At 44.8% G+C, this 68,458-nt stretch overlaps 2 protein-coding genes and 3 long non-coding RNA genes across 5 annotated transcripts; all 5 read left to right on the top strand.

Moving 5' to 3' along the window:
- The first annotated feature begins 15,444 nt into the window (after nt 1-15,444).
- LOC140223692 (uncharacterized) lies at nt 15,445-23,799 on the top strand. The gene is made up of 2 exons (XR_011899095.1): nt 15,445-16,195; nt 17,691-23,799. It is a non-coding gene; the product is annotated as an uncharacterized lncRNA (long non-coding RNA).
- Nucleotides 23,800-30,360: 6,561 nt separating this feature from the next.
- On the top strand, nt 30,361-31,719 carry LOC117834294 (aspartic proteinase nepenthesin-1). Its single transcript, XM_034713902.1, has one exon. The coding sequence runs from the start codon at nt 30,361-30,363 to the stop codon at nt 31,717-31,719; it is 1,359 nt and encodes a 452-aa protein (XP_034569793.1).
- Nucleotides 31,720-43,706: 11,987 nt separating this feature from the next.
- Nucleotides 43,707-46,401, top strand: LOC117866681 (uncharacterized). Its single transcript, XR_004642970.2, has 3 exons — nt 43,707-44,027; nt 44,119-44,308; nt 44,841-46,401. It is a non-coding gene; the product is annotated as an uncharacterized lncRNA (long non-coding RNA).
- Nucleotides 46,402-47,065: 664 nt separating this feature from the next.
- LOC117866680 (uncharacterized) lies at nt 47,066-50,219 on the top strand. The gene is made up of 3 exons (XR_004642968.2): nt 47,066-48,993; nt 49,299-49,517; nt 49,654-50,219. It is a non-coding gene; the product is annotated as an uncharacterized lncRNA (long non-coding RNA).
- Nucleotides 50,220-55,907: 5,688 nt separating this feature from the next.
- On the top strand, nt 55,908-57,472 carry LOC117833827 (strigolactones hydrolase CXE15). Its single transcript, XM_034713428.2, has one exon. The coding sequence runs from the start codon at nt 56,145-56,147 to the stop codon at nt 57,273-57,275; it is 1,131 nt and encodes a 376-aa protein (XP_034569319.1). The 5' UTR covers nt 55,908-56,144; the 3' UTR covers nt 57,276-57,472.
- Nucleotides 57,473-68,458: the final 10,986 nt, after the last annotated feature.

Below are 68,458 nucleotides of genomic sequence, written 5' to 3'. Positions count from 1 at the left end.
CTGCTCCGGCACAATGAGAAATGGCTTGAATGTCCAAATGAGCTCAAGAAAAAAACAAAATCCAGAAGCATGAACACCAATTGTTCCCGTACATACCACAAGAAGTGAAAAGATCAAATAGTCACAAATGCATAAAAGCATCACTTTATAACAATGCCATACAAATCTAAGTTATTTGGAGTCACACTGCACTTATATTGTTAGTAGTTGAGTGAAGTGCAAAAGTATTAGGCATGGGCATATTTTTCTCAAGAAATAAACAAATTGGTTTGCTGCTATGATTATGTAAAAGTAGACGTCAAACAATAAATTGCTAGTGCTTCAGTCGAATCATGTTTTACGGTAGTTAAAATACTTTGAATTCATTCTAGAGGGAGGAGTCAGCATGGGTTGTCCTTGCACCCCCACCTTCCGGATCCTATTTGAGGTGGCAAAACTCATACCACGCTTAAACGCAAAAGTTTTGATTTTCCATCACTTGCGTTGCTCTGCTCTGTTATATGTTAATTGCGCCATAATTGCATGGGTATCTTATAAGCATAAAAAAACAAAGTATGGTTACTGGAACTGATTTTGGAGAAGTACTGTTTTGCGTTTTTTATTATACTGTCGGATATAATAAACATATTTCTTAGATATTTTTCATAAATAATCGTACTATGCTCAATTACCTTTAGGCCCCGTTTGGGTCCAAGGAATTGGAATCTATTTAATGGAGTAGGCTAATTTATGTTGAAATGTGGCATTCCACAACTTTCCAAAGTTTAGATATAAGCCTATCTTAAATTCATGAGGTGGGAGATGGAAATTGATTTATAGATTATGGTTATTAGATGGAATTCAATTCTTATAGCACGCTCTTAGACTCGCTTCTCTATAGTAGAAGTGCACCATACAAGTATCTCTCCCATATCACCAACTATAATATACAACTATATTCCACATACAATTATATTAGCTTAATTAATTTGTGTCTAAATTATGATTATTAGGATGGAATTCAATTCCAATGATCCAAACGGGGCCTTATAGAAGAATACGTGTTGATGTTTTTGCGCCCATGAAAACCTGTTATGATGTACCAATAATATGTCAAGCAGAACCAAGTATGTATGAAATCCATTCAAGAATTTCTGATGCAAGCAGGGAATCAGGTCCAAGGTAGTTATTCCAACAAATCCATGGAGAAAAATCACTTAGTCTACTTAATAAGATTAATTTGGACCACGAAATCACATACAAAAAATGTGACGCAAGCAGGGAATCAGGTCCAAGCTAGTTATTCCAACAAAACCAATCAATAATATATGTAATCTGACATTAGATGTATACATATAGTGCTCACAAAGAGATCAGTGGAATTAAATGAACATTCTTCACTTGATTGGTACTTTTAGATGCCAAACCTTACTTATATCACATATGAATGTTTCAATGGCTTGAATATCAAAATGAAATGCCAATGCTAATAAAAATAAAACAAAGGATGGAAATTTCATGATTAAATTCAAGCTTTAGTTGGTATTAGCAAATGATAGTACTACACAATACGAGCCCCTGCTGGAGCGATTGCCTTCGAGAATGACATTAAAGTGGTTGCTAAGCCATTTGCGGTTGCTCTTTGTTCTTGAGAATGTAAGTTAACTATATATTTTGTAATTGAAAGGTTTGTCAACAATGGATGTTATAATTTAATTATAAATTAAGGGAACATACCACAAAATTATTCTAAAGAATAAATGAGCATGTAACAATTGTAACCTAGTATGAATCCGAGAATGGGTGGTGGTAGTACGATATTAATTAGTACATTTATTTTCATGCCATGTTAAATGTAGAAATATGCAATATAATATCCAAATATACTTCTAGAATCTTGACAAAAAAATTGCCTGCAACTAAATATCCCCTTCCATTCCATGCAAAAAAACATCCCCTATAATTGTACAAAACATTTTACAATATGCTCATCATTGCTCTTAGCATATAAATACAGTTTAAAATTTGCAAATAGATACATATTTTGCAGAAAACAATATGCAATAAAATGTTATATTGTAAAAATATATTAATCATATAAACACTAATGCATAAACTATAATTGTTTAGATGAAAAAACAATCAAAGTTCTAGTTAAAAAATCAGAACATGTTTTCTAATGTTATAGTATGAACTAATTTCATAGTCATATTGGATATCATTTTGTTGCATTAATTCTAAATAACAAAATGGTTCATATTGAATAAAAAAGTTACGGTTTAAGAGAAAAATGCATTTTAAGATTGAAAATGAATTTAAACCTCCCACCGATATGACTGCCCGGATCATGACACATGTCACCGTATCATTTATTCATCCCACTCTCCTCTCTCACCACTATGCATCTACACTGTTTGTTTACATTGGAAAACAACAAAATCTTGAAGGGGCGGTCAGCCGTCCGGGAGTTTTCATGGCACGAGATTTATCCTGGTTCAGGGCCGCGAGGCACCCTACGTCCAGTCGGTGAGCCCCCGAGCCTCTTAGTAACAGGTTTTAGGGAATCACCCTTTTGTAAACGTGTTTATTCAATTATCCCTCATGGAGGGTTACATGGTGGTATTTATAGATCAATGGGGAAGCCTAGTACAAAAGACGATCTTAGCCCTTGAGTACAAGATGTTGGTTAGAGTTGACCGGAGTAAAATGATCCTATACAACATTTACAATACAATAATCATCAATACATTTATCGTCAGCAGATTTTCTTATGTTAGTCCACGTGTTCCTGAGTGGGGGTTGGAAACTCCCCGCACAACAGGCTCAGCTCCCTTCTCTTGTCCAACCCTTCCGGAATGCTTAAAACGGGCCTCCCGGTACAGCAGTCACATCATGACTACAAGGAGTATTTTTATCGGGGACTGTGGGGGAACATCTCCTCAGAGGTAGGAGAACCATCTCCAACATATTGCATGACTTTTAAAGTGGAAGTTCAATAGCAAACTATCTTTCGGAAGATGCATAGTTTTCCGTCCGGCCATAGCTTGATCGTGCTGGGTCAGGCCCACCTAGCATATAATGGATCAGGCCTGTGTTTCCGCCATTTTCTGGGGCCTAGATGTCAATCATCAGGCTGAGCCTCCTCTCCTCTCCTGATGTTTCTTGGAGATGGGCTGGCGCTGGCCCAACAACCGAAGAAGATGGCGCTGAGCTGCTGACCCAACAACAAAGCGTGGGTAAGAGAAGGCCTGGTAGCCGGACTCTCTGGGTTTCAGTCACCTTCAAATTGCTTTCAAATGAAAATATGCAAGCTGTATGTGATGTGAAACTGGGCTAGAGTCAGGCCACTTGTCGCCAGTTAAAACAAGAGAGCAGCTATCTGCTAATACCTTACTGTTCTTCACTGTCAAGGAACATTGGTGCAACAGTCAAAGTTTCTTCTGTTACTTAGATACCAACATAAAACTGGAATAACATAATGCATCTATTTGTTTGTGGACGGGATAAACTGAAGTACGTATGTTTGTGGACGGGATAAACGTAGAGACGACATCATAATTTCGTTATCTTTCATTTGCCATCTTCGTAATTGTAGGTCTTCCTGATGATAACCCAAATCAACCCCCTTGGAATCTAATAGCAATAATTAGAAAGCATGGATCATTGGTGTTTGCAGGAAAAATTGACTCTTCATTTATATTACTTTTCGTATTTTGACCACCAGCAACAGAAATAACTGCTAGCTACGTTGACCTAAGTAGAGCTAAACTACCAGGTAGTAGTAATTAGAGTCAAGTTTATTGCACTGCATTTACATCTCAATGCAGGTTTCATCGCACTATTACCAAGAGTACCGTGTCAGCTTTTCAATGAAATGAAATTGTCACTCTCAGTGCATAGTTTCATTGCACAATTTCATAGATAGCCTAAATCATTTAATTTATGCATTATCCTATGGCCAAATATGTCATGCATGAAACCATAACATGCTTAGTGCAAGTTTTATTGAATTTTAAGGGACTTGGTAACTGTGCCAAGTGGGTTTCATGGGGATGAAACTCCCGTCTCCTCTCTCCTCATAAATAGTATGGCAAGTCAGCAGTTTTGTTAATGTGGCATGAAGTTAAATACCCGGGAAACTCCCATGACACCCCTATTGAAACTAGCCTAAGAATCAACACACTTTCCTTTGATATACCTTTGATGGCACACCTGTGGAAACCACTTGTAATTTCATTCTCATGAAAATATTTATACATCCCAATAGTTGTATATTTCTATATTAGAAATAGCAAAATCAATACCACAAACAACATCAAGATACAAAACAATTAGATTTCTTGTTTTATTCATAATATATGCAAGAATATATATACACTCACACGGAAGTGTTTCTGTATAGCTGGCCATAGAATAAGGCCCTGTTTGGATACCCCTGCTAAAGTTTAGCATATGTCACATCGGATGTTTGGATGTTAATTAGGAGTATTAAACATAGGCTAATTACAAAACTAATTGCACAGATGGAGTCTAATTAGTGAGATGAATCTAATAAGCCTAATTAGTACATGATTTGACAATGTGGTGCTGCAGCAACCATTTGCTAATGATGATTAATTAGGCTTAATAGGTTCATCTCGCAAATTAGCATAGGGATCTGCAATTAGTTTTATAATTAGCTCATGTTTAGTCCTCCTAATTAGCATCCTAACATCCAATATGACACTGCTAAAGTTTAGCACCTAGTATCCAAACACCCGTTGCCGGACCGGATAATGGATCCCTGTCTCCACGTGATCCCGTCCCACCCAACCGCGTGGAATGCCGCCCCAGTTTCACGTGCAGGGAAAAGGGGATCCAGGTGAGCCCTGTTGTATGTCAAGATGTGATTTAGTTTATAAATTTGTTTTGGTTTTTTGGTTTGCTGCCGCTACATTTTGTGGCCGGATTTTCGAGTACTAACTGATGCCGCTGCGCACGGGAGACAACAGCGGCGGAGGTCCTTTGCTTGCCGCAATTCTCTTGACCAACCTGGTCTTACGCAGCTGATTCGTCACTATCAAGATCTATTTCCCTATACCCTTACACGGATCTGGTAATCTCTTCTTTGTTACCTAATTTCTCGTGTTTCTTTCAAGAGAGCTGGTGATGAGGAAAAGATACGTTTACGAATGAGTTAGTTGTCTTCCGAGATTAGCTCAGCAGATTCGGTCACCTGGCTGCAGACGAGCATTGCAAGACTAATCCGCAATTTTTATTGCTGCTGCAGTTTGAAACAAGCATGCTTTCTTGATTTCGTTGGTGAGTCCTCAGATCCTCAAAGTGAAATTTCTCTATTTTTGCACCTTTCTTGCAGATCATAATAAATTTTACTTATGGATCTGTTGTGCACAAGAGCTTTCCATCCTTGATGGGGTCAAAGAGATATCTGCCATTTGCCATTCTAGATTTTCCCAATAGAGATCATATGATCTTAATTTTATAGTTATTTTAGATGATTTAGGCAGTGAGATTGTTACATGAATGGTCCGGTGTTGTTCACCTTCTAATTCCTGAGATCTATAAACTGTGATCCTTTGACCAACTGCTTGCTGTCTTGTTCGTGATGCAGGGGAGGGTGATACGGCTGTTTTTTTGTGCCTGCTACATAGGCATTCAGGAAGCACAGTAAGCACTCGAGGTGAATGCTTATTCTCTCTTGTCTTTGGTTGTGTTTATTGAATTCTGTCCACATGCGCGTCCGGTATTATCATTTTTGGTAAATTGGTCATCTTTTTAAGTAGCTTGACTACTCCATTTTGGTAAATGTCTTTGTAGTAAAAATAAATGATCCAATATGGTAATTTGATGATGCCATTATGGTAACCCATCATATAAGTTCTGGTACTTTATTGAAGGCATTGCTGTATACTGGATTCTAGTAAATTTGGCCTCATTATATAGTAATAAATAACGCCATATTGATAAATGCCTTAGTGGTCTTATCGTGCCTTTCTATAGAGCAAAACCAAATTTGTTACGCTGGTCATATGGTAATTTCAGCTATTTCTGTCAGTTAATTCTCGTAAATTGTGATTCTCCTAAATCATATACATCAAAATGACGGCAACTATTGCTGTTGTATGATAATTTTGTCTGACAATTTGTTTGTCCATTAGTTTAACGTCACTGCTTATAAATGCGTAATGTTAGTCTTCTGCAGCATTATTAACTTACTGGATGTAAAGAAAAAAGTGTTCATTGAGATCGCTAGGCATCCAGTGACACTTCCCAATTTTAAATACATCATATTAGTGGTATAATTGATTTTTTGCCAGTATAATGGAGCGAGTGGTAGCCCATTTCATGTATAGTAAAGCATCATTTTTTAGTGTATGGTACGATTGTTTCCGTCGAAAAGGGTTTACCACAAGTAAAAGAAAAATGTGCTTTCCTTCTCTAATCACGACAGAAGACATGATGCTGGTGATTCAAGCTTGGACTTGCACCATCTGTATATACACAGTTTCACTAATCTTGACGGCATGCAAAATCGCCGCTTGGAATACCAAAATGGCGGCCAAGGTTGCTCTCCTCACGCTTGTAATGATCTTCCTCTTGGCCGCATCTCTGGCCTACGCCAAACCCTGCGGCTTCCGTGCCACCATGACCTGCAGAGATCTATCCATCAACTTCACACGGGCCGCGCACAAAGTCCCACGAGCGGCTGTCGATGCTTGCCGCCCGGTTTGACGCGGCCACAGGCGGAAGCGTTAGCCCGCAGGCCCCACTGCGGCTAGACGCTGGCGGCGCCACCTACGACATGACCTTCTCCATCGGCACGCTGCCGCAGAAGCTGGTGGCCCTTGCCGATACCGGCAGCGACCTCATCTGGACCAAGTGCGGCGCATGCCTGCACTACGGGAAATCTTAAATTTGCCGAGTGTTTTCTTTTTGCCGAGTGTTTTTTTTCGGACACTCGGCAAACAAGCTCTTTGCCGAGTGCCAAGCCAAAAACACTCGGCAAAAAAAAACACTCGGCAAATCGGAGCTTTGCCGAGTGTCAAATAAAAAACACTCAGCAAAGCCCCCTCTTTGCCGAGTGTCAAAAAAAACACTCGGCAAAGAGGGGGGTTTGCCGAGTGTCAAAAAAAACACTCGGCAAAGATGGGGGTTTGCCTAGTGTTTTTTTTTACACTCGGCAAAAAAATAATTTTTTTTTTCTCTTTTCACCATGAAATTTTTTCTACTCCCCACATACAACATGTGGTACTCCATGTTAAAATTTGGTATATTTTTGAATTTATTTGCTATATTTATTTAACTAATTGCATTTCAAGGGAATTTTTGGTATAAGTCAAATTTGAACTGCAAGTGATTCAAATTATGGAATAAAATGAGTAGAAAAATTATATTCATGTTATTTGGACCAATTTGAGACCTGACCCATGAAATGAAAAGAAATTTCGAACATCTTGTTCAGGAAACACGACCATGAACGTGTGGCAGTAGTATTTTTAAATTGTAAAAAAACAATCAAAGTCTGAAAATTATGAGATTTGCCATGATGTGATGATATAATACGTGGAGGCTGTGGAAAAAAATTGAGAAGGTTTTGCACATTTCATCATGTATGATGATTACAAACCGAAGCATCTCAGAAGAAGAATAGTAACTTTGAGAAGGATTCGATAAAATTTAGAGTCGAAGTGACGGTCGAGTTCGGTTTGACTACAAAACTTTTTGTATAGTCAGTAGAGAACCTATATTGGTTCGTGTGAAAATTTGGTATTTTTTTGAAACTGTTAGATATTTTTTAAATTTTTTTCAAAAAACATTTGCCGAGTGTCCTATGGTGGACACTCGGCAAACAGACGGCCCAGAAATTAAAACCCCCCTCCCCCGGCCGGCCCGACCCCCTCCCCCCACTCTGCATGCCGCCGCCGCTGCCTGCTACCTGTTCCCCTCCTGCTACCTCTTCCCCTCCTGCCTCCTACATGCCGCCGCCGCCGCCGCACACCTCCGGCCGCCGCCGCCGCCGCCGCCACCGCACGCCTCCGGCCCGACCCCCTCCCCTCTCCTCTCCTCCGGCCCCGCCGCCACACCTTCCCCCGGCCCCGCCGCCAGCGCCGCCCGGAGCCCCCCGCCGCCCGGCGCCCCCGGCCCCGCCGCCCCCGGATCTGCCGCCGCCCGACGCCCCCGGCCCCGGGTCCGCCGCCGCCCGACGCCCCCGGCCCCGCCGCCCCCGGATCCGCCGCCCCCGGCCTCGCCGCCCCCGGATCCGCCACCCCCGGCCTCGCCGCCCTCGGATCCGCCGCCGCCCGACGCCCCCGGCCCCGCCACCCCCGGATCCGCCGCCGCCCGACGCCCCCGGATCCGCCGCCGCCCGACGCCCCCGGCCCCGCCACCCCCGGATCCGCCGCCGCCCGACGCCCCCGGATCCGCCGCCGCCCGACGCCCCCGGCCCCGGATCCGCCGCCGCCCGACGCCCCTCCACCGGATCTGCTTCATGGCGTGGTGGCGGGAAGCAGTGGCGGTGACTGGCGGCGGTGTGGATGGTGGTGGCGGCGGCGGCGGCGGCAGATGGTTTGGTGCATGTTTTTTTTTTATTTTTTCAATAATTGTTCGCCGAGTGTTTTCTGGGCACTCGGCAAAGTCTTTGCCGAGTGCCCGACACAAAACACTCGGCGTACTAGTGTTTGCCGACTCGATATTCGCCGTGTGCCGTTTGCCGAGTGTTACACTCGGCAAACGGTTCGCCGAGGGTATTCTGCCCTTCGCCGAGTGCCACTGGCACTCGGCAATTTGGCTGTGTCCCGTAGTGCTGCAATGCTTGCCGCAGGGCACCCCTTCCTACTACCCGAACAAATCGTCGTCTTTCTCCAAGCTCCCGTGCTCCACGCTCCTCTGCGCCGTCCTGGCGTCCGAGTCGCTCGCGGTGTGCGGAGCTGGCGGCGCGGAGTCCTACTACAGGTACTCCTACGTGATAGTTTCGTAGGATCACTAGATGCACAACTAGGGGTTAACAACTTAAACTTTAGATTAAAACATTGTCATAGATCTACATCAGAGAAAACAGAGAGAGAATCAGAGGGTCAATCATCGATCTTGGTGCTGGAGCTCGCCATGGTGGTGAAGGTGATGGTGGCTTGACGACGATGACGTTGATAGCGGTAGTGACGTCGCGGCGAGGGTGGTGTAGCAGGAGGCGGTGGAGCTTCCCGCCGCTAACAGCGCTTAGATTAGATCGGGTTTCTATAGGTGGGCGAGTAGGGCATGGCAGCAAACTTGGGCGTGCGTGCCCCCTGTGACATCCTGGCCCAAGGCTTAATAGGATTGATAGAATACTCATACCAACAAGTTGCAACTTCTTTTCCGGAAGCTCATCCTCAAAGAACTCCGGGGTTAAGCGTGCTTGGCTCGGAGCAATTTCGGGATGGGTGACCGACCGGGAAGTTCTTCCCGGGTGCGCACGAGTGAGGACAAAGTGCGCAGAAAAGACTTGTGTTGGTCTGTGAGGGAATTCTTGATATTCTAGAGAGCTGCCAGGTGTAAGCGGGCCCAGCCCCGGGGGGCGGGATGCCACAGCTGGTATCAGAGCCATAGGTTGGGATAATCAACAGATATTACCATTTAAAAACTGAGACTCTATTTTAAATAAAGAAAACATGAGTCACAGGTGGCAGTAGTGTTAACTGGTTGTTTGTTTTGCAGATGCTAATTGTTTGTCGCGTATCGCTAGTATTCGGTAGTCTATTATTTAGGGAGAGATTACGATGCCACCAATTTTTCTACGAGTGTGTATATGAGTCTGAAAGTACGTAGGAATCGTTGCATCATGCTTGCATTGCATGTTTCAGAATTTTTGGGTTTGGAGAGTGCCGTTAGACCTAAACCCGTTCCGTGTAATAGAAGCTAGACGTAGTAAGGGGGTCGATGCAACAGAGAACTGCAGAAGAGAAGATCAAGACAGACAGATGAACACCAAATCTTATTTGAGTAAGCAATTAGGACAACTTAAACTGTCTGGTGTGAGAAGAATAAGAATAAATTAGATCCAGTCTGACAAAAAGCATGGGATCAGAAATCAGGACTATAGTACTGGAAGCATGGTATAAAGGTTTGAAGGCTTTTTCTCAAAAAGAGCAAGACGTTATTACAATCACCTTATGAGATTAAAAGACTTCAATATATATACTCTTCATCAAGATGCCTGTTCCAGTACTATTATTAGAGAGAAAGGAATGAAGGTTCAAAGATAAGGGAAAAGGATACCCCATATGATTTCGATATAAGTAAGAAGGCAGCTCTTGCACGAGATCGTAATATAGGAAAAGTTATGAGAAAAACGGTTAAAGAAATTGGATGAATATGAGGCCACTTGACGAGAGCTCAGGAATCCATTGATTTTGATGCCTCGGAGATATATCAGAAAACCATGAAAGTCAAGGTAAACCGATTGGAAGTTAAGAAATCAAAACAACAAGATGAAATCTTTTTTTTTCTCCAATTCATAATACAGAAGATGCAGGCTCGACTTGCTGGCACGAAAAATTAGGTGACTATCCTATCTTCAGGAAGACAACATCTACTCGCCCGGTAGCAGTGAAAGGAAAGGAGGATATTGTGGGTAACCATATGAGTATGATTGAATTGGCATCTTAAGAGGTAGATATACATGCTTACGAGAACCTGGACAGTCTTAGTGTGAAAATGGAAGAGAATTTGGAAGGAATCGTAGGAAGTCCGATCAACTGTTTAGCTAAAGACCATGTTGAGGGGGGGGGGTTGTTTTTAAGAAATATATACCAAGGTTTGCGAGATACAGGAAATAATGATATTAAAGGAACAAGGGGAAGTTTAATGAGTTTCGGTCTGTTGGATCTTTGTGACCCCAGAATGTCGGACCCAAGAATCCGGGTCAGAACCCGTGATATAGAGCCACCATAAATTCTTACCTTGGTTGATGCTATTGCTAGTCTTATGAATTCAAGAGCTAAGCAGGCTAGACTGCTGAGCAGGGACATTCAAAGTGCAGGGGATTAACGTGGTTATTAGGAACTGAAGCAGTATCAAAACCACCAACTTTTGGGAAGACACTATTCTTAACCTTTCACACAACAATTGGATAGATACTATCCCAGCTGCTCTATGTGATCTACAAGCTCTCAGTCCGCTAAATTCGTCCCACGATCATCTCATGGGAAAAGTGCCGAGTATTTCAAAAAGGTTACAGCTATTACACTCAAGGGAATCAAGGTCTTTACGGCGAAGTATGTGAGCTACATATACCGCATGCAATGTTGTTTCCTTGCATACGGCAAGATTAAAAAGTTTGGGTTAAATTATGTATCCCCATTGTTGGTTTCGTGGCACTATTCACATTATCATGATGCCTTATACTTCAATAGAGAGAGTCCTTCATAATGCAATCACCGTTGGTTTCTTCTAGTAAGAACTTCTGTAAAGTTTTCTACAAGGATTGAGTTCAGGTCACTGAGAATTTCACGGAATCTTTAATTAGGAAAGGAAGCTATAATTCAGTTTACGGAGGAAAGCTAGTCCAGGTAAACCGAGTTGCTGGCTGTGAAGTTTTTGACATGAACATATAAGGCATCGATGGGAGTTTTATAGCAGAATGTAAAGCTCTGAGGAGATGTGTACAGTTTTGAAGTATTGCTGGTAGAAACACTAACAGAGAAAAAGCTAGTAGATCCTATGTTCTGCAATGGAGTGAGCATTATAACCTTCATCGAGAAGAATTTTTCAGACCAGATATTTATATCCTTGGTGTTCAAAAGAATGCAAGGAGTTTTCTGGAGCAGATTTGGAAGAAGATAACGCAGTCTACTCATGCTTGTTAAAGCTGCTAAGAGTGGCATTTGCCTGCACATGTCAGCCTCTAATCACTATATGGACATGAGACGAATTGTTGTAAAATTACACGTAAATCCAAACATTATATATGGATACATGTGTGATTCTTTGATATACGAAAACTCAAAAGATTGAGTTCGCAGGACATTAACTCCAAGGTTCCGCAGGCACGTGATGGACCAGCGATCTGGCTAGGCAATCAGTCAGAAAAAAAAGATAGTTTGGGAAGATTTCAAAACAATTATTATACCCAGTTTCTGCTAAAAAGGATTATAAGAATGCAGCTGGAACAACTTCTAGAAGGTTTAGCAGGGACACAAGAGTGTTTGGAAGTATCTAAGTGCATTCAACCATCTGACACAATATGCTCCCGAACATATGAACCCTAAGTCTGAGAAAAGGAATTGCTCCCAAGTACTCTTACAGATCATAGCTCTGCCATGAACATAGTAATCCCCAGGAAAGATAAGAGCTTTGGACAAACCCCTTGGAAGGGAGGAATCCTTGGAATGGGAAGACATTTCTTTCAAGGCATCTGAAAGTATTCCTCAGGAGCTGAAGGTTGTCTACTAAGAACCTATTAGATCTACTTATAGGCCCCAACTACAATTGTCATATCAGTCATGGGTTATCCAAAACCCAAGTAATACTCCATGTTTAACAAACCCATAAGTACCTGGAAAATTAAAGCACCACTACCCTTGCAAATCTACAGCCATATTATAACATAACTATGGAAGGACTGGTTTCGTCAGAGATCTTCATTTTCGAAAGAAAAGGGAAAATATGAATGAGAAAGCTCAAAATTTCACGCCAAGGATCAGGTCAAAAGTCTATTCAAAAGAAGTTCCTTAACTAGAAGGAAGGGACGTGAGCATTATACAGATATTCGCGAGTTTCTAAAAGGTTAAGTTTACATGGAATCCTGAGAATAGTAAGATGTGTCAAGCTTTAAAGCAAAGGTTTTGACGAACAAGAATAAAGAAGAGTATGCGGAGCATTTGCGTATTGATTTGGATAGCTTCTGGAGCAATGATTATATGCCAAGTTTAGTAAGTGTGAGTTTTGGCTAAAGAAGGTTCCATTCATTAGGCCTGTTTTGTCCGAGTAAGGAATTGAAGTGGATCTTGGAAAGGTCAAGGACGTAAGTCGTTAACAACTGCTCATGAAGTAACAAGTTTTCTTATGATAGCCGGACGCTATCGAGGTCAGATCTGAATATGAGGCATGAGATGGCTGAAACTAATCCAAGATTATAAACTAGAGATTGTATCATCCGAACAAAACTAATGTACCCTGCATAACCGTATCTTGCACGATACCTTAAAGAAAAAGGTAGAACAAGCTCAGAAGAAGGACAAAGGAATAAGAATACTTCGGAAATGAGTAGGCTAAAGTGATGTTACTTGTTTTACCAGGATGAAAAGAGGGTGTTTTATTTCAAAAACTAAATAATAGTACTCAAAAAGATGGGCTTGAGAAACGAGATCTTAAATGAAGCTTGTTATTAGGATTCTCTATGCACCCGGGCAGTATTAAGATGTATTAACACATGAAGCAATGATTTTGGTGGACAAGAGTGAAAAAGAAAATAGCCAAGTATGTATCTGAATGTGATACATGTCAAAAGGTGAAAGCTATATATCAAAAAATCGGTCAACTTATTGCAACCCTTAATCATTCCTGAATGGAAGTAGGAAGACATTTTCCCTGGATCTTATGGTAGGATTTCCTATTACCTTAAAGAGGTATGATTTCATATGGGTTGTCATAGCTCAACTCACTAAGACGGCTCATTTCATTCCTGTCAAGACCGCTTACCGTATGTCAGCTTATGTGGAACTTTATATGTCTCGGGTGGTATCGTTACATGAAGTACCCAAGACAAGTGTCTTTAATTGAGGTTCTCAATTCGTCTCTGAATTCTGGGAACAAATGTAGGAGACAATGGGCACTACCCTTACCAAGAGCAAAAGATACTTGGTGAGACAGAACAAGATATGCTTCGAACCTGTGTTCGCACCTTCTCGAAGAAGTGGGATGAATGTTTACTTCTAGCAAAAATGGGAAGAATGGTTGCTTTTAATTTGGTCGGAATCAAGAGAAAAAGTACCTTTAGAACCAGATCTAGTCAATTAAAGTTGAGGAAAAAGTTCAGAAGAATTGTACGAACCTTGAAATAGCTTAGTCCTGACAGAAAGGTTATTCGGATACAAAAAGAGGATCTTTGGAATTTTATTTTGAGACTTTGTACATATTCGAAGTATCCCCGATGAAAGGAATACACCGGGTTGGAGCCAAAGGAAAAATTTGCTCCGATATATGTTTGTCCGTATAAAAAAATTCTAGGTCGGAAGACCATCAATACTCGAACTAAGAGTATCAGATTGTACAAGGTGCAAGCTCCAGGTAAAGCTACTTGGGAACAGACTAAAGACCTAGAGTCTAAATATCCAGAATTAATTGGGACCGTCAGGAACAGATGAACAAAGAGCCACCACCCGCACTATCCTTGTACAGAAAAAGAAGGAATAGTTAACCTGAGGCAGTTTCCTTTCCATTCTCAAAAACCGAGGATTTAACCCCGGGAATCTCGGGACGAGATTCTATTGAGGGGGAGGGGCTGTAACACCCGCCATTCTAAGTCATCAAAATGACTTTGAGGAATTGGAAGCAATTCGAGAAGAAAGGAAAAAGAATTTGACCGAAAATCAAATTCGGGTCAAATTTGGCCGAAATTCGAATTTTGAATTTGAAATTCAGAAAAATTCGGCGAAAATATTGAGTGGAAGTGTAAAGATGATTAGAACTTAAGGGTCAAAAATTTGGAGCAATATTTGATCCTAAACGCTCAAAAGAAATCGGAGAAGGAAATGAAAAGCTACGTTTACTATTCACCGTCCGAAAACAAGAAATCAGAAAAACAGTCCAGAGTCCATTTTGGGAATTGAATTCTGATGAATTTCTCAAATAAGTAAATCAGGACAACTATACCATGTTGAAGTATGAACTTGGGACTCCAAAATTTGGGTGTTGTTGATCAGGAATAGCAGAGGGAACCATTTCAAATGGAGGCCTAAAGTTGGCGCTTTGTCACAATCGGCAGCTTTGCTGAATTTTTGGTTAAGTCTGAAAATGGTATTGAGTACCTGACTTTAGGACCAATTTCTGGAGAAATTTCCTTAAAACTGAGCAGATGTTTTTGGACATTAGTATAATATGGACTATGGAGAAAGTAAATGAATAGTTGTTGTCCAGAGAAAGTGGAAGGTTTGAATTCAAATTGGAGCCAAAATTCAGCAATTGAGCGGATTTCGAGCTCCTTGCCGAATTAAGTCTAAGTCTGGAAAACATGACGAGTGTCTATGTTTGAAACCGAATTCTGCCCAATTTTTCAAGTAAGTGAGCAAAGGCAACTAGACAGCGGTGAAGTATGATCCTTGGACATGTTTAATAAGGTGTTGTTGCTCAGAGATAGCGAAAGAATAAAATTTAAATCAGAACTCAAATTCAGCACTCTAGCTATTTCGGCCAACTCTCGAGCTGCGTAAATTCTAAGTCTGAAAACAATGTTAACTAGCAATGTTTGGAGCAATTTTCAGAAAAATCCAGTGCAAAGGCTATATGGTTTCTGGTGCAAAATGGAATCCTTATCAGTTGTAGAACACAAATAGGGAGTGGTTGGCCTATATGGAATACAATTGAGCTACTGAAATTGGTGCTAAAGAAGGGTAAATAACCACATATGAGAACTGTCGAACTGAATCAATAAAGTTCAGTAACAGTGCAAGTTGACAGAAACATTGGAGCTCAAAAATTTCGACCTTAGGGTGCTCATCTCGGGTAAAGGCCAATCTATCAATGGAAGTTCTTGGATTACTCTACAAGATTGATTAAGGGATGTTTGAGAGATTGAGTTCGGATTTGCCGATTTTTGAGACTTAAACCTGTAGACTGGGAAGGGATAAGGAAAGCAGAACAGCATAACAGAGGCGACAGAAGAGCCGTGCCGCCGCCGGCATTTCGAAGCACCGGCCAGCACACGGCCACGTCCGCGCTCACGCAGGCGTGCAGGTTGTCAAGGTGGCGCGCATGCACGGTGAAGACTCACATCTCTATCGCTCTGCCTCATTCGTTTAACCCTCCGCTTCTTCGTCTGCCATGCGAACCAGAGCTCGGTCAAGCGACGACGCTGCCGGCCAATCCACCCACGCCGCTGTCTCCCCTCCTGTTTCACCCATCAAGCAGCTTCCATAACCCCTCTATGACACCCTCAACCCAACCGAAGTTCATCTCCCCGTCGGCAAGCCAGTAATCGCCGCCGTTACTGTCCGCCGGCCGCCGTCACCCAATCCCCAAGGTGAGCCCCTGAACCGAATGTTTCTTCTCAATTAGCGGGCCTAGGGACGTCCTGCGAGAGTTTGGAAGCTGAAGGGGGAGTCGTGGAAGCCTCTTGAGCCGTCTCCGTGCGCCGCCATGGCCGGCCGGTGGCCAAGCCGCGGCCGCCCGTGGAGGGGCCGGCTCGGGCCGCCTCCCGGCGAGCTAGCGGTGGGCGCGGGTGCGCCTGACCTTAGGCACCGCCGCCCCGTCCCTCTCGAGCCGCCGGAGAGCCGCCATCGGCCGGGCTGCCCCGTCCTTCTCCCGCCGGCGTGCGCCCGGCCTTGGTCGGGGGAGGAAGAAGCCCCCTGACCAAGGGGGCCGCCCGTCAGCTGCACAGGAGGGAGGGAAGTAAAAGGATAAGGGCCGGCAGACGTTTTGGGCCGAAGAAAAGCACCGGCCCAGCCGGCCCGCGCTGCATAAAAGAAGAAGGAGGGGGGGAAGCAGGCCGGTCGGTGAGTTTGGGCCGGGAGGCCAAGTCCCGGTGGGGGAAGCCCAGGTGGGAGTGAGAAAAAAAAGAAATGAGGGCCAGCCGTCCGTTCGTGGGCCAAGGGGGAGGAATCGGCCCAGCTGACCCGCGCGAGTAAAAAGAAAAGGGGGAAGCCGGTGGGCTGCCCGATGGCTTGAACGGAAATTGGACCGTGTGGCCCAGGGGGAAGTGAAGAAGGAAGAAAGTGGGCCGGATTAACAGGCCGGTCAAGCGGAAAAGAAAAGAACCGGTGGGCCGTTTTTCATTCAGAAGGAACCGAGCCGTGCGGCCCAAGAGGAAATAGAAGAAAGAAAAGAGTGGGCCAGCGAATGGTTGAGAAGAAGAAAGTTAGGCCGTGGGCCCCACGCGTTAGTGAAGAAAAGAGGGAAGAAGTAGGAGGTCGGGTGGGCCCTAGGTGGAAGTGATAGTGGGTAGAAGGAGGTTAGGTGAGAGAAGTTTGGGCCGGGGTTTTTATTAAACCTTAGGTTTTCTTTATTAGATAAATAGATTAAATATTGTTTTCACCATTTAATTCACCGGAAATTCTAGAAGTGCCCAAAATTAGTGAAACCAATTTTATTAGGATTGTTTTATTTTCCTTTATGCATTAAAATTCTTAAACCCTAGGAAAAATAATAAAAATTTAGGTATTTATTTAATGCCTTTTTGTAAGGTATTTAAATAAATGCTTAAACCTTATTAAATGTATAAAACTTGAAAAATGCTTTATTATCTACAAATTATTATTAATTCATAAGAATTAGGTTTTTGAGATTAGAAAATTAGTATAATGCTTTTAAAAATAAAAGAAGAGGTCTAAGGTAGGTTTAGTAAAAGAAATAAAAATGGTGGGCTAATCTTTAGGGCTTTTGAGTGTTGGCTTGCAACTTTATCATGATAAATTATATAGTCCTTGTTGGCTTGCAACTTTATCATGAAGGAAAGTTGTATAGTCTTGTATTCAAAAATTTGCATCTCTAACTCTACTCTTGCATATACTGGATCGTAGACGTCACAACTCCTGGAGTGGGAATTCATGGAATTCAGCTGGAGATGGACAGCGTTCGCGAAGTGTGGAGTGCCTCTTTTAATAAACAAGTTTTCCGAAGAACTAACCTTGTTGATCCCAGGCAAGCCCCGGTGCATTTATACCTATCTATTTTTAGAGTCGTCATTTCATGTGACTAGTTATAGGTTATTTGTTTATTGTATGCACTAAGTCTAGGAGTTGGATGAAACCTATTCTTGTGTATGATCCTGCCTTGATGTAAGGACATCTTTGCCACTTGTTCAAATCTTAGAAACTACCCAAGTCTAGAATTGCTTACTTGCTTACCTGCTTGGTTTACCAACCTTAAGGCAAACACTTAAAGTCATACATGTTGCTTATGAAAGATAGTTTGGAACATGGAACCAGACAGAAGCTAGAGATGTAGTTCTGTCTGCTAGATTAATCTGGTTAAGGACCGATCCGTGTCTTAACCATTGATCAAGTGATAACCTCTAATCACTTACTAGGTATGGGACCAGTAAAGCCTAGTAGATTAGTAAATTCTATGATCAGGAATGCTTCGTACCCGCATTTGACGTGCTGGAGATTGGCAGGGGTGTAGCCTGAAACTCACATGGAGATCAGGCCAGACGTGGGGTCCCATGTGGGGGTGTATCCCTGGGTCCGGGTAGTTGTATTCCTAATCATTGACTTTGCTAATCGAGAGGTTGTGAGATACGACCAGAACAGTCGTATAATGCTGGTGATCAGGGTACTCTCCTACAGGATGTAATATGGTCCGGATCGCCGCAATTCTCGGTTATGAATGCACTTGATCGCTGTTAAGCATCGTAATATAAACTCATGCAATATAAAATCTCCTGTTGACAAGTACTGTATGATTTAACCGCTGTGATTGCTTTTACTTCTGTTATCATCTAGAATGGTTAGGTAATGACTTAACTCAAATAAAAGATAAAACTAAGGCCTCACTTATAGTAAGCTTTTCTGGCAAAATTGTGTCAACCAAGCACACCCAAAGGCTGACATGCATTCCAAAGAAAAACTATTATATTGGTTAGTCGGGTAAGACTTGCTGAGTACTTCGTACTCAGGGGATCCCTTGTTGTTGTTTTCAGAAAGCCAGCAGGGACCCACCGAAGAGGAAGCCCTGAAGACCTAGGGTATCTTATGAGTCTCATGATACTCTAGAATAAAACTTAAATGTTATTTTTAAATTCTTAAGAACCACGCTGACCTGCATGATTAAGTTGTTTCAAACTATGGTTGTAATATATCGTACCTTTGTTATGTCTGTAAAAATGTAATATTTGTTGATGTTATCCCACCGCGGATATTATCCTGATGTATGGCTATGAGACACGTCGTGGATCCTTCGAGGAGTCCTAGGGACACTCGACGGACTACCGGACTTAGGCTGTTTTAGGTGCGTTTCGGATAATTGCTGTTCCGACAGCAATTAGGCGCACTTAAACCAGCTTAAGTTGGGCGGTTCCGCCACACCCCCGGCCCCACTCTCCTTTTTATATGCGCTGCATGACGAGGGCCCACAACCATGGATTGGGTGTGCGTCCCCGATCAGGGCGCGAGATAGGGTCTGACTCGGTCGGGGTGGAGATCAAACTAACATTCTCCCCCTTGATCTCACCTCATACTTAAACTTAGTCTTAAACTTAACTTAGCACCAATTTTATCACAGATCAGTGTATGGAGCATGTCTCGTCATAATAGTCAGTTACGTACTATTAGATTCAACAGCTATAACACAGTTTTCTATTTTGAAACATATTCTTATTCTAGGCACTTAGTTGTGGCGGATCCACCTCGGATTAGCCTAATTAAGGCACAGTTAAGTCGCCTAACATGCGACACTCGGCCTTAATCATGCGAACTCGAGATGCCGTCGGATTTCATTCGATTTAACCACTTTGACAGGACCGAGTTTAGCAAAACCCACACGAAGGTGAGTGGTTCCAGAGAATACAACAGGTCCAACAGTAGATAACAAGTTGTTACACACTTGGTAAAAATCAGAGTTTAACAAGTTCTGGAGAAAACAATAGAAGGTAAAATAAGCGGAAGCTAAATGTAGGGGTCGGACGTCCTTGGTGAGGCCAGCCAAGACATCAGTGATCCCTTTCCTCGCCGTCCGAGGAGGGATCCCACTTGACCGTCCATTCCGGAGGGAGTTGGGACGGCCAAGTGCCAACAGGAGCGGACTCAGGAGCTGCGACTTCACCTGAAAAAGAAAAGCCACAACAAGGCTGAGCTACTAAGCTCAACAAGACTTAACCGACCGGGAGTAAACTACTCCACCACTTCTAGACATGCAAGGCTCTTTGGCTAGGGGTTTGTTTGCCAAAAGCACTATGTATATCCTTATGATCAAAGTTTCAGCTCAGATTCTAAGTTCATTAACCGGTCTAAGTTGGCAACTTACTCTAAGCAAACATAGATCCAACCAAGAGGGGTATATAAGCATCATCAAGACCATGTCATCATCAGATTTCATTATTACTCAGTGTAGCATAGCGATCAAGCAGTCTCAAACTGTGAGAGGCAGACGAATCGATTCGAGTTCTTTAACCATGCATGGTGAACCTAACCTCACGACATCCACGCACCACTAAAGTCGCTTCCTGTGTCGGCCTTCCCCATCAATTCCCTAACCCGTGTCGGGCCTATTTCCTTTGGTGCAAGGTTCCACAGACCCGGCCTCTGCCGTTTTGTGACCACACTTGCCACACTTGCCACCACATCCCCAATTTTACACATATACCCTCGGGTCAAGGAAAAAGATACAGCCGAGACCTTGGGCGAGGTGGAAAAAGGGTCGGCGAAACAGATGGGGTCGGGCGAGACGGAGAAAGGGGTCGGACGAACGGATAGGGTCGGGTGAGGTGGAAAAGGGGTCGGGCGGACAGACAAGGTCGGGCGAGGCGGAAACGGGGTCGGACGATTAGAGAGGGTCGGGCGAGGCGGAAAAAGGGTCGGCAGCTTACCTTCGATTTACAGGTGAAGCTTGGGGTCGGGAAGGAGCAGACTTGGGCGGAAGGATGGAAGCACTAGGACTTGGGCAACGGCGATGCCCGGCGGTGCTCCGGCGGTGGTGGTGCTTCTTGTGGACAACAAGCAAGCTCTAGCACAGCGCGGAGGAGCAAGCGGCTGGGTGGATTGGGAAAGGCGGGTGTTGAGCGGAGAGGAGAGTTCCTCAAGAACTTAGGTGGCAGCGCTTGAGCACGAAGCAGAGGAACGACGGTAAGGCAGCGATGGTGAAGGGGACTCTGGTGGGACTCTGGCATTCCCTTTTATAGCTGCGCAGGAAGAGAGACAGAGAGAGAGCTGGAGCAGCATGAAGACCGGGAAGAAGCGATGGAGTGCGCTGCCATGGCGGCGATTGAGCAGCGGGACGGCAGGACAGGACTTCGGGGATGACAGCGCGGTTTTGCCGGTGGTTGAGATTTGGCGGAGGCGGGCATCGTCGTGCGGCGGATCTGATGGGTGTGATAGGGGAAACGGCACTAGAGGCGAGGTTGCACAGGTGAGAAGACAGGCGGGCTGCGGCTGCGCGGGCGAGCGCGAAGCAGCGGTCTGTCGGGGCGCAGATCTGGCAAGGTGGAAAAGGAGCTGTCGCGGCCGGGGTCGGGGTTGGTAGAGGAGGAATTGTCGCGTAGCGCATCTGGGGCGGCGCGACTGTGGAGAGGCGGCGGAAAAGCCGGGAGGCATCGGGCCTTGCAGCCGGGGGTCCGGCGAGGTGATGATGGGCGCGAGCTGCGAGGCGTTGCAGAAAGGGTAGCATAGGAGCTTCCGTTGCGATTGGGGAAGAGGGCACGGGAATCCATCCGGTCGCGGCCGGCGACGGGGCGGAGCGGCGGGGGTCGGAGGAATTGAGCCACGCGGCGGAAAAGCTCTGAAGCGGGCATGCCACTCGAGTGCGTCTGCACCAGGAGATCAGGGAAAGATTTTGCAGGTCCACCGATCAGTCTCGTTTGGTCCACTGCTCAGATTGAAGGGAGACACTGTTGGGAAGACTTCGAAGGATCCGGCGGGGTGAGTTGGGGGTCGGCAGGGGTCAGAGCTGGGAACTGGCGGAGAGGGGTCGGGACCGGGACTGGAGGTTGAGCACTCTACTCGGGGAAGCTGAGATAGGGGATCAGGGACTCGGATTAGATTAACTCGAAAGATTTGGGGTCGGTCGTCACAATACCCCATTGCCCAAAAACTAGCCATTAGGAAGACTAGTTAGACCGGTCAGATCGGTTGCTTAGACAGGTCAGACCGGTCTAGTTTGAAAAACTAGTTGTTGGGTTAAGGTTCCGGAATTTTCTGCAATTTTCTTCGTAAAACTCCGCAACTTCCGTAATATTTTGAAAAACCTTCCGGAATAATCCGGAGCTCTTAAGTTAGCACCCCTGAGAACACCCTGACAGGTTAGAGTGGTATGCCAGACCGGTCTGGCTGAGTCAGTCCTAAAGCTCTCAAAACACACTCTTATCCACCCATAGGTTGAGCCAACTATTGTTAGCTGATATGGAACTTTTACCACACTTAAAGGTTTTTCTCAATGCCAAACTCACATAGGTAAACTAAGAGCTCTTTTAGTGTTATCAATTAGCTAATGTTGCATGCCTCTTGATAGTACGGCATACCTATACTCAAGAATAAATATAAACGCTATATCATCCACTTGAGCTTGAAAGTCTTCATCCATGCCATACTTTGATCAATAGTCATTTGAGAGATCTTGACATAGCTATCATCTTGAGCACATCCATCTTGAGCTAGTGACTTAGGATTCTTTCTTGTTCATGATAAGATATACTTGAATCCTTAAGCCACTCCATTTTACCAATCACAAAAGATTAGATGCATTGCATTGCTTCTCTCGGTAAGGCTTGACTTGATACCTTGAAATTCTCAACAGATGGCCACTTCACCTTAGCAACGTTCATGGCTCAAGTCACCAGTTGACCAAACCTTGCTTAGTACTTCATTCCAAATCCCTTGCTTGATCTCTTCATCTATTTATGCCAGTTTGAGTTTAGCTTTGCATTTGACATCAACAATGAGATCCCATTTGAAATCTGTTTCAAATGCTTATTCTTGATTGATAAAGAATCTCTTATGAGTTGCAAGCTTCCAATAACAAGATCAATAAATAACCCAAAGGCTCATATCCTTTTGTTATATGCACATGAAGTCTTACAACTATCTATTTGTGAATATTACTATTCTTTTCTTGATGATCCCTTTACTTTATCAAACAAGCTATCATAAGATTTGGAGATTTATAGATCGACCATCATAGAGCATATCCCCAAGTTTCACTTTACTCTGGCTTGTTATTGATCATTTATTTGTATCATGGGATCACATTCTTACTTGTTGTCTTCATTGTGAGCCATATGATACTCATTCACTACATGAGTCAATATTACAACATGAGTATAAGAATAAAACCCTGCTGACAATGTTAGGCAAATAGGTTAGTCCTTTAATCGTTTTGTCATTCACTCACCAAAACCCACTTAGGGGTCTAGATGCACTTTCAATTTCTTTTGTTCTTATATGCTTTAGACTTATGGTATGATCCTCGATTTTTTCTTTCACAACATAAAACTTGATGTCAATGTGTCTGGCAGCACCACTCGACATCTTGCTCTGTAGCCAGCCAACATCATTCTGCTCTGCCACTGTCAATCTCTATTCTGCTTCTGATGATCCGTGCGCCAAGATATGATCCAACTCCGCTGCTGCAGTATCAATCGGATGCACCCCTCTTTCAGAATCAGCGACTTGCAGTCTTGCACCAGTTCAGAAGGATGCGGTCTTTCCAGGTTCTAGAGATTGGTATTGATGGTTGGGATGAAAATAAGATAAGCACGTCTCTAATGAAAGCACACAGAAATGTACGCGCTTTCTCTTTTACCAAGCTTAGTTCTGTACTATAAGTATCATGTTTCAGGTCAGTGGGATGAGGGCACAGTCAATACTTTTTTTTCGCTCCAAATACGGTTACAAAAATCAAACAGATACCACTGCCTATAAGTGAGCTAGATGATTTTGTTTCCTGGCCTTATACTAAATTTGGTGAATATTCTGTGAAGTCAGCGTATAATTTTGCAAGAATCTCTTCTTTTGCCTCCTTCCGAAGTAAGCCTGGATCTGGTTTCAACTTTTGAGGAACAGAATTGGAAGATGTGAGGTCTATTAAACCTCCGAGCAAGATAAAAATAATACTTTGGCGAGCTGTTCATAATTGTTTGGCTACGGGGCATCAGCTTCAGAGGCGACATATTCCTGCTAACTCTATATGTTGTTTCTGTGGCCGCGTAGAGAAAGTTGAGCATTGTTCTTAATGTGCCTTTTTGCTATGACTGTGTGGGATGTTATCAAAAAAACAGTTTGATTTTCAGTTACAAAGGAAATATCTTCGTAATGATAAACAGTGGTTTTTTGATTTGCTAAATCGTTGCAATGAGGTGCAGCGTGTGGCGGTGACCGTTACCTGCTGGCATATCTGGGAAGCCCGAAATGAAACTAGAAATTCTAAAATTACAGTGTGTCCCAACTCCCAAGGCGACAATCAAGAAATACAAGCTTATGTTGATATGATAGTTCTGCATTGTTTGAAGCTGAGTCATCACTCATCAAGGTGTGTGCAGTTCCTAAACATATTCAGAAATGGACTCCACCGCCGGCTGGTTGGCTTTGCCTCAATGTGGATGCAGTCTTCTCTTCTTCATCAAGTTCAGCAGCTGTTGTCGTTGTGCGAGACCATATGGGCAGATGTTTGATGGGTTGCCGCCGGTCTTTTCAGGGCATTACTGTGCGTGAGGATGCAGAAGCACTTGCTCTTCGGTGTGTTATGGTTCTTGCTCTTGATGAAGGTTTTCACAAAGTGATTATCCAGTCAGATTGCTTGTCACTAATCCAGAAAGGCATTGTCCCTACTAGGGACTGCTCTGTGATTAGTCCTTTTGTTGCTGATATCAAGTCTTTAGCTACCAAATTTGTTTGTATTACTTTTTCTTCATGTAAACCGTAGTGCTAATGAGGTGGCTCATTTGTTGGCTAGGGAGGGTGAGCTCATTGCTTACTCAATCTTCCGACATTATGTTCCTGGTTGCATCCAGGATGTTGTAAACTCTGAAAGTTTGTGTTAATGTATGGGCTGACCTTGATCTAAAAAAAAGCTTACTTCAGTACTCGAACTTTTTTTTCCAGGCGCCATGCTTCAACCAAACAATCCACTTTTCCAGTTGCCTGGGCAGGCAAATTCAAACACATTCATAGGCAACATCTTTGCTTAGGTAAAGGATCCGGGGTTACAACCAAACATGTATGTCCTAGTGGTGCCATTATCTCACGCCAGGGGTACATGTGCATCCTGTATGGATGCCTAGATATTCCTAGAAATACCTAACTATTTTGCAAAAAGAAAAATCGAGTACCCGGTAGATATATACATGTGTCTACATTTGTTTCTTCAGTCATTCTGTTTGCTCAACAACGAGACATGACCATACGGCACCTCTCAGTAAGATTGTTATAACTTATTTTTTGAAGCGAAGATTGTTATTACTTGTTACTGCTTGTATAGAAACATTTATGGAGCATGAGTTCTGTTTGTTAGTTAAGGATAATGACCATTTTCAAAAAAAAGGTTAGTGACTTCATCAATCGTTGTCAAGTCACGAGCGACCACAAAGTTAAACTAAATTGTAACTTTTTTTCAATATTTTGTAATCTCTCGTTCTTTATTAGAAGTACGGAACATCTTAAGTTAAAAAATTATACAAAATAATGTAACGGAATTTATATTGATTATAATACGAACTCATGCAAAAATATACATATAATATTGTATATAAGCCAAAATATATAACCAAAAAATAATATTTATGAAAACATATTATAAAAGATTGTAACACAACAAAATAATAAAACATACAGAAGAAAAAAATTGGAAATAGAATACAAAAAATGGAGGAAAAAAGTAAACAAAAAATTTGGAGATAAAACTTTGAGGACAAATTCAAGGAACAAAAATATGCGCTAAAATTGGGGGAAAAGATATACGGCGAGCCATCGTTAGCGATGCCATAGTCCATCACTAAAACTCGTAGCCCACCGCCTCACAACACTCCGGGTGCAGGCAGTGCAGGGGCGTAGATGGAAATTAATGTGTACAAAGGGGTGTGGAAAGGGGTATTGAATGGAAGAGGAATGAAGTTATGTGGTAAAAAAACATATTTTGCGAAAGTGACAAATTAAAGAGTTAATTTTTGTTACAGTGGATTTGCACAGACAAATTAAAGAGTTAAATTATGTTGCCGATTTGCCGAGACAGCCAAAGGTTTGCAAAACATAAGGAATGCATCTGACCTTTTCCTTATTCTTTCTTTTGCGGAACACAATACACATATACAAACATATACGTACACATACTCACTAATATTCTTACACATATATATGTTACTGAGTTGGAAAATTACTCTTGACCCAGCACAGATGCTGGTATTTTTCTAAATTTATTTAAAAAATTAACAATACTATATTTTTATTGATAGGTGACATGCTCATAGATAACGATGCAACTAGAGTGGGCATCAACTCACCAATTTGGATCCGTGATTGATTTCTTCAATAGATATGAAATGAAGATGCGTTCATCAATCTACTGTGTGTATGTGTATGCCACCATCCGCATATTTCAAATATAAGAGTTTTTTTTTATAGATGGTAAGGAGCATGAATCCTGGAATAATATATATTTTTGAAGGGGGGTTAATGATAAAGGTTAGGGTGGATTAAAGAGGAAAGAATCAATAGTTGAGTACTACTACCTCGGTGTTCACGATATGAATTTCGTAACTTTCTTGGAATCTACACAGATCTTGTAGAAATACCAATTAAAGGAGACTAATCTTTGACATCGGCATAGGTTTTCCCAAAAAATAAACAAGACCATTGTTTCAAAGAAATTTTCGGAAACAAACGGAGGGGCTGCTCAATATGTGGGTTGCAAATCGTCAAAACACACCTATGTTGCAGACAGAGGTAATTAAACTAAGACGATCGCAGCTACAGCCAGAGGTGCCTAAATTTTCACGACGGCCTCGTCTACAACGTGCCGACGATGGGCGTTGCTTCCAACCCGGATCGATCCAAAACTTCGTGCGAAGATTAAACTCGCTGTCCATGTACGTATTTCGCGCATGCATCGTCGGCAGCATTCATCTGTTGACTTCGTATGACCCAGCGTAGATCCCAGCCTGTGCTATGTTGTACTATGTAGGACTGTAGGAGCATTCATCCTAATCGGTTCGAAAGGGAAAAGGATTGCTCCGGTACTCCCTTTTCTTCTAAAATATAAGACATTTTAGTTTAAATCAATACCAACTTTAAAGAAAAGAGAATAAATATTTACTATATGAAATGAGCATAATTGGATCCTTTATGAAATATATTTTCATATTTTACTTATTGGATGCACGGGTTGAGAACTGACATTCCATCCAGGTGCTTTTGTCCCGATTAACATTGGACCCGGGACTAAAGTGCGTTTAATTCCGGGTAAAAAATGAGGCACCGAAGGCCACCGCCCGGGGGTGCTTTAGTCCCGGTTGTAAAGATCAACCGGGACTAAAACCTCCCTTTAGTTCCGGTTGTAACGTCTAGAAAATCTGGCACCGACGCTCGCCCCTTTGTCGCGGTTGGAATTTCCAACTGGGACAAAAGGGGGGCTTTTGTCCTTGTTGGAATTTTCAACCGGGACAAACGGTGGGCGTCAGTGCCAGATTTCAACACAGCCCTCTTTCCACCTTATCCTCCCAGGCAGCGCTCCTCCTTTCCACTTATCTTCTTCCTCTCCACATCCTCTCCTCCCTCTCCTCATCCTCTCCTCATCCACTCCTCCCTCTCTGTGCCGCCGCTTCCCCATCCCCTCCCGCTGCTACCCTCTTCCCCCTCTACTGCCCCTCCCCTCCCCCCTCTGCTCGCCCCTCACTGGCAGCGAGGAGCCGCAGCGGAGCGAGGTACGGGGTAGTGGCCAGCGCGGGTGGGCACGGCGGCCAAGCAGAGGCACGCACGGGCGGGCGCTGTGGCGCAAGCGGTGGCAGGCACGGGTGAGCTGCAGCGCGGGCGGGCGAGCAGCAGCCCTCGCGGGTGCGCGGCCTTTTTTTTATTTTTTTGCAACCTTTTTACCAATCGGATTGAAGGGGGTCTTTAATCTCGGGTGAATGACCGGCACTAAAGAACCCCCATTTTATCTCGAAGATTTAGTCCCCGATGGATTTTCGGGATCTTTGACCCCTACCAACCGGGACTAATGCCGCGTTTTCCACCAGTGATAGTTTCTAGTAGAAAAATGACCTTCCATCCTCAACAAAAATCTCGATTGTTTTTGGACCTTGGACTAAAGAACACTAACCGGGACTAAAGATGATCTTCAATAAAAAGCTCATCCGGGCAGACATCTTTAGTCCCCATGAGTTACTACAAAAGGATTGCATACCTGACTCAATCAGATGTGCTATGTAGGTGAGATGGTAAGGAGGCCACGTGAGAGGCTTGAGATCATGGGTTCGAATCCCATGCACCACGCATACACGCATATTTTGCATGAAAAATCGCGTCACTTGTGCCTTGAAACGTGTGTGTGCTGGGGTCCTCCCTAGAATTTTTAATATTTTTTTTGCAAAACCTTTTAGTAAAGGTCGGGACCTTTAGTCCCGAATGATTAGTCCCAGTTGGAGGGACCTATTGAGTGCTACTCAGGTGCTCTGGCTACTAGGCTAGAGGCTCTTTCGTAACACTTCAATATTTCTTGTCGGAGGGAGCATGTTCTTTTGGTTAAAGTACTAATAATCTTAGCACATTTGTTCATTGCAAGAATAGTGATATAGCAAAAAAATTTGTCAAATTAGCTTTCATTAATAATACCATTTCCTCGATGGAAGAAACTAGGGATGGAAATGTGGAAATGGACATCTGAATTATCCGACATCCGTATCCGCAAAAACGACAATATGGATATCCGTATTCGTTTCCAAATTTAATGTGGTACTAAAATGGATACATCCGAATTCATTTTTCTTGATTTTTTCTATCCGATTTCACATTCGTATTCGACAATATCCGATGGTATCCGTATCCGACCATACGAAACTATTAGTTAGCTCTATATTTAATGATAAATGATGTTAATTTGAATATTAATAATGACATATTATCTTTATAACTATTAATTAATGATATTAATTTATTATTATGAATATTGTATCAATAAAACAATTTAATACTTATCTCTAATTTTAATGACCAACGTCATTAAATTTCATAATAAATATGCATGAATATTAAACTTAGTTTTAAATATTCTATATATCTATTTATTAATAAAAATATTTTTACAATTTTTATTATTCATTGATAAATGTTTAAGTATTTATTGAAATAGAAATTTATCCATAGATTATTTTTTTCATAATGTGCACTATTTTAAATAATTATTAATTAATATAATATTTTCATGAGCTATCTTTATCCATTACATACTCATACTTTAGTCTATACTTTGTTATTCAAAAACCATCTATAAACAAAATACATAAATGTTATCTTGAAATTGTGTAAATATTCGGTGAATATCCAAATCCGAGATATTTGTTTTGTATTTGTATTCGAAAACATCTAAATTCGTATTTGTATTCGATTTAAAATATGGTAAAAAGTGCCATCCGAATCCGATTCTATACGAATCCAATCCGATTTCCATCCCTAGAAGAAACGTCTTGTCACCAGTCCAATAGATTCACTTAATTATACCATTTTAGAATACAATCCAATGTTAGCCCCTAAATTGGATAAAATTAACAACATTTGGCATCATTATAAATAAGCTAAAGTAACAACTAAATCTAAATTACGCACATATGTTATTGTAAATCTATATCCCAAAGTAAATCAATTTGTGATTCTTCTAAATTGTCAATTACTTAAGCGATGCACCCATGGTGTGTACCACCATGTAGACCTTATACATATATGGATCGGAGGAAGCCATGAGAATAATAGTTCCTATGTTAAAGACATCTCAAAATAACGGTTTACTTAAACACATGTCAACCATATATGTAGGTGTCATGTAATGCAAAAAAGTTATGAATTTGATGATAACTATATAGAGTAGTTGCTAGCTAAAGTCTATCAAAACCGGATAGAGACAAGTACATGTCTAACAAATGAGATAGCAGGATAGAGTAAGCTAGGCACATTTTAGTATATAGATCCTAATTTTTTCATGAATTTCTAAGAATTATGTTGGAGCATGGGTTTAGGGTCATCTCAAATTGTACGTCATTTTGATTTTTTTAGATTCATAGGTTTTGCTATATATCCAAACATAGCATATATTTAGGTGCGTAGCAAAAACCTATGAATGTAGAAAAGTTAAAACGAACAAAAAACCCTGATTGGCGAGGCAATTTTAAAGAGAAACTTTGAAGTGTTCGTTTTATATAATTATATATGTCTAATAATCTTCAGTTGCAGTTTATATACGATCGCAATGTGGCGGTGGTTGCTATGCATCCCCATGTTCCCATCTATATGTACTCTTCAACTGCCACTTCTAAACACATCAAGCAAAATGGCTGCTAAGATGGCCCTCCTCGCACTTTTGGTCTCCTTCATCCTTGCCACAGCTTCGGCCCATGCCAATGCCGAACACCTCGGCTTCCGTGCCACCATGATTCGCCGCACTGAAGTCACCGCCGCCACCATCAACTTTACACGGGCCGCTCAACAGTCGCACCACCGGCTGTCAATGCTTACCTCCCGGCTCGACACGGCCACGAGCAGCGTGAACACACAGACACCGCTAAAGATGGACGGCGACGGTGGCGGCGCCTACGACATGGAGCTCTCCATCGGCACGCCGCCGCAGAAGCTGACGGCCCTCGCCGACACCGGCAGCGACCTCATCTGGACCAAGTGCGGCGCCTGCGCGTCCTGCGAGCCGCAGGGCTCCCCTTCCTACTTCCCAGACAAGTCGTCGTCTTTCTCCAAGCTGCCGTGCTCCGCGCGCCTCTGCAGCGCTCTGAAGGAGGAGTCGCCCACGACGACGTGCGGCGCCGGCGGCGCGGAGTGCGACTACAAGTACTCATACGGACTGGAGGAGGATTCCGACCATTACACCCAGGGCTACCTCGGCACCGAGACCTTCACGATCGGCGGCGACGTCGTGCCTGGCATCGGCTTCGGCTGCACTAACATGTCAGAGGGCGGCTACGGTGCCGGCTCCGGCCTCGTCGGTCTGGGCCGGGGGCCGCTGTCCCTGGTGTCGCAGCTCAACGCCGGCGCCTTCTCGTACTGCCTCACCAGCGACGCTTCCAAGGCCAGCCCTCTCCTTTTCGGCTCCCTCGCCGCCTTGTCGGGCGGCGGCATCCAGTCCACGCCGCTCCTCGGTTCCAGCGTCTTCTACGCCGTGAACCTTCGCACCATCTCGATCGGCTTTTCGAAAACTTCTGGCGTCGACGGCGGCGTCGTGTTCGACTCCGGCACGACGCTGACGTACCTCGCGGAGCCGGCCTACAGGCAGGCGATGTTGGCGGTGGTGCTGCAGACGGACCTTGCCCCGGCGTCGGACAGGGACGGGTTCGAGGCGTGCTTCTACTACGATGAGCCCAGCGACGGCAGGATCGAGGAGGCGGTGCCGTCGATGGTGCTGCATTTCGACGGTGGCGCCAACATGGTCTTGCCGGTGCGGAACTACTTCGTGGACGTGGGCGGCGGCGTGGTGTGCTGGGTGGTGCAGAGGTCCCCCAGCGTGTCTATTATCGGAAACGTGATGCAGGTGGATTTCCACGTCCTGCACGACGTCGACAAGTCGGTGCTGTCGTTCCAGCCGGCCAACTGCGATAGCCTCTCGGGTTCGGCTCGTCTCCTACCGAAATTTGAGGGCATCTTTCTACTGACAGCGCTCCATTTTCTGTATACTGTGTTACAGTTAGTACGGTAGTGGCAGGGGCGAAATAATCGGGACATGTTTATATTATCGTTGTTGTGAAATCAGGTTACAACGCGAATTTTAATGAGAGAAAAAACACAAAGGAAATAGACCAATGCCTCTCGACTTGGAAGTTGGAACCCCTGCACACGTAAAATGTCAGCGGGTACTATGTAAGCCACTAGGCTGCAGCTTATTGGGACAACACTAGTAGAGAATTGGCTTTCGATCCGCCCCCTTTTGTCCCGGTTTAAAGTTGGCCCGGGACAAAAGGGGGTGCGCCACGGTAGGTAAAAATGGAGGGGAGATTTACTCCCGATTGGTAATTGCAACCGGGACTACCCTTTAGTCCAGGTTGCAACGGCTAGTGGGGGGCTGTCGGTGGCGGGACTCTTTTATCCCGGTTGGAGCCTCCAACCGGGACTAAACTTCCAACCGGGACAAAAGGTGTTCCTTTTTATCTCGGTTGGAGTTTTTAACCGGGATAAAAACTCATCCCCATTATATACGGCCAAGACAGAGGACTTTCTTCCTCCTCCAGCCCGAGCCAGTCCAGCACATTGATAGAGAGAGCTGAGCTTCACCTACTCTCCGGTGGTGCCGAAGCATGCAAGGGAGGTGCTGCCCGAAGTTTTTTCCCTCATTTTCGTGGGAATTTCACTCGGCCAACACAAGTGTTGCGAAGGTTTTCTACTTCATCCTCGTGTTATGCTTTGATTTATGCTTTGGAGATGGAAAGATTATTTGCTAGAATGTGATGATGAAGTAGAAAAATGGAGAGGTATTTTGAGCTAGAATGTGAGGGAGATTGATGTGTCATATATAGTATGCATTATTGCAGTGGTTTAAAAATGATGCTACCTTGTCTAGACGGTTTATCTTATCAAATTCAATATGGTTTTTTAAATCCATACTTGTTGAACTTGCATACCGTGTTCATTTCTGCGATGATGTTCTCCGCCGAGTAGCAACGTCTGTCAAGAAAGAGGTTCGATTCTACGAGAAAGAGTGGATACGGACATCGTGACCGTGTCCCCTTTTCCGTAGCATCTAACCTCTTTCATGACGAAGTGCGGTGCCGCCCAGCTGAGGACATCCTCGTGAAATAATCACGGTCTTCAAGTTCAACAACTTCTGTAGTGGTAAGGAAAGAATTTTTGTACATAGATGACTTCTGCTACTTTTTGAACTTATAAAATTCAATAAGGTTTTTCAAATCCATACTTGTTGAACTTGCATACCGTGTTCATATCGGCGAGAATGTTCTCCGCCGAGCAGCAACGTATGTCAAGAAGTAGGGTCGATTCTACGAGAAAGAGTGGATACGGACATCGTGACCGTGTCCCCTTTTCCGTAGCATCTAACCTCTTTCATGACGAAGTGCGGTGCCGCCCAGTTGAGAACATCCTCGCGAGATGATCACGGTCTTCAAGTTCAACAACTTATGCAGTGTTAAGATAATAATTTTTGTACATAGATGGCTTCTGCTACTGGAGGAAGTGGCGATGGTGGGGGCGATCGTGGTTCCTATTTCGGCAAGGTTCCAATCATAGTTGGCCCTCAGCATAAGCCAAAGAAAAAGAGCGCGCTGGAAAAAGCAATGCTTCATTATTTGCAGCAACGTCATGAAGAAGCTGTTGCCGCGGTCAGGAACCTCCTTTTGGTGGTCGTTATGCTCCACCCTCAGTCCCGGGTATTTCACGTCCACTTAGTACTACCGTTTCAGGCGGCACAAATAAACCTAAGGATGAGGTTGGGTCAGCGGAACCTTCATCTTCACCGTCCAAGGATGCTTAAAGTCCTCCTTGATAATAACCAGTGGATGGCTTGTTGTATTGTATTATGTTGTTTGGGACTTTAATTTAAATATGTGTATTTGGATCTTCATGTTGTTGTATTGTACCATGTTGTTTGGATCTTTAATCGATTTTCACACGTAATCCATTATCAAGTGTAATCCATTTTCATGCGTAATACGATACAAATGGACCGGCAATGGATGTATAATGCAGACAGGTGAAGCAAGGCGTTTATTGATGGCTTGCATTATTTTCTCGAAGTGGCAAAAGCGAACAAGCCAGAGAATGGGTTCGTATGTTGTCCATGCTTCCAATGCAATAACAGGAAGGAGTATTCAAAGGATTCCTGGGGGACTATTCACAGCCACTTGTTTAAATACAGTTTCATGCCTAACTATTTGGTTTGGACCAAGCACGGTGAACTAGGGGTTGTAATGGAAGATGGCGAGGAGGAGGAGGAAGATAACACCATTCCGGACTGGGTTGTAGGTCAAGCTTTTGCAGGTACTACAATGGGCGAGGCTGATGAAGATGAGTTTGCAGAAAATAGCCCTACTGATGACCTTGGTCAGGTGATACGAGATGCATACAGAAATTGCAAAACTGAGAAGGAAGTAGCAAAGTTGCAGCGCATGATAGATGATCACCAAAAATTGTTGTACCCAGGTTGCCAGCAGGGCCATAAAAAACTAGGTACAACACTAGAATTTGTGTAATGGAAGGCAAAAAATGGTGTGTCCGATAAGGCATTTCAGGGGATGTTGAACATTGTCAAGAAGATTCTCCCCGAGAATAATGAGTTACCGTCCACAACATATGAAGCTAAACAGATTATTTGCCCTCTCGGATTGGATGTTCAGAAGATACACGCATGGCCTAATGACTGTATCCTCTATCGTGGTGATGAATACGAGAAATTGGATGCTTGTCCCGTCTACGAAGCCCTGCGGTATAAGATCAGGCGAGATGATCCTGGTGATGTCGAGGGGCAGTCTCCCAAGAAGAGAGTTCCCGCGAAGGTGATGTGGTATTTCCCTATAATACCACGCTTGAAGCGCTTGTTCAGGAACAAGGCGAATGCTAAGTTGATGCGATGGCACAAAGAAGACCGTAAGGAAGATGAGATGCTGAGACACACCGCAAATGGGGCACAGTGGAGATCAATTGATAGAACATTCCCAGACTTTGAAAGTGAAGCAAGGAACATAAGGTTTGGTTTAAGCACTGATGGATTCAATCCATTCGGTGAGTTGAGTAGTGGCCATAGTACTTGGCCTGTGACCCTTTGTATGTTCAACCTTTCTCCTTGGCTATGCATGAAGCGGAAGTTCATTATGATGCCGGCGCTTATCCAAGGCCCAAAACAACCCGGCAACGACATTGACGTGTACCTAAGGCCGTTGGTTGATGACCTTTTACAGCTCTAGAAGGAAGAAGGTGTATGTGTGTGGGATAAGGTTAGACAAGAGATCTTTAATCTACGAGCATTGTTGTTCGTAACCATCAACGATTGGTCTGCATTGAGTAACCTTTCAGGACAGACAAATAAGGGATATCGGGCATGCACCCACTGTTTAGACGACACAGACAGCATGTACTTGAAGCACTGTAAGAAGGTCGTCTATATGGGTCATCATCGATTTCTCCCTGCTCACCATCAGCTGAGAAAGAGCGGGATGCATTTCAAAGGGGCGCCAGACCATCGTAAAAAACCTGCACACCGTAATGGAAAGCGTGTGTTCGAGATGATGAAGGATGTAAATGTAGTCTTTGGAAAGGGACTTGGTAGCCAACCTGTTTCGAACGACGATAACGGACATGCACCCATGTGGAAGAAAAAGTCAATATTTTGGGAGCTACCTTATTGGGAAATCCTAGAGGTTCGCAACGCAATAGACGTGATGCACCTGACGAAGAATCTTTGCGTGAACGTGCTAGGCTTCATGGGTGTTTATGGAACCTCAAAAGATACATTGGAAGCACGACAGGACCTGAAAGCCATGGGGCAACGAGATGACCTACATCCGGAAAAGAGAGATAATGGATAGCACTACTTACGTCCTGCCAGTTACACTCTCAGCAAGGAAGAGAAGGATAGCATGTTTGAATGCTTGAATAGTATGAAGGTCCCATCTGGGTACTCCTCGAATATAAAGGGAATAATAAATATGAAACAAAAGAAGTTTACAAATCTCAAGGCTCATGACTGCCACATGTTGATGATCCAGTTGCTTCCGGTTGCACTGAGGGGTGTTCTACCAGAAAATGTCCGGTTGCCGCTCGTAAAGCTATGCGCGTTTCTCAATGCGATTTCGCAGAAGGCAATCGATCCATCCAAGCTATCAAAGCTACAGAACGATGTGGTGCGATGTCTTGTCAGTTTTGAGTTGTTATTTCCACCATCCTTCTTCAATATTATGACGCACTTACTGGTTCACCTAGTAAAAGAGATTGGTATTCTCGGATCTGTATACCTGCACAATATGTGGCCTTTCGAGAGGTTCATGGCAGTCCTAAAAAACTATGTTCTTAATCGTGCCTGTCTAGAAGGAAGCATCGCCAAGGGATATGGAACAGAGGAGGTGATCGAGTTTTGTGTTGATTTTATTGATTCAATTGACTCGACAATAGTAGACCTGAGCAAGACTGGATACAGCGATGACCCATTCGTACTTGCCAATGATATGCATCAGGTGTTCTATGTGAAGAACATGTGTAGCAAACCCAAGAGGAATCCAGAAGAGACATGGGAGCCAAAGTGCCACATAGTTCTTCCAGGTAAAAGAAAAATCATGGGAGTCGAGGATAAAACAGACCAATCAGATGATTATGATCAGTTTGATGGCATGCCTCCATTCGCCGTTGAAGTTGATCCAAGCATCCTGCTATCCAAAGAAGAGGCTCCGTACTTACGCCGCGATCATGATCAAGGAACTTTCGTGAAGAAGAAATTTTACAACGTTGTATTGTAATGTGTTAAATGTACATGACCTTTGTGTATTAATTGATACAATTTGTAATTTACCCTATGTATGATTTCATGTGTTCTTAAATTTGTTACGTGACGATTTTTTAGATAAACATGAACAATGTTAACCACATACAAACATGGATTTTTCTGCGCATTGAAATTATTTAATTGAATAATTTCTTGATCACAGCAATGCAGTAAAATAAATATTTTAGAGGCTAAAAGAACTGGTATAGAATTAATGATTAATTCATACTTATTGTCAATTTACTCGTTAATTAAATATATTTTTGCATGTACAAAATCTGTGAAGGTTTTGTTTTTCATCCTGAAATGCAGTGAAAAATAAAATAAAATCCATTTCCAAAAAACAGGCGGGAGAAGAAAACTAGGAAAAAAGACCTTTTGTCTCAGGTGCTAACAGCAACCGGGACAAAAGGCCCCCCTTTTATCCCGGTTGCAAACGGCAACCGGGATAAAAGGGTACTTTTCGTCTCCCGCCCGGACGTACCCTTTTATCCCGGTTGCCAACTGCAACCGGGATAAAAGGCCCCCCCTTTTATCCTCTTTTATCCCAGTTGGTGGTGGCACCCGGGATAAAAGGGTACGCTCCCAGCCCCACCTGGCGGGGGCACCCTTTTGTCCCGGGTCCCGTCACCAACCGGGATAAAAGGGGGGGGGCCTTTTATCCCGGTTGGTGACGGGACCCGGGACAAAAGGCCCTTTAGTCCCGGGTACCATTACGAACCGGGATAAAAGGGGGGGGGGGGTTAAAAGGCACTGTACTCCATCTACCCCCGCCAGTTACACTTAGCAAAATTTTTGCCAAGTCCCGCGAGTTCTGCTCCGCCGTCGCCGCCCGTCCGCCTTCCTCGCCGGCCGCAGCCGTCGTCATCCCCCATTGCGCCGGCTGTCGTCGTCCCGTCGCCGACCGCGCCCAGACATCGTCGTCCTCCATCGCCCCGGCCGGCCCACCTCGATCCTCCTCGTCCGTCGCGCCCGGCCCCCACCTCGTCGCCTCCGGCCACCGGCTCCATCCTCGTCGCCGGCTCCATCCTCGTCGCCGCCTCCATCCTAGTCGCCGCCCTGTCGCCCCTCGTCGCCCCTCGTCGCCGTCTCGTCGCCGTCCCGCCTACGCCATCCCCTTGGTGGCTCGTCGTCGTCGTCTCGGCCGCCGTCCTCGCCGCACCGGCCGCCTCCGTCCCGCCGCCCGGCCGCCGCCGCCCCGCCGCCCGGCCGCCGCCGTCCCACCGCCCCGGCCGCCGCCGTCCCGCCGACCCGGCCACCTCGTCGCCCCGGCCACCATCGACGACCGCGCGCGAGAGGTCCGCTGCCGCGTCGGCTGGCAGCGCCGGGAGGGCCTTTTTTTTTAAGTTAGAAAATTAAGTTATATTTTTATGATAGATTTTTAAGTATGATTGTTAAGTTAGAAAATTAAGTTATATTTTTAAGTTAGATTTTTTAGTTAGATTGTTAAGTTAGATTTTTAAGTTAGATTTTTAAGTTAGATTTTTTTTAAGTTAGATTTTTTTTAAGTTAGATTTTTTTTAAGTTATATTTTTGTATATGTTTCCCCTCCGTCATCCCGCCGCCGTGACCGCCGCCGTCACAACCTAGTAGGCACCGCCCGTGGTTCCGGGGAACCGTCCCTGCCTCCGCCGTACCGCCACCCTGACCGCCGCCGTCACAACCTAGGCACCGCCCGTGGTTCCAGGGAACCGTCCTCGCCTCCGCCGCCCTAACCGCCGCCGTCACAACCTAGGCACCGCATATGGTTATTGCTAGAAATTCGTAGAAATTTGTAGAAATTCGTAAAAATTTGTAGAAATTTGTATAAATATTCCGGACTTTGTAGGATTCATGTTATTTTATGATTTCATTATATACATGTATGATTTCGGACTTTGTAGGACTTTGTAGAAATTTGTAGTAAGACGATTTCTATGACTGTCATGTATGATTCCATGTATGTTTCCATCAATACTTGAAATGGCAGACGATGAGACCGCAAGGTATATCATGGAGCAGATAATCGCTGGTGATGGTAGTGGCGACAACGTTCCACTATCATACACGGATGAAGAGGGCACCCAAGCGGACATGTTCCTCAACATGTCCGCCGATGGGAATGAAGAGCAACAGCCGCAGCAACAACTTGCCGTGGCGGAAGGTTCCGGCGAGGTATATATAACCATTCTTGTATTGTTTCACGCCACCGTTACTACTACGTACTAATTAACGAATCTTGAATTGTTAGCCCTCCGGATCAACACAAGGGCAGAAGACCCGAGGTCGTACAAAGTTGATGGAAGGGAGGCTTGTCATCACGGAAGTGACAGAAGAGGGCAGGCCGGTTGCTCCCGAGAAAGTAGCAAAGAAGTACGTGAGTCAGATCGGGGCAATCGTCCGGGACAACGTGCCTATCAGCATCAGAGAATGGAAGGGCAGAAGCACTAATCCGTACGCCTTCTCGGAGACAGAAAAGAATATGTTGTGGGAAGACGTGAAGAGACATTTCACATTCTTTGAAGGATATAGTGAGAAGGATGTCAAAGCGTGGACGCTTAAGAAGATGGCTACTCAATTCCAGATATTCAAGAACATGCTGGATACCCACTACATTAAGAAGGGCCGAACTCCAGACTTCAACGCGTGGCCAAAGTTGAGGGACCACTGGGATGCATTTGTTGAATATAAGAGGAGTGAAGACGGTGTGAAAAAGATCACGACCAACACAGCAAATGCTAGTCAGAAGGGCTACCACCATCATTTGGGGCGAGGTGGGTATGGCTCAGCAATTCCCAAGTGGAGGAAGATGGGACAAGATCTGATCGAACGGGGAATCGTACCTGCAACTATTGAATGGTCCGAACGATCAAAAAATTGGTACTACACTCATGGAGGCTCCCTAAGCCAAGAGGATGGGACGTTGATTTTTAATGACACAATACGTGAGAAGGCCGAACATCTCATGAAGAACATTGAAGATTCTAAGGCTGGGAGGTTGAAGGTGGACCGAGAAAATGATGAGCTCACATTGGCCCTCGGTAATCCAGAGCACCCAGGACGTTGCCGAGGGTTCGGGGTGGTTCCGTGGAAGTTTGCTTTCCGAGGCAACATCGCCTCGTACAGAAGCCGGAAGCGAAGAAAGGAACAGATCGAGAAGAGCTGGCGGCAGATGCTAGAATCTAAAGTGCAGGCACAAGAACAAAGAATGATGGATGAAATCAATCGACGGGTGGCCCACGCAGTTGCGGAGTTGGCCCAATCTTGAGCATTGCCGATTATTAACACCGCCATCCCTTCTCAACGCCTCTTGAGCAGTTGTGCTTCTACATGGGTTCCCGATGCGCAGACGCCCAGGTTACCCATGGAAGGGCAACGGTTCCCCGTGGATGCCATCACACAACGGACCTCATGTGAGCTGCATGCACCGGTCGGCAACCTCACTATTAAGGTATACTTATATATAATATTTATGCAATCTTGTCAATTGATCCAGGCCTCGAGATCGGAGTTCAACTTATTTACTTCTTCTATATATACATGTAGCGTACGGGAGTGCGTTAGCAATCCTGGCGAGGTAGAGCGGTCATGGCATGGAAATTCCACCAGGCTACGCCAGCGTCTGCGTAGAGCAAATAGTTGATAGCCAGTATGAAGGTCTAGAGCTCGACTTCCCGGGAGGCGACGGGGAAAAGACATTGGTAGATGCGCTTCATGGGATCATTCTATGGCAAAAATGCTACATCATTATTCCCGGCACGGAGCCATCTCATCATACCTCAAGACCGCTCCCCGTAGATCCCCAGTAGCGACCTTCTCCTCATACCTCGAGACCGTCATCTCCTGCTCCAGGACCTTCCCTTCCATCTATATCAAGGTCTCCATCTCCACCACATCCTGGTGCTGGGAGCGACGACGACAATAACAACACCCCTTCCCGATCACTATCGCCAGCACCAAGAGCGGCCCCCTTGAAGGAACCTGCACCACCACTAAAGAAGTCACGAGCACTGCCTCCCAAGCAAAGACAGAGAAAGAAGAAAACAAAGGAGCCTGAAGTGACTCGTAAGGAACGCTGGGAGGCAATGTCTCATGCGGAACAGTGGGCAGAAATCCAACGAGAGGCTAGTGAGTGGTTCAAGAAACAAGCCGAAGAAAAAAAAGCAAGGGAGATGGAGCCACTGCCAGTAAGTCGGCGAGATTTAAACTTTTTTTATCAGGATGGAAGAAGGAGCCAAGAAAAGGATACCACTCTTGTCAAACTATGAACGGGCTCTAGTAAAGGCTGATGAAAAGGATAAAAGGAAAGGAAAGTCATCTTCCAGCGGTCCAGTCCCCGACCTCAGCCATTTATCAAAAAAAGATGCTCAACGGGTAAAAGCAATGCCCTTGGATCAACAAGCAAATGTATTGAAGTTCATGGAAGAAACAGGTCTGGGACTTGATGAATGCATAGGGCAAGTTGAGACGCCAACTGCACCGCCCCCTGAGCCGAGATGGCCTTATGAACTAGGCAAACCTCTAGTAAAGCCTTCATTGGTACGGAAGCTATCAACAAAGATGTACGCATTCCATCAATGGTACATGATGGCATCCACCGACTCGAGGGAGATGATCGGCATGAAGGTAAAACCGATAGATTTTCATGGTGAAGGGGAGAAAGTGCTGTGGCTAGACTTCAAGGATATATACGAAGTGTACCATCATGATGCCCTGGATGTCTCTCTGATCAGCGCTTAGGTTCTGTAAGTGTCCGTTTATCTCTGCATGTAAATTTTGGCGTGCGTCACCGTACTAACTTCATCTTTCATTTCATGTAGGATGCTAATTCAGACATGCCGCCGAGAGGCGTACCTACATGTAGGCTTCATGGATCCATCTGTAGTTAACCAACAACAGATACAATTAGCGCCGGAAAAAACCTTTGCGGAAGTATACAATTTCCTAGACAAACAAACATTCAAGGATTTCATACTACTTCCATACAACTTCAAGTAAGTGTGTGTATACCGTCTACTTTCGATGTCTTTTTCCTTATCTCTACATGTTAGTTAGCTCTAATATGCATGAACATTTTACGCACGCAGCTTCCACTGGATCCTTATTATAATTGAGCCTGAAAGAAGCCACGTCACTGTCTTCGATTCGTTAAGGAAAGATCCGGTGGACTACCAAGAAGTGCAAGACATGCTAGGCTTGTAATAATTCTGGACCTTTATCTCTATGCAAAAGTTTATTTCCTAAATTTTATCCCTGTTACACTATATCATTCATTATTCTAATCCGCAGCGCATGGAAACAATTCATAAGGACACACAAAGGTCCATTCAAAGAAAAACTTACATGGAACACAGACTTCCCGGTACGTATGAAGTCTGCACATTTATTACATTGTATAACACGAATATTTCATAACTTATTTTTTTCCGCACTGAAGTGCTTAAGACAGGAACCCGGGAATAATCTATGTGGCTACTACATCTGTGAGCACATGCATAGTTTTATGGGACCCAAGGGACCGAAGATGACGCCGCACAACTTTAAAGTACGTAAAATAAAACTATTACTAGTTAATTATTTTCTAGCTCCTTATATGTATTTGTCGTGTAACATTCACAAATTTCCAAATTATAGATGTTAAATATTCAACAAGGACTCTTGAAGGAAGAAAGAGTAGCGGCAATATGTGAAGGTCTCATTGGATTCATAATGGACGAGGTGGTAGATCCAAAAAGAGAATTTTATTACGATGGACGACAATTAGACACTCCGATCAGCAACACCACGATGGGAAGATTGTAGATAGATATTTTGATTTATTTGTATATATAATACGCGCTAATTATGATCGATTTGTACTAAGCTAGTTGAATTGTGTATATGAATTGTGTATAAGGATTGTGTATATATATAGTAATTATATAATTACAAATCCCATTCGTTTAAATACTAGTTGATTTCATTCTAAAAAAATCTTAACTACTAAAGGTTAACAAATTAAAAGGGTCGCGGTACTACGTATACGTGATGCATTCATGAAAAATTCAGGCGCCACGGCAGTGCCATGCAGGCGCCATTTAGTCCCGGTTGGAATCCAGCCGGGACTAAAGGGTAACCCTTTAGTCCCGGTTAGGAAATCCAACCGGGACTAAAGGGGGACCTTTACTCCTGGTTAAAAGACCCGGGACTAAAGACCCCCCCTTTTGTCCGGGTTGGTTTATCCCGGATGGATATCCGAGAGATATACACCCTACCAACCGGGACTAAAGGCCAATTCTCTACTAGTGCAAGCATTCCACATAGGAAAGTCAACGTGGTGTTGTAGTACCACATTGCTATTCTATGGGAAACCAAGATACAAGGAGGATACAGTGAGGGGTTCAAGTTGTGAAGCATGAACTAGAGAACGCACCGTATGATTAATGCTCATTTAGGCTGTTTAATTTAAATTTCATGGGTAGTGTGGTATCGAGATTGAGATGACGTTAATTATGTCTTTCCTATAAGTTGGTTAGTAACTTTCCCAATTTATTCTAGGATTCTTCTTTTTTGTGGGCCATTTGTGGCATGGATGAAAGCCCGAGCTGCCATAGCAGGCCTCGAAAAGGAAATTGTATGCGGATGGAACCTGTCCTTTAAGTAACAACTCTTACTAAGATTTAAGTATTTCAACCTATTCTACTTTATTTCTGTCCTGGCTCGGGTATTTTATCTAGCTGAGCCGCTCGGGTATTTTGTGTGATCATCACATGACTTGTGACTCATCCATTGTAATTCTACATTACCAACACCAACAGTGCCATGTCAACCTTCGAAGAAGGATAAGCATATCGGCTACGTGTGGTGGCTCCATTGGTTGCACGTGCAGAGATATTGGGCACGGTTCCTTGGATATCAGGCAGATCGAAACATGGGCTGTTTCACCCTCCTCCCCATAACAGGTGAGGGGTTCTCCTTTAATTTTACGATGTCTTCCTATCCAATTAAACCCATCCCCTCTTTTTCGATCTGCGTATTTCCTAAACTGAATAACTGAACATTGAATTTTTGCAAGAATTGGAAATTACGGAATTTACTACTGCTTCAGCTAACACATTGCTAGTCAATGTACTATGTTTAATTTAAATTATGATCATTTTCTGGATTGATTTCCTTACTTGTAGCCCTTCTCTACTATATAAAAAACAAAACGGACCCAGAATTGCGGTCCGTCGTTTGGCCGCGGCGCGATGGCCCTCGCTCCGGCCTTCTTCGGCCGTCGCTTCCTGGGTCCTCCGCACGGAAGCCGTGGATTTGACCCTTCCCTGGATTGCGGCGCTCAGGCTTCCTCCGCCGTCCATTCCAGGTCGTCCGCGCAGAACCCTAGTCCTTCCCTGCGCTCAAAACACCCCCACGACGCTGCCGCCGATCCTTCCCTGCGCTGCCGCCGCGCCGCCAGCCGCCGCCTCCGCCCCCTCTCGTCGGGACTAGATGACAACGTGCGAATGCGGCAGCAGCTTTCTCCCATCAAGGATTTCTATGGAGATTTCCCCGCACTGCACAAGGTGCCCCCTCAATCCCCACCCCATTCAATTCCTAAGGATTTTCCTTAATTTCTCGAGTGGGATTGTGAATCAAGCTGTGGCGTGACTTCAGTGGATTCGGCAGCGAGGGACTCAAAAGGAGCCATGCGCGGAGGCCCCCCGCAGCGATCTTGCCGGGTGGGTGTTTCGCCAAAGCAGTGGATCACTGGAGCCATGGACTTTCCGCTGCCCGCATGATCTCTTCGACTCTTCCGTCCTCACGGCCGTTGCCTTGTGCTCTGCTCTTCATCCTTACTATCTAGGTATTTCTCTCTGTTTTGTTTTTCTTTGCGCTGCTGGTGTGCTTATTCGTAGCAGTTCAATCCAGTTGATTCTGAAGCTAAGATTAATTCTAGGGTTTTTTGTTAATTGGTAATGGCAATCTTCTATTCAAATTAAATCATGTGTATTCAAGGTAAAAGAACGTACACCAATTAGCATGTTGTTTGCTCTACAATCTCTATCTCTTACTCCTAAAAAAAGCAAAGAGGCAACATTTTTACGGTCCGTCCCGTCCCCTCCCTCCTAGCCTTTGCAATATGGACTATTGAGTAGTTGAGATTTTTCTAGAGGGCGCAACAATGTCTTAGGCAATGTTGGTATGATATATACTGTAGCATGCCCAGATTTTGATTCCGATAAAAAAATTGTTCTGTTCTTCCTGATTCTTGCCTGTAGTTTACTTCTGTTTTGTACTGCAGAGATTTTATTGCTTAGGGAGATCATGGCTGCCAGGTGCATTTTATTTTCCTTTTGACAACCTTTCAAATTGATAGAATCAAACTTGCTTTGCAGAGCATTTGACATAGAAGACTCTGAAGGTGATGTTAATTTCTATGTTCCTTAACTGAGAAGGCCAACCCGGGATTTAATTTTTCTGTGGATTGCTTCACAAACAAGATACTTCAGTGTCTTTATGAACCTTCAACCTGGAGGGCTGCACTGAGTTTCTCCAAGCACTCCTCGACAACTACCTGACATTCAAACTTATCTTAGGAGTGTAAAGATCACTCAGGTATTATAGGAGTATCTGTTACTTTGTCTATATATTTCTATCAACTATTAGGTTTGGTCATGGTAAGGGGGAGATATTATTGGACTCAGACCATGGTGAGAATAGGATCTGTCAATATTCTGTGGTGAATGTATAGATAGGTGTGTTGTTTTATACATGGTTTTCCATCGTGGGATTTTAGAAAACTGATACTTAAAGTTATCAAGTTAATGAGTCGTTAACGTAAGTCTCAAATTGCCATATTCTTTGGGATGAATGTAACAACTCTACCTAAATTAAGTGCTTTAATTCTAAACCCGTGTCAAATTAAATCCCTAAGCTACGAAGTGAAATGACCTTTATAAACCTAAGAAGCTCTCTTTTGGGGTTTGTTTTAAAGCTTGAAATTCTATATACAAACTTAAGTTTCTTCCCAAATAAGAGTTTCAAAACTTTTAAATTCCAACAACTTTTATTAAAGGCACCTTGACTAATTCAGAGTGGAAGGGAGTCAAAAACAGCAACCAAAGCCGGTCTTCCCTGCAGGACCCTGAAAATCTCTTAAGTCCTGGAATTCGAGTTTTCCTCCATCTTTGCAAGCTTTGATCTCCCGTTTTCCTATCTAAACTCGAGTCAGACCCTTAATAGAAGTTGTAGTACCTCAAGAGTGTTCCAACTTTGTTACACTGACCCAGATCCAAATCGGGCCTGAACTTGTTCAAAATCCCGGTCAAAGTAAGGTAAACCAGTCAACTCACCCCGGATGCTTAAAAATCCTAAGTCTGGAATCCCAGATTTTTAGCTAACTTTGGCCGGAAATATCTTTGAATCCATTCACAATCTAAACCGACACCTTAAACAAAGTTTGAAGAACTACCAGAGTTGAACAAGTTTGTTTAAGGGAGTTTCGGGTGTTGTGTTGAAAGATTCGGAGAAGGATCGGTCCAAAGCTGGTCTCGCTTGCAGCCCGAAGGGAGCCTCGACGCCCGTGCGCCCGAGCATGTTCGCTCGCGCGCCGCGCGCCGTGTGGCTTCCGGCCACCAGCAGCTCGCCGGCGCCCTATCCCCAGCGCGACAGCGACCGGACGAGAGCCACGGCGCCCAACCCGCACCCGCGACAGGACGGAGCAAGCGCAGGGCTAGCCAATCGCCGGCCGAGCGCAAGTCGCCTTCCACCTGCCACGGCTCTGCTCCGCCAATCCTGTTCCGCCCGTTCTTTGAGGAAGCTGAGATGCCCCCGACGACCCGCATCTCCGCCCGCTCGCCCAACCCCCACGGTAGCCTTTCCGCCTCACCCGCCCGACAGACCGGAAGCCCCAGACGCGCGCCGCCCAAGGCCAATCGCTGCCAAAGACCACCCGGAGCTCCGCCTCCTCTGCCCAATGGCGTCGTCGACCAATGGCCGCCTCGCTCGAGCACTCACCGCTCCCGGCCTTATCCTTTCCCCATCGGAGCCCCGCCTCGACCCTTCGCGCCACCCCAGCCCTATAAAAGGGAACCCCCTCACCGGCAATGCCATCCCTTGCCACCGCCCGCACCTGCACCGCCGCTTTCTCCTCTGCGCCCTGCTTTCTCCTCTGAGCCACCGCTTCCTTTCTGCGCCGCTGCTGAGCTTCCGTGGAGCTCACCCCCTTGCGCCACCACCACACTCCGGCGACTTCGCCGCCACCCGCAAGCCGCTTCTTCCAACACACCCGCCGCCCGCTCTTCCGCGCGGTGCTAGAGCTTGCTGGTGTCCACCAGAAGCACCGCCGCCGCCGGACCACCGTCGAAGTCTCGCCGACGCCCAAGCCTTCGCGCGTACAACCCTTCCGCCCAGCCTGCTCCTGCTCGGCCCCAAGGCTTTGCCGGTAGACCTGGAGGTAAGCTACTTAACCCGCCTGTCTTTCCGTCTCGCCCGACCCCTGTCTTTCCGTCTCGCCCGACCCCTGTCTTTCCGTCTCGCCCGACCCCTGTCCTTGTTCGGTTCGTCCGACCCCTGTCCTTTTCGTTTCGCCGACCCTTTCTCCGCCTCGTCCGAGGGCTCGGTTGTAATTCTTTTTCTTTGACCCGAGGGTATCGGTGAAATGTTTTCGGGGATTCCTCTGTGTTGAGTCTGAGGACCTTGGTAAGGTTTTCCTTAAACCTGAGGATCAGACCCTAAGTTTTCCTCAATCCGACCCTCTCATCCTGCTCTCCACCAACAGAAGTTGAACTCCCCCACCTTTCCTGTAGCTTTGCTACAAGTGTCCGTGTTAAAAGGTGAGAGTGTTGAAATAACCATCTAAAACGTTTAACCCCTGCATTGCATTTCCGTGTAGAGTTGAATCTCGCCGACGGGACGTACGAGCTTCATCCAGCCCCGGAAGAAGACCCCGCCGAGGAACAGCTGCACCCCTTCGAAGGAGAGCCCGAACCAGCGCAAGACCCCGAGGACCCCCAAGCTTTTTCTGAAGGCAAGCCCCAGTGCATGAACTCCCTGTTTTATTTCATGCCACTTATTGATTACTTGATTGCGCATTTACGTTTCGAGGAGTTGTAATGGAACCTTAGATGCATAACTTAGTACCTTGTTTTTGAATACTAGTTTCTAAGGCCGAGTAGTTGCATTGCTTAATAGGTTTCGGTAAAAGTCGAGTGATCTCCTGTCACTCACGAGTTATAGGAGTTGAATGTTTCAGAGTTGTCGCAACTATAAGGACGACGGACGGGATCAGGCTTGTGTTCGACGCTTGGTGGATTGCCCCGTCTGTCTAAATGAAAATGAACTAAGGTCGAAACGTGTCGGCGTTCGTGATGAAGTGATTGAAAGTACTAATCTCATACCTAGTATGGGATGGGGAAGCCTAGTACCTGATTGAACTGGGGCGTGGCATACTTTCCAGCTGTCCTTGGAACGTCGTTCCCATGGTGCATCATGTGGGTGCAAGTGCGGTCACAGTGCAGCAATAGGCCGGGACTGTGGAGCATTGCATGCCAAAGGAAGTTGGCCCTGACACGTGCCTAAGGGATCGATGGGGACGGCTGACAAATGAAGCGACCCTTCATGGTGCGCGGATGTCGTGAGATTAGGTTTGCCATGCATGGTTAATAAATTCGAATCGATTCGTCTGTCTCTCACAGATTGGGACTACTTGATCGCTATTCTGCACTGAGTAAAGATGGAACATGATGATGATTTAATCCTGATGTTTGTCAAGGAATTGCTTGGAAACCATATTTGTTTAGTATAAGTTGCTAATCTAGAATGGATAAAGAACATAGAACATGAGCTAAAATGTTGAAAGTAAGGACTAACTTTAGACGCTTTGGCAAGAAAACCCCAGAGCCAGAAAGCCTTGCATGTCTAAGTCTCGGTCGTATCCTTCCGACGGGTTAGTCTTGCTGAGTACTAGTTGCTCAGCCTTGTTGTGGCTAATCTTTTTCAGGTAATGTCAGTAGCTTGGGTGTTGGTACCACTTGGCCGACCCAGCTTCCGCCAGGCTGGACCGTCGAGTGGGATCCTTCCTCGGATGGCGAAGGAAGGAGTTTTTGATGTCATGATCGGCTCTGTCATGATACCTTGTATCGACGTTTAAGCTTCCGCTAGCTTTAATTTGACCTCGAACCATGCAAAAATTTCGGTTTGAATTTCCAAAAACTCTGATGTAATAAATTGTTGAACTATGTTGTCATGATGGAATGTTGTAATCTCTGTGCTACTCACTTTTGCGTGAGCGATGCTTCTCGATCCTGTTTATGTGGTTTATCGGAGGAAATCCGACAGTCGACCAAGTTGACTTGCTTAAAGTGCATAATCGCATGTCAGGCGACTTCAATGCATTTTAGTCAGGTTAATTTGGGCGGTTCCGCCACAATGAATGCATTAGTTTATGCCATCTGCATGTTTTAGCTACTTTTCTCATTTATTCTCTTTGAAGGTGGAGAAGGTATTGTTCCCAGGAAGTCAGACTACCAAAATGTATTGCTTTTTCAGGTAATTATTATATTTTGCCTCAACACGAATCTGGCTGGGAGTTCAATGACGAATCTGTCAATATTATTCGTCATGTGTGGCTGAGGGATTCATGACCAATTAGCCATCATTTTTACTACATTAGTTTCATGATCCCCTTCTTTAGCAGTACGTATTAGATGTATAACTTTAGTTGCTACTACATGGTTAATATTAACACTGACAAGTGCATTATGGACTGCGGACAATTGTATTATCGAGTGCAAACAAGCTTGGTCTAATTCTTTCGCTGTTGTGATCACTGACTAACATACATACGTGTATAGCAATGGTGGCGTGGTAGTGATTTGGCTTCTACCACATGGAAGATGCTGGACAGTAGATAGGCTGATAGGCATGATTTTCAGGACAACTGTGATTGTTGTTATGTGCTCAAGGCAGGGAGATAGTGGAAAGTTTCTGATTGCTATGTAAACGACCAATTACTGCAAAGGGTTAAAGAAGAGTTACTGAAACTTTCTCTTGGGACTCCCTTGCAAGATACGGTATGCTTTATGTCATTTGGTAATTTTATGCCCGTATCGAGTATGAGGTTCTCATGAATCGAAAAAAAATATTTTTCTGTTATGTATATTTTGTGTATTTGAAGCTATTATTTTGAACTATTCTTTGTATAAGAAGAAAGATACCGGGTTATAGGTTAGACCTTACTAAATTCGAAACGTGTTTGCTAGCTGAAGGACAAAGTGATGCTGAAGTCAATTGCCTTTGTGTTTAGTTTCTGGAGCATAGTGCATACTATATTAGACAAAGTTATTCTTCTCTATGCTACTACGGAAAAGATATGAAGATTTGCTTTCAGGTATTCAAATTCTATGTTGCACAATAGGCAATGCATGTATATGTTAGCTCTAACCATTTGCCAGAGAAGATGGCAACCGGTGGTGGAGAGGAGCAGGGCGGCCCAGTTGGAGGCGAGGCAGTGGTGATGGCAGGACAGAGTATGATTATGTAGTCAGTGGGGGAGCTTGTAGAAAAATGAGGGGTCCAATAACAGAGGAGATTAGCATACATAGTGTTTAAGCAGTCAAATTAGCTATTCCTTCAACAAATTTTGGAGGTTAGGGGGGCTATGGCCCACCTTGGCCACAATGAAGCTCCGTCACTGGATGTAGTAGAGAGTTGATGAGTTGATTCTTTGATAACATGACCCGAACGAATGAGTTGTCCCTTGAACTTGGTTGGTTTTGCTCATCAGAGCTCATTTGTCCTGCAACCGTGACATACTCAGGTAGCTGCTTGTGTATACCGCGTTTTGTGTTCATCACACAGTAATGTAAGATGTTTGTGGTATTGTTTTCTATACCATGGACTTAACCAGGCTGCCCGAAGGCTGAAACAAAGAAAAGTGAGAATATTTTTAAAAAAATTGTGAACATGATGCATGAAAGACTATAATTGTGGACAATGAAATTAAAATACTATCTTCTTTGTGAGCATGGTGTTAGGGATCATCAGTGTAATATAATCTATGATAGTTTCGTGCTTATAGATGTGAATTTTCGTGCTTATAGATGTGAGCCTGTAGCAACGCACGGGCACGATCCTAGTAAGACTTAAGAGATCACATTTTATCTTTTTTCAACGAGCTTGTTAGAGGTACCATCTGAGCTAAAAATAGGAAAAAAATCACATGACAACATGTTCCCAAACTTTGTAATGTACGCAGTTGCAACAAACCAAATCCATGTTAGCAACATCCAAATCAAAGCATTGCAACATCCAACATTGAGGTCAAGGGCTTGTTTGCACCACCGGTGACCTCGCTCGGAGGAGGACCTCATGTGACGGGTCGCGCCACCAACGACCTTGTGAAAAGAAGGGCAAGAATGACGAGTGGGAGTTGGCACTCGATTTTGTAGCCTTTGGGGTTTGGGAATGTGTAACACCTAGAATGAGCAAAGGATAAAATACGCTTTGTATGTTGAAATACGTAAAGTTGATGAATAAAAGTTGACTTTTAGATCCGTCACTCGGATGGATGAATAAGACCATGGTTATGTGCAGTTCATCGAATCCATTCCGTTTGATCACTCATATATCTCGTTTGGAGTTCCAACCATGAATTATGGATGGTTCATTATTTTACTCATGACTGCTACTACAGTGCTCGCGAGGCTACAGCAGCTGAACCAACTCCTATCAGGTTTTGTGACCGAGTCTTGCTCTAGTTTTTTATCTTTCATGTTTTTGCCTGGCCAGCCCACCTCTCTTTTCTAAGCCCTACACCCCTACATCTCCTACCCTTGCGCCGCCACTCCCCTTGCTCCATCGTTGCTGTTCCTCTCCAAAAATTGGTTGGACTTCCTTTCCTGTCTCTGTTTTCCCCTGATTGAGTTTTCCTTTCCTTGCTGTTCACGGTGGTGCTACAACGTGGGTTGCAATTTAGGTGCAATCGACGGGGATGCTGTGACGTTCATCACTAGGGAGAGGAAAATGACTAGGATTTAGCATTGGGATTGCTGCCGTTGCCATTGCCCTTGCTGTTTTTCAGATATGCCTATTTTAATAGGACTATTCTGCAGTTGTTGTCAGATTTTGAACACATTCTTCTGAAGATACATCCCATCAATGGCATGGCGCACCATCAGCTCTCGCCAGTATGGCAAATACTTAAAGAAGATGTCTATCTTCTTAAATAGCACGTATGTGATGTATGTAGTTTTAGCCTTCTTTCTTCCCCTTTTTGAATTATCAACACCACCTAATGACTTCTTACCAAGTTTGAACTTGACCTTCTTGCACATTTCAAATACTATTTTACCCGTAGCCAGTTTTGGAGCAAAAATCATTCTCATTGGTGCCATCAAAAAAGTCCTTCATCTTGCGGTATTTGTGCATCTTCAATAAGAAGCGCCTGTGCCGCATGAACATTGTCTTCATAGATCCCTTAAGGTACACATATGGTGTTCCATCCAAGCAAGCTATGCATCCTATCTTACCTTTTACCTAACCTATCAGGGCAAATTGGGTAGGATAATCATTGATGGTAACAAAGATAATAGCCCTTAGTGTGAAGTGCTCATGTCTGTACTCATCCCACATCTAAACCCCATCTTTCCAAAGCTTCTACATATCTTCCACCAATGGCTTAAGGAAAACATCTGTGTCAATGCCAGGTTGTTTCGGGCCTTGTATGAGAATGGTTAGCAAAAGGAATTTTCTCTTGTGATATAGCCATAGGGTAAGGTTGCATATGGTCATCAGCACTGGCCATGTGCTGTGCGTGCTACTTCTTTCACCAAACAGATTCATGCCGTTTGTACTCAACGCGAACCATACATTCCTTTTTTTCATCTGAAAACTCTGGATCATTGGCATCGAAGGTCCTCCACAGCCGAGCATAAGAAGGATGTCGAAACTTTCCGACATCCTTTATTGGGTGATCAGCATGTCAAGTCATAATTTCAGCGGTCTTTGGGTTTTAGAACAAACGCTTCAGGTGGTCCACCATCGGCAAGTACCACATCACCAAGGCAGGGACTCTGCGCGGAGTTGTCGTTTTAGTACCTATACAGGACTCGTCCTCCACTTGAGCACCAGAACTGTCCTTTGCAACCTTCTTCCTCTTATTTCCGATGGAGGATCTAGCATGATCCTCACAGAAATCGGTATTACTTTTGTAATGGCTAGCATCACAATTGGCACACTTTTGCAATGCCGCATACTCACCGTAGTACAATATGCAGTGGTTCTTGCACGCGTGTATTCTTTGCACACACATCTTCAATGGATTGTTAATCTTCTTTGCTTCATATGTGTTTTTTGGCACATAGCTAGGCTTGGAGAGCAAATTGCCTAGCAGAGTAAGAAGATCGTTGAAACTATTGTCTGACTAGCCAAATTTAGCATTCAGGATCAGAAGATGAAGGGTGAAACGCAACACTATGCACTCCTTCCCACATCTCACATACATACAGTCATTTTTTGCCTTCTTGAGTACCTCGAAATTCTCTAACCCTTTAGCACTCCCTAGCAACACTTCTGCTTCAATGTGGCGCAACATGTCCTCCATATCAACATCACATCCCTCGTCCACCTGTGGTTCCACATGCGCATCTATTTGATCACCATTTTGATCTCCACGGTCATAATTATCATCTATCATAATATGATCATTTTCGTTTGCATCATCACCACCCACTTCATCACAGCCGGTATCGATATCTATGTTGTTGAAAATACCTCCTACCTCACCATGGTGGGACCAAATGGTATATCCATCCACAAAACCTTGCTTTATCAAATGCCTCATGATGACATTAGTATCCTCCCATGCAATATTGTTGCTATAGTCAAAACACGGACAACGTATTTACTTTGTCTTGCAAATGCGAGCATGCTTCTTCGCAGCCTCCACAAACTTTGATACCTCTAACATGAAAGTATGTGAATGTCTCTGTATGCCATACATCCATGCTCTATGATCCAACTTTAACGACCTATGGCAACAATTCTATGTTATATTAACTAATTTAATGAGCTATGGTTCGCAATTCTATAAACTAAATTAAATTATGGATGTAGTAACTAATAAGTAAGAAGAAATATAATAAAAAATAATTCTATATTACCCTAAATGAAACTCAATTAAACCATGGATATAATAATTAATAAGAAGAAGGAAAACAAATCAAACTCAATTACATATTAATTCAATCAACTTCATTAATTAAAACTATGGATGTGGTAACTAAGAAGTAGGAAGAAATATAATAAAAACCAATTCTATATTACCCTAAATGAAACTCAATTAACCATGGATGTAATAATTAATAAGAAGAAGGAAAAAAATCAAACTCAATTATATATTAATTCAATCAACTTCATCAATTAAAACTATGGATGTAATAATTAATAAGTAGGAAAAATATAATCAAATTCAATTCTATATTACATTAAAATGGCAAACATAGCATTGCAATGGTTATAATATGACCATAGAATTTTATTTACAAAAATAATCCATCTCTAGTTATTTTCTCTCTCTTCCCTCCTCTCTCTTCTAGGTCTAGATCTAAATCTAGATGACAACCAAATGAAGCTAGAAATTACGGATAGAAGTTGAAAAAGAAGGTTGGAATGGCACAAACTCACCTTATATAGCCACCTCCTCCAAAGAAATCAAGAGCAAAACCTTCCCCCTTAGATTCGGTGTATTTGGAGCTTTTCCCGAGCTCTTCTTGAGCAAGCTCCAAACGGAAGGCTGGCTGGGGAAGAAGATGTCCACGGTCTTATCTTGGCGAGGTCTATGCTAACGGGTGACATAAGCCAATTGGCAGCACAGATGGGGTGCATCTGTGCTGGCCAGTGCTTAGGTCGCCTGCCAGAACAGAGGCTCCTTTGCTGGCGGGCGACATAAGCCAATCGCCAGCACAAATGGGTGCATCTATGCTGGCGGGTGCTTGGGTCGCCCGCCAGCACAGTGGCTTCTGTGCTGGCGGGTGCTCCCCTGCCGGCCCAAGGAAGCTTTTTACTAGCGGGTGCTAATCACGCCCGCTAGCATGCTGAATTCCCTGTGCCAGCAAAAATCAAATTTGGCATATAGTAATGTGCTATATATATATTGTTGGAAAATGGCACATGGAGAGGCCATTTAATGCAATCTCAAAGTAAGAGTGCAGTGGCATTCAATAGTCCCATACTGCTTGTTTGAGTTGATGTAAGCCAACTTAAATAGTAGAGCTCTCTCAATTCTCTGAATGCGTCATGGAAGGAGACAATGGGGCTTGGGTTACACAATGCACGCGCGCATGCATTTGCATTCCTTTTCATGTAACCAACCGCGTGACATATGACTTGCAAGCAGCCAAGCCAAGTTGATGTAACATTTTTGCCGGTTGCTTGTAATCTTTTGACAACGGTCATTAGAGGTGATAAGCACATAGTCAATTAACAGGGTGGTTACTACTGCCAATTAGTGGGCCGATTTTATAGCAGAAACGATCAGCAGAGGGCTATCGTCTTCTCTATAAGGAGTTCTGGAGACATCCAGGAACACATACGAGAGAGACCCACGAATTCCTTCTCTTCTTTCTTTTTCATCTAGTGAAGTGTGCTATGGTACTGAGCTGTTGGATCTCGCTAGCTCTTCTTCTTGGCGTGCACGAGGAGAAGGGTGAGCGGTATCTTCGAGCCGTTGCCGTCAGGAAGCTTGCATGAGGGGCGGCAATAAGGTTTCTGGGCAGCGCTTGCCTTCATCAACGATCTGCAATGCACCATGTAACCCTGCATCCGAGTCTACACGAGGGCTAAGCGCTTGATATGTAAGTCCATAGATTGGATCTGTTGCGGTTTGCCATCATGTGCAGGAAGGTTACGTGCTTAGAAGTTTTGGTTACATATGCCTTCTATGTGTTGTTTTTATACACCGTTTATATGAGTTTGTTACGGTCAAACTGTCTGCAACTAGAATTGAGTTACATAGAAAGTAGCACTGAGTTACGTAATATGCCTCATGTTTATTTCTAGTAGAATTAAATGCATATTTCCAACATATATTTCCATAGAAATATTGATAAAGGTAGATGTGGGACTAAGGCCGTGCTGTGCCTCTCGTGCCTCGTGCTATTTCGTGCCTAGATTTTAAGTTACACGGCATGATACGTGCCGTGCGGTGCCTGCACTGTCCAAAATTTATCTTGCCATTCCGTGCTTTGGGTTGTGCAAATATCACGCTTCCGGTGATTCATAAATAGCACAGCCCAAATTCCAATTTTAAATGAAAGTAGCGTATCGTATAGACTCCTGTTCGACATCGAGACTATATACTGGTAATTAGTAATTCGTTCTCACTTTAATATGAAAACTTTAGACGATTAACCTCTGCACCTATTCCTTCCTCAAAAGTTGACATTACGTGCCAAGCTGTACGCTCCAATTTGGCTGATTAAACATAAACACAGAGTACTGGACTGGACACAACCAATATACTAAGCTTGATAGTGCCACTTGAACTTCATCACGGTATCCTATAATCATATACAATGGCGTCGTCGATCTCCTCCGAAGTCAATACACAGTTATCTCCAGGCTCCAGCTGCATGGCAGCCCATTAAAAGCACCAATTGGCCCCGGCAAACTCTCACCAACTTTGCATTCTACTTCCACCAATGGCGGAAATGGGATTCGAACGAAGCTGGTACTCCTTCGTCCTCCTCGCTTCCCTTGTATTGGCAACGGCTGAACTGGCCACGGCGCAGACCAGCCCTAACAGGACGGTGGTCGACGAGGTCACCGGCTGGCTCCGGATCTACTCCGACGGCACCGTCGAGCGGCTGACCCCGCCGGGAGCCGAGGCTTTCACCGCCATCGTCCCACCCTACAAGAACCCTCGCGGCGGCGTGACCGTCCACGACATTACCACCGACCGCGGCATCGACGCCCGCCTCTACCTCCCGGCGGCCGCAGCTGCCAAGGCGCCGCACCGTCGGCGCCGCCCTGTCCTCCTCCACCTCCACGGCGGCGGCTTCTGCGTCACCCGGCCCTCGTGGGCGATCTACCACAACTTCTACGCCCCGCTCGCCGCCGAGCTCGACGTCGCCGGCATCGTCTCCGTCTACCTCCCCCTCGCGCCCGAGCACCGCCTCCCCGCCGCCATCGACGCCGGCCACGCCGCGCTCCTCTGGTTCCGTGACGTCGCGCGCAGCCGGAACGTCTACGGCGCTGCACACTCCGCCCTTGTCAGACATTTCCGTCGTACCGCTGACTTCTCCCGTGTTTTCCTCATCGGCGACAGCTCCGGCGGTAACCTCGTGCACCTCGTGGCAGCCCGCGCCGGCGAGGACAAGCCGGGAGTTCTCCACCCGGTGAGGCTCGCCGGCGGCGTGCTGCTCCACCCGGGCTTCGCCAGGGAACAGAAGAGCCGGTCGGAACTCGAGAACCCACCGAGCATGTTCCTGGCGCCGGAGATGATCGAGAAGCTCCTCGCGCTTGGGTTGCCCATGGGCGTCAACAGGGACAGCCCCTACACGTCGCCGGAGTTGGCGACGAAGGCCGTGGCGCATGTACGGATGCCGCCGTTGCTGCTGATGGCTGCGGAGAAGGACTTGCTCCATGATCCGCAGGTGGATTACGGGAAGGCCATGGAGCACGCGGGGAAGAAGGTGACGACGGTGGTCAGTCGAGGGGACGTCGCGCACGTCTTCTACCTCAACTTCTTCGCCGTGAAGACCGACCAGCTCACGGCGAATAGGACGAAGGAGCTCGTTCATACCATCAAGTGCTTCATCGACCAGCACTGATCCGTTCGATTGGCACTCGTGTTCGGATCATCATTCCAGTTTGTTCATCGCATTTCTGTCTACACGTCAATGTTTGTGTTGACGGTCTTGTGCTTTGCAGCTTCATTAGATCGGCATAATTGTTGAGTTGTTACTCGTCATTGTTCTACTGTATGATCATTTCTAAGCAATTACATCTACGCTGCTATGTGCTATCACTACGGGAAACCTTAAATTTGCCGAGTGTTTTTTTTTTGCCGAGTGTTTTTTTTCGGACACTCGGCAAACAAGCTCTTTGCCGAGTGCCAAGCCAAAAACACTCGGCAAATAAAAAACACTCGGCAAATCGGGGCTTTGCCGAGTGTCAAATAAAAAACACTCGGCAAAGCCCCCTCTTTGCCGAGTGTCAGAAAAAACACTCGGCAAAGAGGGGGCTTTGCCGAGTGTCAAAAAAAACACTCGGCAAAGAGGGGGCTTTGCCTAGTGTTTTTTTTTACACTCGGCAAAAAAATAATTTTTTTTCTCTTTTCACCATGAAATTTTTTCTACTCCCCACATACAACATGTGGTACTCCATGTTAAAATTTGGTATATTTTTGAATTTATTTGCTATATTTATTTAATTAATTGCATTTCAAGGGAATTTTTGGTATAAGTCAAATTTGAACTGCAAGTGATTCAAATTATGGAATAAAATGAGTAGAAAAATGATATTCATGTTATTTGGACCAATTTGAGACCTGACCCATGAAATGAAAAGAAATTTCGAACATCTTGTTCAGGAAACACGACCATGAACGTGTGGCAGTAGTATTTTTAAATTGTAAAAAAAACAATCAAAGTCTGAAAATTATGAGATTTGCCATGATGTGATGATATAATACGTGGAGGCTGTGGAAAAAAATTGAGAAGGTTTTGCACATTTCATGATGTACGATAATTACAAACCGAAGCATCTCAGAAGAAGAATAGTAACTTTGAGAAGGATTCGATAAAATTTAGAGTCGAAGTGACGGTCGAGTCCGGTTTGACTACAAAACTTTTTGTATAGTCAGTAGAGAACCTATATTGGTTCGTGTGAAAATTTGGTATTTTTTTGAAACTGTTGGATATTTTTTAAATTTTTTTCAAAAAACATTTGCCGAGTGTCCTATGGTGGACACTCGGCAAATCAACCGTTTACCGAGTGTCCACGTAGGACACTCGGCAAACAGACGGCCCACAAGAAATTAAAAGCCCCGCCCCCCCCCCCCCCGGCCGGCCCGGCCCCCTCCCCTCACTCTCCTGCCGCACGCCCACTCTCCCACGACCCGCCGCACGCCCACCGTCCCCCCACTCTCCCACGACCCGCCGCACGCCTCCTGCCGCCGCCGCCGCCACCGCCGCCGCCACCGCCGCCACCGCACGCCTCCTGCCGCCGCCGCCGCCGCCGCACGCGCCTCGAGGCCGGATGCCTCCTGCCGCCGCCTCGAGGCCGGATCCGGCGGGCCCCCTCCCCTCTCCTCTCCTCCGGCCCCGCCGCCACCGGATCCGCCGCCCCCCGGAGCCCCCCGCCGACCGGCGCCCCCGGCCCCACCGCCCCCGGATCCGCCGCCGCCCGGCGGCCCCGGCCCCGGATCCGCCGCCGCCCGCCGCCCCCGGCCCCGGATCCGCCGCCGCCCGCCGCCCCCGGCCCCGGATCCGCCGCCGCCCGACGCCCCCGGCCCCGGATCCGCCGCCGCCCGACGCCCCTCCACCGGATCTGCTTCATGGCGTGGCGGCGGGAAGCAGTGGCGGTGGCTGGCGGCGGTGTGGATGGTGGTGGCGGCGGCGGCGGCGGCGGAGCAGGAGCAGGTGGCGGCGGCGGATGGTTTGGAACATGTTTTTTTTTTATTTTTTCAATAATTGTTCGCCGAGTGTTTTCTGGGCACTCGGCAAAGTCTTTGCCGAGTGCCCGACACAAAACACTCGGCGAACTAGTGTTTGCCGACTCGATATTCGCCGTGTGCCGTTTGCCGAGTGTTACACTCGGCAAACGGTTCGCCGAGGGTATTCTGCCATTCGCCGAGTGCCCCTGGCACTCGGCAATTTGACTGTGTCCGGTAGTGTATCCAAAGTTTTAATCTGGGCGCAGCGTCAATTCCCCAGTTCACATATAGAATACTTCCAATGACTATTTTGCAAACTTGATTAGGGACATAGCTTTCACCGAAGATGGTGGCCGGCTTAGAAGAAACGTCGTCGGAAACAAACCGGTCCGTGGAGGCGAGTTTGAAGGGGAAGATGGCTTCAGGCCAACCCTGCTGTAGCGGCTGGCATAGCGGCAGTGACACTGCTGGCAGGGGCGCGAATTCACTACGGGAAAGCTAAAAATTGCCGAGTGTATTTTTTTGCCGAGTGTTTTTTTGCGAGCACTCGGCAAACAAGCTCTTTGCCGAGTGCCAAGCCAAAAACACTCGGCAAAAAAAATACACTCGGCAAATCGGGGCTTTGCCGAGTGTCAAATAAAAAACACTCGGCAAAGCCCCCTCTTTGCCGAGTGTCAAAAAAAACACTCGGCAAAGAGGGGGGTTTGCCTAGTGTTTTTTTTGACACTCGGCAAAAAAATAATTTTTTTTCCTCTTTTCACCATGAAATCTTTTCTACTCCTCACATACAACATGTGGTACTCCATGTTAAAATTTGGTATATTTTTGGATTTATTTGCTATATTTATTTACTTAATTGCATTTCAAGGAAATTTTTGGTATAAGTCAAATTTGAACTGCAAGTGATTCAAATTATGGAACAAAATGAGTAGAAAAATGATGTTCATGTTATTCGGCCCAATTTGAGACCTGACCTATGAAATGACAAGAAATTTCGAACATCTTGTTCAGGAAACACGACCACGAACGTGTGACAGTGGTATTTTTAAATTATAAAAAAACAAGGAAAGTCTGAAAATCATGAGATTTGTCATGATGTGATGATATCATAGGTGGAGGCTGTGGAAAAAAATTGAGAATGTTTTGCACATTTCGTCACGTACGATGTTTACAAACCGAAGCATTTCAGAAGAAGAATAGTAACGTTGAGAAGGATTGCATAAGATTTGGAGTCAAAATGACGGTCGAGTTTTGATTTGACTACAAAACTTTTTGTACAGTCAATAGAGAATATATATTATTTCATGTAAATTTTTGACAATTTTTTAAAACGGTTAGATATTTTTTAAATTTTTTTTTAAATATCTTTGCCGAGTGTCCTAGGTTAGACACTCGGCAAACAACCGTTCACCGAGTGTCACCCTAGGACACTCGGCGAATGTTCTTTTTTCCCACCCGGCCGCAAGCCTTATCCCGGCCGCAAGCCTTATCCCGGCCTTATCTCCTCCTCACATCTTTCTCTCTCCCCCCGCCCCAGGCCCCGGCTCCCGACACCCCCCGCCCCGCCGCTCGGCGCCCCCCGCCCCGCCGCCCGCCGGCCGCCGCCCGGCGCCCCCAACCCCGCCGCCCGGCGCCCAGCGCCCAGTCCCCGTCCTCACCGCCGCCCGACGCCCGGCCCCCGGCCCCACCGCCGCCCCCTTCTTCCCCGGCTACCTCCCCTCCGGCCGGATCCGCGCCCCCTTCTTCCCCTCCAGCGCGGATCCGACGGCCCCCACATCTCTACCCTCCGGATCTAGCGCGGGGCGGCGGGCGGGCGGCGGCGGGTGGGCGGCAGCGGCGGGCGGCAGCGAGCGAGCGGCAGCGGGCGGGCGGCGGGCGGGCGGCGGCGGGCGGGCGGCGGCGGCGGGCGGCGGCGGGCGAGCGGCGGCGGGCGGGCGGCAGCGGGCGAGCGGCGGCGGCGGGCGAGCGGCGGCGGGCGAGCGGCGGCGGGCGAGCGGCGGCGGCGGGCGAGCGGCGGCGGGCGGCCGCGGCGTGGCCGGCGGCCGACGGCCGGTGGTCTGGTTTTTTTTTCCGAAAATATTTGCCGAGTGCTTTTTGACACTCGGCAAATCATTTGCCGAGTGCTCGATGTTCGACACTCGGCAACTCCACGTTTGCCGTAGGAAAGTTCGCCGAGTGCCGTTCGCCAAGTGTTACACTCGGCGAACTCTTTGCCGAGAGTTTTTCGGCCTTTGCCGAGTGCCTCAGGCACTCGCCATGAAATCTTTCCACCAGAAGATATATTGAGCCGGGCAGAGGAATCCAAATGGGGGTTGAAATTAGGGATGCAAGTACGTAAGCAATAGTGTCTTTTGGGTTAGGTTCTTAATTACGATGTTATGCCACTCTAGTTTATTTTTCCTTCCAAATTATTTACATAGAATGAGATTCTAGTTTATTTTATCAACTTTTTTGGTCGACCTAATAACCTAAAATATTTATAACTTGCATCCTAGTTGAAATGAAAGTCAAAGAAAGAAAAACAACCTTAGATAGAAGATGAACAAGGCTCGTTACATTTATTCAATCTGATGGTACAACAATGCAATGTGTGTTTTGAGGTACCTTATTTCACTCGATTATGTAATAGACAGGCCGTTTTTTAACTTCTTCCTTTGAATTCAATTTTGTGTTCGAACTCTAGGCTATGCAGCAAGGTTATGTACTATCTACGTGCATCACATGTAAGGAACCATGACGCCATGCCAAAATATCTTTCCTGCTTTTTTTCCTATGTAGTAGGTTCTGCTTTTGATCTTACTCAGAATAATTGAAATGTAATGCCATTACAGATAAGATAAAGTCCGTATCCCAAAGTCAACCCGCCAACATACAATGCAAGTACAACAAGAAACACATACCATTGTTTGTTTATAGGCTACCACCATTGAAAACAATATCGCATTGGGGTACTGTTCTTATCGGTAGGGAAGACTTGCTCACTTGCACGATCTGGGAAGTTGGATCACAAAGCATATTACTGGTTTGATGAGATCGAATTGTTTTTCTAACAGTAATTTAACTTGACAGCAGATGTTTCTTATATCGTGGTATTGTTGTTTACACATTTTCTTAGCGCAATGAACATTGACTGTAATTAATTATCTAGCAAGTAGCAAGATGCTGCAACAACCCTTCACTTATACCTAAGGTCTATTTGTCTCCCTCCTAAATTATATAAGCTGGATTATAGTCCAAGGGTAACCACTAGGGGACCACAAATAATCAAAAATAAGCTAGCCTTGAGTAGCTTATTTCAGATTACATGTGGTCCCAAAGTGATCTTTTACTATAGTACCCATAACCCATAATCCAACATATATAAATTAGGTGGATTATAATCTGAAACCAACAGGGCTTTATTCATGCTTCACGCGCAATAATTAGTTAACTTGTTGTGTACGGTACACTAGTAGAAAAACAACCTTCCATCCTCAACAAAAATCTCGGTTATTTTTTAACCCGGGATTAAAGATGCTTTAGTCCTAGGTCTAAATTTTATAGTCCGCAGAGACACCTTTAGTACTGGTTGGTGTTACCAACCCGATCCGGGTTGGTAACGCCAACCGGGACTAAAGAGTCCCCCACGAGTTACTATAAAAGGATTGTATCCCCTACTTAATTAAATGTGCTGTATAGGTGAGATGGTAAGGAAGCTACACGTGAGGCTTGAGGTCGTGCGTTCGAATCCCATGCACCGCACACGCGCATATTTCGTGTGACTTGTGACTTGCAACGTGCGCATGTGGGGGGCCTCTTGGGAATTTAGAATATTTTTTTGGCGCAAAACCTTTTAGTCCCGGTTGGTATCACCAACTAGGACTAAAGGAAGGTCTTTAGTCCCGGGTCCTTTAGTCCCGATTAATTAGTTTCGGTTGGAAAAACCGAGATATATGAGGTTCCCAACCGAGTCTAAGGCTCTTTTTTCTACCATTCGTACGTCACTTAACCCTTCATGCTTTGTGTTCTATCACATGCAGGCAAGTAATAACTAGTAAAACCCATGACCCTCAAAAGTATATTACATAGTCCATAGCGTAGTGCGTGTACTTAATAGTAACTATAGGGTTACAAACCTCGATCTTAACATGTCTTGAGAAAATTGGGAATGAAATTGGACATTGCTATTCAAGAAATATTTGTGAATAAGCACAGAGACACAACTTTGGGAACATTGGGTGGAAGACTAATGTAAAATAAAACTGTTGATGTTGGAAACAGATATATTTATTAGATGTACACCTCTATTGACGTAGCACAGTTTGCTTACTAGGGCAAGCTGAAGAAGTATAACAATGACGGGAGCCAAATTGCAACTTTAGCACATCATCTTATTATCATTTGGATAGGCTTTGTGTAGCGAACATGGCCTCATTAAGACATTAGTTTGTGATTTTGGTGATTATGTGATAACACGATTATTAGAACTAATCTATGTGCTAGAATGTATCTTAAAGGTGTTTTAGGTCCTAAGGAAGGAACTGCAATGAAAAACAAGCAAAGAAACAAAGAAAAACGAAGAAAAGCCGCACCGAGCCTTTGCACCAACTCATTCGGTGTGGAGGAGGCCATCGAATCAGACGGTGCCTACAGTACACGAGGAAACCAATTCCAACCATCGGACGTTCCGATGCCCTAGAATTTGTGAGCGTCGGAGCAATTTTCTGTCAGTAATACACAGCAGCTGTAAGCACCAATCGATCCGATGGTGCCCTTGACCAAGCATCGGATGAGTCGGTGTGGAAGAAACGAAGCAAATGAGAAGCATCGGATGTTCCAAACTCAGAGAAGACAAGCGTCGGAGCAAGCATATTTATTTTGTAATCTTCCAGAGACGTTTTTGGGCGGCAACCAAAGGCACCGTTACGGTGGACCATCAGAGCAACCACCGTATCAATCAGTGAATGGGTCGGTGATTGAGTTGGTGAGGAATCTGGGCGCAGGGAGGCAATGGCTAGTAGCACCGGATATTTCGATGCTACTCAAATTAATACCATCAGAACATCCCATGGTACACTTTAACTAGCCATTGGAGCAATGGCTCTTTGATGCCTTGGGGTATTTATACCCCCTCCACTCGCCCATTTGGAGTTGCTAAAGTGTGCAGGAATCCATTGGAGATGAAGACTCATCAAAAACACATTCAAGCCAACAAAAGTGCATAAGCGATTCATCAAAGGCTTAGCACAAGTTTAGGAGAGTGAGATTAGTGCTAGGATAGGCCTGGAGAAGAGAGAGTGCAAGGTGTTGCTGCCTTGTGATCAGTTCAAAGAGTGAACCACAAGTTGTACAAGGTGTGTTGGTGCCTTGGTGGCTCGCCAGCAAGTCTTCGACCCTTCATCTTGGTGTGGAGCGGCATCGACGACCGTGTGCAGGGGATGTGGAGACACCTCCCTTCGTGGAGAAGCTCCTTAGTGGAGACGACATCAAGGTGATCAGGGAACTTGGCGTGAGCCTTAGTGGCCAAGCCTTTGTGGCAAGCCAAAGGGTGTCCCGGAAGAGACTTGGTGATCGGAAAGTAATACTCTATATGGGTGCTTCAACAACGTGAACTAGTGGTTGCTTAGTGCCTACCGATACCACAGGATGAATCCTCATGTCAAGAGTTTGCTTCCCATCATCCCCACCTCTTACGTTTCTGCAATTCATTCTTGCAACTTGGGTGCCTTTACTTTTTTAGTGTAGTATCTTGCTACGATTTGTTGTAGGTTGCAAAACTTGTTTTGGGATAAGGCTTTCACACTAGATCAACCATAGTTTGCACATCTTGATAGCTTGATCTAGTTTATGTTTTATGATTTTTTAGTGGAAGCCATAGGTTAAGGTTTTAGATTGTCTAATTCACGCCATCCCCTTCTTAGGCTACAAGCACCAATTCCTTACAAGTGGTATCACAGCCAGGGCTCACATCTTTCACAAAGAATCTCCAATTCCATTGGCAAATTGTGAAACCAGCTCATTGAAAATGGTTAGGCTTCACCTCCTAGTGAGTTAGCTCGATAGGGGAAGGATGGATAACATAGGTTTAGCTACACGTTTCGATGGCACGGGTTACCAATGTTAGAGAGTTCTCATTGAAGCATCTCTTCAAGCAAAGGGCCTAAATGTTTGGAGAGTCACTTGTCAAGGTGTGAAAAATAATGGGCAACAAGAAAAACAACATGATGTGATTGCCAAGAGAATTATTTATCCATGCTTAGTGAAAATGTTTTCAATCGTGTTTTTACTTGTGAAAATGCTCATAAGCTATACCGGAAAGATGAACATCAACCTAGTGATAGGGGTTTATTACTAACCATTTCCACAAGTGTTGGTGAATATTTGTATGCAGGTAACTTATCCTTAGTAAGGAGGAGGAAACACACCCAAGAGGCAAAGAAACACAACTCTAGTCAATTAGGGAAGAGCACACGGATCCATGGGCCCACATTAGGGGGTAAACCGCCTTGTTTTGACGTATGCACCTTGCACCGACTCGAGGGCCCACCAAGAAATGTCCCAGACAAAAGGCGGTGCGAGAGGCGGTGCTCGGGGTTTGGCTGAACCAGTGGTGGCACCCCTCGCCCCCATCTTTAACGTGGTGACTCTTGGTGACTTCCTTAATGCAATTATGACCGTTTCGCCGGGAGTTACCGCCTCAAAGCCTTAGATCCTGCTAGGTAGCACAAGGAGAGAGGTTGGAGGAAGAATAATCCTTGGAGATGGTTGGAGCATCTCCACTCTCCCAAGGCACCTCCACTATATAAATAGTAGAGGGGGCCCTCACTTGAGGATACACCACCACTTGGAGAAACACCATCCAAGAGAGAAGTAGAGTTCCACTCCAAAGGCAAAGCCTTGCCTAGCTTGTGCTTAGAATAGGGAGAGAGTGAGGGGTAGTTTGGGAGGAGTGCCGGGGTGTCGGCACTCTTCTCCTAGCTTGTACCTCTACGGATGTTGGCTTCCTTTGAGTAAAGTAAGTTCATATACATGATTCCTTCTTATAGTGTTATACTTGGTTATTATATGCATGAGTAGTATATTATCCTTGCTATGTTTATATGCTTGGCTTATATGCTCGTATGCTAGTCATATACCCTTGATATCATAGTATAGGCTTATATGCTCTCATGTATGCCTTGAGACCTTGATACGGTATACACTACTACTACTTATATATAAGTGAGATCAGTTTTCTTACTCGCGAGTTCGTCGCTCTATATTTATATAGAGTGTTGTAGTCTGCTACGGATGCACAAACGTAGTTAGACTGCAATAGTAATCGGTGGTGTAGACATGGTGTCTAGGCTAAGGGTTATCCTTCATTTGCCTTATATCCCATGGGTCGTAGAGGTAGGCCATAGGTGGTGACAACCCTATTGGTCCTTCGTAATCCTCCACGTTCGGATATAGAGTAGAGCCGTTGGCTGGAGATTCCTAACTCATTCAGGGTAAGCTAGTGCTCGAAGCAAGTATTCTAACCCGAGAGATTGACCTTTAACTTATCTATAGTGCTATCCTTAGGAATATTCTCTACCCTCTCCACCTATCTTGGTGTGTCCTTGGACTGACTAGAATAGAAGTTAGTGCACACACATTCCCTTGGATTCGATACCCTTGGAATACTCTGAGGTGAAAGCTACAACGTATGTGTGCGCTTGCGGATTTATTCGCATTGTAAAATACCCAACAATGATAGCCTTCACCAAAACATAATCCGGCCTCCAAAGACTATGAAGGATATTGCGATTAAGATCTGCATCACCAATGTTCTTCACACCTAAATAATTGATCTCATTCACAAGAACATTCAAACGTGAGTACATCGCTTTGGCATTCTCATGTTCAAGTTGCTTAAAGCTATTAAGCTTATCAATGAGAAGATCATATCTTTCATTTGACACATCCTTTGTGCCCTCATGGTTCTCTTTGATAGTCTTTTATGCAGGAATTGATGGTCTAAATTTGGTACTTAAGAGTCGTTGACAACACCCCCACACTTAGCCTTTGCTCGTCCTCGAGTGAAGGACAAAGTCTAATGTGGAACATGACTTCTTATGGTAAGGATCAAACATGTAAGATATTCAAAGCCATACCTGTACTTGTGAAATATTGAAGTGTTTATCATGTTACCTTGGGTGGTTGATGGCCGGAATGGTCTTGATTCAAATCCCTTCCACTTTTTCTATCTCAGTAACTTGGGTTTTTGACAATGTTTTTCAAAAGAAAATCTTACCTAGCTCCTTAAATGATTGTCTCAGATCGCTCAATGTGTATGTTCCTCAGCAAGGCATTAACTTGCCTTTCTTCACCCTACTTCTAATAAGGCTTATGTGGAGCTCAAGATAGGGATAAAGATGAGGCATACCTGCATCACATATGTTGCAAATCCAAAGATTGGATCCAAGTAGAATACAAGTCATACAATCTGATCAAGATGTGCAAGTGTGTGGATGGAATATGGTGGAAAGGTGTATGGACTCATTTTGTATGATTCCATCTCTCTCTTTTTTCTCATTCTTTTGGACATGTACTATCTTTTTCTCTTTCTCTCTTTTTCTCCTTTTTTTTCTTTTTCTTTTTTTCATCATGCTTTGAGCATGGCTTTTTTTTCTTTTTGCATAGTCCATGTCTCTATTGCAAGGATACATTTGGAGAGAAAGGTCACACCTCATATGGAGCTTTATTTGGTGGATGGATGGATGGGATGTTACTAGCTTCCGGTGTAGAAGTCTAGTATGTGATGGTGAAGTGTACATGATCTTGATCATGAAAGAATGAAGAATATTCCATAAGGATCACAACAATTTGGCAAAGCTCAACATGATAGCAAGCAGCATATTTGTATAGGTTTTTCAATAAGATCAACATATGGATTTGTTAGGATGGAGGCATATCATTGAGAAGCTAGCTAGGTCATTGTTTTTCAAGATAAATTTCCGAAGTACTTTAGGCAGAATGGCGCAAGGTTCATTTAATCATGCCATATCTCAAACATCAACAACCTAGGTTCACAAGCAAACAGGTGCAAGCAAGGAATATAGAACATGTATGCCAACCATAAGGAGTATGTTTCCAGCCAAGGTTCATTTTAATTCTAAGTTTAATTTTAATGATCAGAAATGAGACTCATTTAAACACATGAACCAGGGAGTGAAGAGGTAGAGTGCACATACCATCGCTCTCGAAGAAGATGGGGATTGAGGCGGACCAGTGGTGGTTCGGCCAAGCCACGGGGCTGGCCGACTCATTCTGGTGCCCTCGCCTTGTCCCTTGTCATGTTGGCACAGTTGATGTTGTGCGACACCTTTTTGGGAGATCTCGAGTGTGTATATCGAT

Source organism: Setaria viridis, chromosome 8, assembly GCF_005286985.2.
Source record: "Setaria viridis chromosome 8, Setaria_viridis_v4.0, whole genome shotgun sequence".
In the NCBI taxonomy this organism is placed as follows: Eukaryota; Viridiplantae; Streptophyta; class Magnoliopsida; order Poales; family Poaceae; genus Setaria; species Setaria viridis.
Note: the sequence above shows the minus strand (reverse complement) of the source record. Positions and strands in the feature narration are given on the sequence as shown.

Coding starts and splice junctions, on each gene's coding strand:
- LOC117834294 (XM_034713902.1), top strand. CDS start 30,361: ATGGCCCTCCTCGCACTTTTGGTCTCCTTCATCCTTGCCACAGCTTCG.
- LOC117833827 (XM_034713428.2), top strand. CDS start 56,145: ATGGCGGAAATGGGATTCGAACGAAGCTGGTACTCCTTCGTCCTCCTC.